At 48.4% G+C, this 71089-nt stretch overlaps 2 protein-coding genes across 7 annotated transcripts in view; both read right to left on the bottom strand.

Annotated features, from left to right (window-relative positions):
• LOC116271024 (multidrug and toxin extrusion protein 2-like) overlaps positions 1-3765 on the bottom strand; it is a 17932-nt gene extending 14167 nt beyond the window's left edge. The window contains exon 1 of the mRNA XM_031657414.1: positions 2851-3765. Coding sequence (XP_031513274.1) covers positions 2851-2968 — 118 coding nt within the window. The 5' untranslated portion in view covers positions 2969-3765. The remainder of the gene's footprint in view (positions 1-2850) is intronic.
• Positions 3766-20060: 16295 nt separating this feature from the next.
• On the bottom strand, positions 20061-66823 carry SLC47A1 (solute carrier family 47 member 1). 6 transcript variants are annotated; one of them, XM_031657408.1, is made up of 17 exons: positions 66591-66823; positions 57994-58095; positions 53064-53132; positions 51095-51243; positions 49526-49568; positions 47734-47778; positions 43279-43376; positions 42898-42995; positions 42679-42792; positions 42526-42593; positions 38311-38419; positions 38114-38189; positions 32343-32412; positions 31968-32100; positions 27714-27808; positions 26417-26495; positions 20061-21763 (listed from the first exon to the last, which is right to left on the bottom strand). In XM_031657408.1, exons 1-17 carry the CDS (start codon positions 66723-66725, stop codon positions 21537-21539), a joined length of 1710 nt encoding a protein of 569 aa, XP_031513268.1. In that variant the 5' UTR covers positions 66726-66823; the 3' UTR covers positions 20061-21536. The 6 variants fall into 6 exon arrangements, with proteins under 6 accessions (XP_031513268.1, XP_009188124.1, XP_031513270.1 ...); XM_009189860.4 differs by lacking the exon at positions 66591-66823 and adding an exon at positions 65968-66548; XM_031657412.1 differs by lacking the exon at positions 27714-27808 and having other exon boundaries at positions 21645-21763.
• Between the last annotated feature and the right edge of the window lie 4266 nt (positions 66824-71089).

The raw sequence follows: 71089 nt of genomic DNA, 5'->3' as shown, positions 1-71089 counted from the left end.
GAGCTGAGATCCGGCCACTGCACTCCAGCCTGGGGCTGACAGAAGAGACTCCGTCTCAAAAAAAAAAAAAAGAAATAATGAAATCCTGTCATTTGCAACAACATGGAAGAACCTAGAAGCCATCATGCTAAGTGAAATAAGGCAGGCTCAGAAACACAAATACTGTATGATCTCACTTATCTTAGGGGGTGGGAGAAATGGGGACATGTCGATCAAAGGGTACAAACTTTCAGCTATAAGATGAATAAGTTCTGGGGAACTAATGTACAACACGGTGAGCACAATTAATGATAATGTATTGGATACTTGAAATTTGCTCAGGGAGTAGATCTCAAGTATTCTTACCATGTGCAAAGAAAGGGGAACTAGGCCGGGTGCAGTAGCTCACACCTGTAATCCCAGCACTTTAGGAGGCCGTGGCGGGTGGATCATGAGGTCAGGAGTTCAAGACCCGCCTGGCCAACATAATGAAACCCTGTCTTTACTAAAACTACAAAAAATTAGCCAGGCGTGGTGGTGGGCACCTGTAATCCCAGCTACTCGGGAGGCTGAGGCAGGAGAATTCCTTGAACCCATGAGGCGGAGGTTGCAGTGAGCCGAGATCACGCCATTTAGCTCCAGCCTGGGAAACAGTGCAAGACTCCATCTCAAAAAAAAAAAAAAAGGAGGGGGGGGAACTATGCAAGGTGATGGATATGTTAATTAGCTTAATAGTGGTAATCATTTCAGAATGTACACACATATCAAAACAACATGTTGTCAGAAGCTAAGTGACTCAAGAAAAAAACAAAGACCCATCATGTTGTACACTTTAAATATATACAAGTTTTAATTGTCAATTATACCTCAATAAAGCTGGAACAAATAGAAAAACAACAACAAACCTAATCTATTAAACATACAGATGCATGTTAAAATATTTAAAGGAATTTAGCTAAGTTGTAAGTGGTACTAATTATTTATTTATTTATTTATTTATTTTTATTTTATTTTATTTTTTTTGAGACAGAGTTTCTCTGTTGTTGCCCAGGAGGGATTGCAATGGCACGATCTTGGCTCACTGCAACCTCCACCTCCCAGGTTCAAGCGATTCTCCTACCTCAGCCTCCCGAGTAGCTGGGATTACGGGCATGCGCTGCCACCATGCCCAGCTAATTTTGTATTTTTAGCAGAGACGGGGTTTCTCCATGTTCGTCAGGCTGGTCTCGAACTCCTGACCTCAGGTGATCCGCCCACTTCAGCCTCCCAAAGTGCTGGGATTACAGGCATGAGCCACCGCACCCAGCCAGTGGTACTGATTATTTAAGAGTTCAGTCTGCTTATTTGAATTGATAAGACACTAATAGAACAGAATGATTTGCAAGGAACAAGTAGGATATTTTGTATTTATCTTTCTTTTTCTTTTTTCTGAGACGGAGTCTCACTGTGTTGCCCAGACTGGAGTGTGATGGTGTGATCTCAGCTCAATCTCCACTTCCCAGGTTCAAGCGATTCTCCTGCCTCAGCCTCCCGAGTAGCTGGGACTACAGGCATGTGCCACCATGTCCAGCTAATTTTTGTATTTTATTTTATTATTTTTTTGTTGAGACAGAGTCTTGCTCTGTAGCCCAGGCTGGAGTGCAGTGGCGCGATCTCGGCTCACTGCAGGTTCTGCCTCCTGGTTCACGCCATTCACCTGCCTCAGCCTCCCAAGTAGCTGGTACTATGGGCGCCTGCCACCATGACTGGCTAACTTTTTGTATTTTTAGTAGAGACGGGGTTTCACCACGTTAACCAAGATGGTATCAATCTCCTGACCTCGTGATCCACCCATCTTGGCCTCCCAAAGTGCTGGGATTACAGGCTAATTTTTGTATTTTTAGTAGAGATGGGGTTTCTCCATGTTGGCCAGGCTGGTCTCGAACTCCTGACCTCAGGTGATCTGCCCACCTCGGCCTCCCAAAGTGCTGGTTTTACAGACATGAGCTACTGCGCCCGGCCTGGATTTTGTATTTATCATTTTAATTCATTAAACATTAATTCCTAACACCCAGTACCTACAAATAGTCTTCTATGAACAAAAACTGCTTTCATGGACGTTTTTAAAAATCTCACATTGACCCTGTAATTTTCATGTTTTCAGTAACTTAAACTTTTTCTATAATTTTTAGATTTCCCAAAAGATAATAATAATAACCTGGGAGAAAAACATCCAAAAACCAGAATTACATCTTTCTGAATAACAAATCACATAATAAGAAATCAATGTCCCCTTGAGAGGTAAAGCCCACTGGACTTCCTGGATCAAGTGGGGACTTTGAGAACTTTTGTGTCTAGCTAAAGGATCATAAACACACCAATCAGCACTCTGTAAAAACGTACCAATCAGTGCTCTGTGTCTAGCTAAAGGATTGTAAACGCACCAGTCAGCACTCTGTGTCTAGCTTAAGGTATGTAAATGTATCAATCAGCACTCTGTAAAATGGACCAAGCAGCAAGACGTGGGTGGGGCCAAATAAGGGAATAAAAGCTGGCCACCCCATCCAGCAGCGGCAACCCGCTCAAGTCCCCTTCTGTGCTGTGGAAGCTTCATTCTTTTGCTCTTCACAATCTTGATGCTGCTCACCCTTTGGGTCCACATCACCTTTAAGAGCTGTAACACTCGCCGCGGGCTTCTTTCTTGAAGTCAGCGAGACCACGAACCCATCAGAAGGAAGAAACTCTGGACACATCTGAACATCTGAAGGAACAAACTCTGGACACACCATCTTTAAGAACTGTAACACTCACCGCGAAGGTCCGTGGCTTCATTCTTGAAGTCAGGGAGACCAAGAACCCACCGGAAGGAATAAATTCCGGACACACCCTTACCTCCCCAGGTGTCGACGTAGACTTTTGTCCACCACATATACAGGAAAAGCAGAGCAGACAGGGAGAACTGGAAGTGGTGTTGGCCCAGGCAGATCCTCTGCAGAAGAAAAGTCATCATTATCCGCAGGTATATTCCTTCTGGATGAAAATAAACAGGCCACCTTCCACAAGCTTTTGCTCCGAGGTAAGAATCACAGTTATTAGATGAGGCTGGAACTCCTGGACTTTTAATATTTTCCCAAATCCACTTATAATAGACTTTTTTTCTTTCCACCAAGATTAAATTTTGTGGAAGAACCCAATGTTATTCCTCGATGGAAAAACAAAAGGACATAAAGATGTATCACCATTCCATGTTGTGAGAGTCTTAACCCATCAGATAAATCCCTGAACATAATTAGTTAAAAGGGATACATCAAACATTACTGTGTTCAAAACACTGGTCTAGGACATAGCAGTTTTGTTTCCTGGGATTATAATACATCTGCTTTGTATTGGAAAATAACCTTGGAGCGTCTTCCATAGGTCACATTTTATCACAACAAATAGAACCATGCCCCACTCTGGCATAGAGAGCCAGGGACTCTGTCCTCCTGTCTATTTTTCCATTCCACTCCCCTACCCAATCCTCCATTTTACCCTTTGTTAATCTATTCCTAAATTTTCTTCTCCTTTTCCCCTATATCCCCAAGCTTCCCTGTGTACATCTGTTGGGGAAACCTCTAAGAGACAGTTTCTGAGGCCCACCTCCCAGGAGAACCTGGGCGGCCCAGACCTCCTGTTTCTGGACATGGGTCAACCAACTGGTGCTCACACCTCCCTGTGGGACTCCAGCTTCCTGGGCCAGCGCCTTGTCCAGCTTTCTAGCAGAAGGTGTGTTTCACTGATGTGTTCTTATGTTCCGTCCTCAGCCAGCCTTTATTTTTTATTTTTATTTTTTTTGAGACGGAGTCTCGCTCTGTAGCCCAGGCTGGAGTGCAGTGGCCGGATCTCAGCTCACTGCAAGCTCCGCCTCCCGGGTTTACTCCATTCTCCTGCCTCAGCCTCCCGAGTAGCTGGGACTACAGGCGCCCGCCACCTCGCCCGGCTAGTTTTTTATGTATTTTTAGTAGAGACGGGGTTTCACTGTGTTCGCCAGGATGGTCTCGATCTCCTGACCTTGTGATCCGCCCGTCTCGGCCTCCCAAAGTGCTGGGATTACAGGCTTGAGCCACCGCGCCCGGCCCTCAGCCAGCCTTTAAAGACTTCCTAGCCACGCTGAGGAGCCTGGCTCTGGCTCCATGCACAGAAGTGTCCCCCAGTGAGGGACAGGCGAATCGGTAGTGCTTTCTTTCTGGGACCCTCATCTCCTCAAGCTTCATAAAGATGCAATTGGGTTCAGTTTCTTACAATTCCAAGATGCTGGGAGAATCCCTAAGGTGTCTGCCCCACCCTGTCTTTGCTAGGGTGGCCCCTTTCAGCCTTCACAGACCACAGCAACTCCCTTCTCTAGGTGAACTCCACCTCGACACACAATCAGCTTACACATCGCTTCTTCCCAGGCACCATCCCTATCTCTCCACCCACTAACCCACTGACCTTCCTTCCAACAGCCTGAGCCGGCTGCTCCTCCTGTGGGGTCCTGTGGCACCCAATTCTCACCTGGCACACAGACCACCTGAACACCCAACTCTATTGCCTGTCCACCTGTCCATATTCCCTCTACCAAATGATTTCACTCTCGCTATCCCCAGCTCCAGGGCCAGGAGACCGCACACAGCAGACACTCAGTATCTGTTGAATGAAGGGGTCATGACTTACACCACTCTGAGGTCCAGGGCATACAGCAAGAGGGCATTCATGCCCACGTCGATGACATTTGCTGCAATCCCGGTAATAACTTGAGGCATGATGATGCCCTAAAACCCCCAAACAAATAGGAAAACATTCACATTTTCGAAAGCTAATTAGCTACCCTGTCAAGGGAACACTCACAGTTAAACAGGGAACAATTTAAATGATGGCAAAGTTACGCAGGACTGGAATGATCAGGAACTGAGATGACCAGATTAGTCTCCTCCGTTGGTGCAGCGTCTAGCCATCCCAACCAGAAGCTTGAAGATGCTTCTGAATGATCTGGTAGGTCATAGTTTCCAGAACAGCAGCAGAGAGAGAAAAGCTCCTGAAGGGCAAATGGGCCCTGGTGTGAAGTGGAGGAGAGGCAGCTTGGAAGATATCTGGGCCAAGTTGCTAAAGTTCTTGCATACAAGACACCCAGCAGCCGGCTTCATAGCAGGTGTGCGGAACAGGCTCACCCTGTTGTTGTAGGCGCCAGTCACTCATTTCTTTTGTTTATGCTGTCTGTTCAAACATTTTCTTTCAGTAAAACCTCTCTTTCGTACCTGCATTGAAACAGAGAGCAGACTGTTAACAAAGCTGGGCAAGGCAAGAGGGCTGCGGCCTCAGATGGACGAGAAGGGACCCAAGGAGGCAGAGCCCTGCTTCTCTCCACCGTCTACCCAAACCTTGCCCGCAGACTCCTTCGCTGCTCCCTCGTGGCTGTAGGGACCCCAGGCCCTCCTCTCAAAGCAGAAGCACAAGAGCCAGGCCCCAGGCCAGATGCAAAGTTGGCACCAGCCCCAAGAGAGGGGAGGGGTTGGGCAGGGGCTGCAGAGAGAAGCGGGTGGCGGTGATTGAAAGGGGAATGGGACGGATTGATACAGCCGTCTCTCTCAGGCTAGACGATATTCACCTACAAGGCCTCAATCTCTCAGGCAAAGAACTCTAGAGTAGAATTAAAGGGGGAAAAATGTGAATTACTTTTATAGAACATTCCCTACGAATATTCACTAGACATTTCCAGGATTATGGAGTAAAAATTATAAAAAGATACCTGACTTTGTAAATATCTTGTCTGCAGCTGGAACAAGAATGCTGCCTGTAAGTTTAAACAGAACAACATACACTTCTCATTAATATAAATTCCAATGGTTTAGTTCAGTTCCGGTTTTTAATCTTAAATAAGACACTTCCCCTTGATGTGTGATCTCAGAGAACCTCACTCACATGAGACAATGCTAGGGCACTAACTATTCGGAATTTTCCAGAGTGGATAAAAGATGTACTCCCTGAAGAACTGACACAGGCAAATTCTAACTAGCTGAAGCAGACGCCACCGTCTTGACATTTTGAAGGGCTCCGAGGGTGCTCGAATGCAGCACTCCCCAAATCCTAGATGATCCCAGAAACATTCTGGTTGATTTGCAATCAGAAGTAACCGTAGAACAAGGAATCAGGAAGGAAATGTCTTCCCCTCATCAATCTTTGTCTTTGTCTTTTTTTTTTTTTTTTTTTTTTTTTTTTTTTTTTGAGACGGAGTCTTGCTCAGTCACCCAGGCTGGAGTGCAGTGGCGCAATCCCGGCTCACTGCAAGCCCTGCCTCCTGGGTTCACGCCATTCTCCTGCCTCAGCCTCCCGAGTAGCTGGGACTACAGGCGCCTGCCACCACCCGGCTAATTTTTTTGTATTTTTAGTAGAGACAGGGTTTCACCATGTTAGCCAGGATGGTCTCCATCTCCTGACCTCGTGATCCACCCGCCCCGGCCTCCCAAAGTGCTGGGACTACAGGCGTGAGCCCCCGCACCCGGCCCAATCTTTGACTTTAATTTAAGCTACTGGACATCAGAGTGGGACATGTCCTGAGAGTCAGCAAGGGAGGGACAATAGGGCCAAGAAATACATGTTGGGCTTTTGGCATGAACTGCACCAAGATGGAGAAACAAACAAGGGTGGGGGGAAGGGGCATGCGCAGGGCGACACCTGTGACCTGCTTCATGTCATGAGACACAGCAGCCTTGAAACTTACAAGAAGGGCAGGAATGAAAATCAGCACATAAATTTGGGCTATCCTGAAACAAACAAAATCGTCTTCGGTTAATATTAAAACAGTTGCTGGTCATACTGTCTTCAAATTGAATCCGCAAGAGTATTTTCTAAAAATTAAAATTAAAAATTATTTTTTAGAGACAAGGTCTCACTCTCATGCCCAGACTGGAGTACAATGGTGCCATCATAGCTCGCTGTAACCTCAAACTTCTGGGCTCAAGCGATCCTCCTGCCTTGGCCTCCCAAAGTGCTGGGATTACAGATGTGAGCCACCGGACCCAGCTTAAAAATGGGAGAAACTTAATAACTTTAAGTGTTTTTCTTCAACCTACACCAACATGACACTAAGTCTACTAAACATCTGCTGTCTAAGGGGAAGCCTGACCACTTTCCATTTTTCAGTTCATTCTTAGCATAAAAGGTAGAATGAACACAGCAAAAGGAACTAAAACTTGGGCAAAATTCAGAAACCATTTGAAAGTGTCAGGGCCACCTAACAGTGAGCAAGACAGTCTTCTAGAAAGGACCACGTGCCCCAAGGACAATACCAGAGAATACGCTGGAATTACAGGTTAAAGAAAAAACCCAACTCTAAAGTCATACATGAAGGCGATTACACTGCTATTCTACTTCAGGGGAAAAGTATTCTATGCATTTGCCACACAGCAAAACGGAGGGACTTGGTGAACGGGAGACAGGCCAGGCACATAACACCCTGGTCCTGTATCTTGTCACCCAGGGTCAGGTGGTCCCTGCAGCCCCAAGACCCTATGGTCCACAGTCACAGCTTCCTTTTTTTTTTGAGATGGAGTTTTGCTCTTGTCGCCCAGGCTGGAGTGCAATGGTGCGATCTTGGCTCACTGCAACCTCCGCCTCCCGGGTTCAAGCAATTCTCCTGCCTCAGCCTCCCGAGTAGCTGGGATTACAGGCGCCTACCACCACGCCCGGCTAATGTTTTTGTATTTTTAGTAGAGACGGGGTTTCACCATGTCGGCCAGGCTGGTCTCGAACTCCTGACCTCAGATGATCCACCCGCCTCAGCCTCCCAAAGTGCTGGGATTACAGGCGTGAGCCACTGCGTCTGGCTAGCTTTCAATTTTTAAAGGGTTCAAGACCATGTAATTGGCCGAAAATGTCCACATAGGTACAGTGACCAGATAGCCACCTACTCTTAATCTAGGATTGAGAAACTGGGGACCTCACCTGGAGACTTCGGGGTCTTGTTTTAAGAGCAGGAGGATGCGCTCGGTGTGGTGTTAACGAAGTCGGCCCAGCAGGGAAAGCAGCACAGCATGAGGATGAGGACTCCTCTCTGCATATGATCCCCACGCGCTTGAGGTTCTTGCCTCCAAAGAACTTGAGGAAACAAATGCGCTGCTAACAGCATATGCCGGGCAGGCCGAGGCTGGGGGCCCGCGCCACAAGCAGCCCCTCCCAGGGGTGCCCGCCCGCCGCCCAGGCAGCCCCGTTTCCCACCATCTGCTTCCACCCTCCCCACCAACAGCCGACAGCATTGGGGGAGCTTCTGAGCCAGGGACAACCAGTGAGCCAGCTGGCCCCTGTGGCATTTGACACCTGTCCTGAGACAATGTGTCCCTGCTCCCAGGAGCTGGGACTGTTAACATGGAGGGTATAGGCAGCAGAAACTGAAGCTTAGAAGAGAGTTTTCAACATTGGGGGAGACAGATGCTGCAGGAGAGCGTGTGCCATGGTAGAAGGTGAAGTTGTGGGGGACTCTGAGGGCCAGGGATACTGGGGGAGGGTGAAGAGGAAGAAAAGCACACACTGTAGGCTGAGAAGGGCAGTTAGGGGGGCGGCAAGAACTTCGGGGGCTGGGAGGTCATGGAGGCCAAGGCAGTGCTCTAGAAAGCAGGGATGGCCAAATGGAGTAAGGACGGCCGAGCGCTCACCTGAGGATTTTGTCACAGGAGGCCGGGAAGAGGCCAGGCCCAGTGGGCTGGGCAGGAACGAACAAGGCATCAATGGGGGCTTAGTCAGGAGTGCAGGCCAGGCCTGAGTGCAAAGAACATCTTCAGGAAGCTTGGCCTGAAGGAGGCCAGCAGGGAAGGAGGGATGGTGGTAAGGGAGGGCGATTTTAGGGTATGGGAGACCAGACTGGGAGGAACAAAGGACAAAATGCCCTTGAGCAGGTGGCCCCAGAGGACAGCACTAGTCAAGCTGACTGTGCTGGTTTTTGTTTTTGTTTTTTGAGATGGAGTCTCGCTCTGTTGCCCAGGCTGGAGTGCAGTGGCGGGATCTTGGCTCACTGCAACCTCCACCTCCCGGATTCAAGTGATTCTCCAACCTCAGCCTCCTGAGTAGCTGGGATTACAGGCGCCCACGACCATTGTATTTTTAGTAGAGATGGGGTTTCATCATGTTGGCCAGGCTGGTCTCGAACTTCTGACCTCAGGTCAGATCTGCCTACCTTGGCATCCCAAAGGGCTGGGGTTACAGGCGTGAGCCACTGCACCCGGCCGACCCTAGTTGTATTTCCGGTCATTTGCAGCCAGGTACAGATGTTTGCTCCAGTAGTCCCAGCTACATGGGAGGTTGAGGCAGGAGGATCTCTTGAGCCCAGGAGTTCAAGTCCAACCTGCCTGGGCAACATAGGGAGACCTTGCCTCCAAAAATAAAAATAAAATGTTTTAAAAAGATGCTCCATGACTTACAATGGGCTACCTAGCTACCTCACAACTGTAAATTAGAAATATCGTGAGTTGAAAATGCATTGAATGCATCTAACCTACCAAACATCACAGTGTAGCCTGGCCCACTTTAAACGTGCTCAGAATGCTTACATTAGCCCACAGCTCAGTAAAATCATCTTAGATAAAGCCTATTTGTGATACAGTGTTGACTCTCTCATGGAATCTACTGGAGGGTACTGAAAGTGGAAAGCAGAATGGTTGTATGGGGCTTGAAGTGCAGCTACTGAACATGTGTCGCTGTTGTACCATCGCGAAGCTGAAAAATCGAAGTCGGGGACCATCTGTATTTGACAAATAAAACGCAACAAAACCCATAGGGTGGATGGTCCTAGAAAGTCTCTATTATGAAAGGTAACTGCCAAAAAACGGTATGTGGGGGAGGGTGGTCCTCACCTGAGACATGAAGGTGTCACGAGCTGAGGCTAGGCCGATGCCAACTGCAATCCCAGTAACCTTCGCCACCTGCAACAACAGAGCCGGTGTGGCAGATGTTCTGGAGGCAACGCCAGTTCAGGGTCACATCAGATAGCTCCCTCTTCATGGAGGAACCTCAACAAGCTTGTCTCTAAAGAACTTTGGGGGGCAGGAGGTCATGGAGGCCAAGGCTGTATTTTAAATGTATGCTGTATTTTAGATCAAATGGGTGTCTACATCTATCCTTGATTATTGAGCAAAAATGTACCTTCTGACTAAAGGACAATAACCACCTTGTGTCAACTGGGGAAATATGAAACCTAGTTTTTCTTAAACAGTATAGCGCATTATAGGCTGGGTGCGGTGGTTCACGCCTGTAATCCCAGCACTTTGGGAGGCCGAGGCGGGTAGATCACTTGCAGTCAGGAGTTTGAGACCAGCCTGACCAACATGGTGAAACCCCATCTCTACTAAAAATACAAAATTGGCCAGGCATGATGGCAGGCACCTGTAATCCCAGTTACTTGGGAAGCTGCAGCAGGAGAATCGCTTGAACCCAGGAGGTGAAGGCTGCAGTGAGCCAAGATCATGCCATTGCACTCTAACCTGGGTGACAGAGTGAGACCCTGTCTCAAAAACATAAAAAATAAATAAAGTTAGGTTGTGGTTAACATCTAAAGGTGATGCCCCGATCTGCCAGTAGGATGTGCAGTTAGTAATAATAACAGCAAACTTCTATTGAGCACATACTATGTGCCAGGCACTGCCCTAAGCCCCTCATGCACATGGTGCTAGGACCACTCATCTCATTTTTTGTATTGGGTAGCATGAGTTACACAAAGTGTATGTCCCTTGCCCAAGTTACTTAGATGGTAACCTGAGTCTGGGACGTCTGGTTTCAGATCCCAAGCTTTTTTTTTTTTTTTAATTATACTTTAAGTTCTAGGGTACATGTGCATAACGTGCAGGTTTTACATATGTATGCTTGTGCCATGTTGGTGTGCTGCACCCATCAGCTAGATCGGCACCCATCAGCTCATCATTTACATCAGGTATAACTCCCAATGCAATCCCTCCCCTCCCGCCTCCCCTCCTGTGATAGGCCCGGTGTGTGATGTTCCCCTTCCCGAGGTCCAAAGTGATCTCATTGTTCCAGTTCCACCTATGAGTGAGAACATGCGATTGTTTGGTTTTTCTGTTCTTGCGATAGTTTGCTGAGAATGATGGTTTCCAGCTGCATCCATGTCCCTACAAAAGGACACAAACTCATCCTTTTTATGGCTGCATGAAGTATTCCATGGTGTATATGTGCCACATTTTCTTTTTTTTTTTGGAGTTGAGTCTGGCTCATCGCCCAGGCTGGAGTGCAGTGGTGTGCAATCTCGGCTCACTGCAAGCTCCGCCTCCCAGTTCAGCGCCATTCTCCTGCCTCCAGCCTCCTGAGTAGCTGGGACTACAGAGCCCACCACCCAGCGCCGGCTAATTTTTGTATTTTAGTAGAGATGGGGTTCACTGTGGTCACCGATCTCCTGACCTTGTGATCAGCCCGCCTCGGCCTCCCAAAGTGCTGGGATTACAGGCGTGAGCCACCGCGCTCGGCCAGTGTGCCACATTTTCTTAATCCAGTCTGTCACTGATGGACATTTGGGTTGATTCCCAGATCCCAAGCTGTAGTCCTCCAGTGAGGAACAGGACTAGTTGTGTCGCCCTCTTGACCAGACTTCACCCAGTCCCTGACAATCAAGGCCACATGGTGTAGCCTGCAAGTAGGGGTGCAAGAGGCACGCAGGGTGAGGGGCTGAAAGACCCTCGCTTGCGTCCTGGGTCTCACGGTTAGTGGTGATGTGAGTTAGCTTCTTCACTGACCACGACTCTGGCCTGGTGAACACAAACTCCAGCCCCACCATGTGGCTTGACCCAGGCCACGCCGCACTTGCCCAGTGGGGCCCCCACGGGGCGGAGTCTCCATCTAACCGTGCCCCAGGAGGGCTGGGGCACAATGAGGATACACTCACACTGCGACACTGAATTCCAGCCAGGGGAGAGGGGCATGACTAAAGCTCCCAAACCCCTTAGACTGCCAGGAAAACAGAAAGGTAAAGCATGCCAATTTATGAAAAGTTTTGTGTTTTAAAAAGTCACACACATTGGCGGGCTTGACAGGCTCAAGCCTGTAATCCCAACTTTGGGAGGCAGTGGTGGATCCGCGAGTCAGGAGATCGAGGCTATCCTGGCTAAAATGGTGAAACCCGTCTCTACTAAAAATACAAAAATTAGCCGAACCGCAGTGAGCCTGTAGTCCAGCTGCTTGGGAGGCTGTGGCCGGGGAGATAGAAGCGTGAACCCAGGAGGCCGAGGGCTTGCAGTGAGCGAGATCAAGCCACTGCACTCCAGCCTGGGAGACACAGTGAGACTCCGTCTCAAAAAACTCATCATCATAAAAATAAATAAAAAGTCACACAGAGCTGGGCACGGTGGCTCACATCTGTAATCCTAGCACTTTGGGAAGCCGAGGTGGGCAGATCACTTGAGGCCAGGCATTCAAGAGCAGCCCAGTCAACATGGCAAAACCCATCTCTACTAAAACTGCAAAAAGTAGCTGGGAGTGGTGGTACGTACCTGTAGTCCCAGCTACTCAGGAAGCTGAGGCACAAGAATTGTTTGAACCTGGGAGGCAGAGGTTGCAGTGAGCCGAGACAGTGCCCCTGCACTCCAGCCTGGGCAACAGAGCAAGACTCTGTCTCAAAAAAAAAAAAAAAAGAAAAGAAAAGTCACATAGGAGGGTAAGGGGGATGGAGGGGATAGGAAGAGATGTGTTAAAGGATACAAAGTTACAGTTAAACAGAAGGAATAGGCCTGTGTTCACCACGCTGCAGGATGACTGCAGTAAACAATCACAGATAGCTTCAAATAGCTGGAAGGATACTGAAGCCTGGGCAACATGACCAGACCCCATCTCTACAAAACTTTTAAAACTTAGCTGGACATTGGCCGGGTGTTGTGGCTCACACCTGTAATCCCAGCACTCTGGGAGGCTGAGGCAGGTGGATCATCTGAGGTCAGGAGTTCGAGACCAGCCTGGCCAATACAGTGAAACCCTGTCTCTACTAAAAATACAAAAATTAGCCGGGTGTGTTGGCACATGCCTGTAGTCCCAGCTACTCAGGAGGCTGAGGCAGGAGAATCGTTTGAATCTGGGAGATGAAGGTTGCAGTGAGTCACTGCACTCCAGCCTCGATAACAGAGCAAGACTCTGTCTTTAAAAAAAAAAAAAAAAAATTAGCTGGACATGGTAGCACACAACTATGGTTCTAGCTACTTAGAAGGCTGAGGTGGGACAATCACTTGAGCCCAGGAGTTTGAGGCTGCAGTGAGCTGTGATTGCGCCACTGCACTCCAGTCTGGGTGACAGAACAAGATCCTGTCTCAAAAAAAAAAAAAAAAAAAAGGAGAAAGAAATAAAAGAAAAGAAGATATTGAATACTCCCAACACAAAGAAATCAGAAATGTGTTACTCTCCCCCAGGACTCAGTCTAACCATGTAAGCAGGACCACGGCCTTGCGCCCTGCGGCTTCCGCTGTCACAAGCTTTTATCAAACTGAGCTCTGACGTTAGATCTCTTGCTTACAACACATAACTTTATAAAAGATGGAACAAAAATTGCTACTCTGTCTCTGGCGGCAAGCTGCCCAGAATACCACGCTCCGTGTCGTGGTGTCTGCCTTCTGAGGGTCAAGGGGAATGTGGCTGAGGCTCAGTACCCAGGCCTGCCCTTCCCCCGAATCAAAGCTTCCATAAAACCTCAGCACGGGCCAGGCGCGGTGGCTCAAGCCTGTAATCCCAGCACTTTGGGAGGCCGAGACGGGCGGATCACGGGTCAGGGGATTGGGAACCATCCTGGCTAACATGGTGAAACCCCGTCTCTACTAAAAAAAAAAAAATACAAAAAACTAGCCAGGCGAGGTGGCGGGCGCCTGTAGTCCCAGCTACTCGGGAGGCTGAGGCAGGAGAATGGTGTAAACCCGGGAGGCGGAGCTTGCAGTGAGCTGAGATCCGGCCACTGCACTCCAGCCTGGGCGATAGAGCGAGACTCTGTCTCAAAAAAAAAAAAAAAAAAAAACCCTCAGCACGATTTCCAGGCTATCCCATGCCAACTCACCCCCAGCTCCAGGCTTCTCCACCCATGTTTCTTTGACCCAATTCTAATAGCTATTTATTTATCCTTCTTTTAGGGAAGTGTTTGTGTAAACTAGTTCAAATTATTTGTGGAACAAGGTGGAATATAAATAACTGTTCTTTTATTTTAAAAAAATACTTTCGTTAATCCTTTTATATTATGAACATTTGTCTAAAGGTAAAAAATTTTGTTTTCACAGTTATCTTAAAAATTAGTCTGTTCTCTTCCTAGAATATCTCACTGCAACCTCTGACTACCGGGTTCAAGAGATTCTCCTGCCTCAGCCTCACAAGTAGCTGGGACTACAGGCACCCACCACCACGCCTGGCTAATTTTTGTATTTTTAGTAGAGACGGGGTTTCGCCATGTTGGTCAGGCTGGTCTCGAACTCCTGACTTCAGGTGATCTGCCCGCCTCAACCTCCCAAAGTGCTGGGATTACAGGCGTGAGCCACTGTGCCCAGCCTAACCACAGGAATTTCTGTAGCCCGTTCCGTATAAGGGGCTCTGCACTCCTCTGCCTTTGACCAAGGGCAGTGGTATTTCAACTAAGTTGTTGAGACAATTTTGACCAACATGGTGAAACCCCGTCTCTACTAAAAATACAAAACTTAGCCAGGCATGGTGGTGGACGCCTGTAATCCCAGCTCCTCAGGAGGCTGCATTGGGAGAATTCGCTTGAATCTGGGAGGCAGAGGTTGCAGTGAGCCAAGATCTCACCACTGCAGCCTGGGCGACAGAGCAAGACTTATCTCAAAAAAACCAAAAAAACAAAAACAAAAACAAAAATCCAGCAGAGTCAGCTTGACTAGTGCTGTCCTCTGGGGCCACCTGCTCAAGGGCATTTTGTCCTTTGTTCCTCCCTCCCAGACTGGTCTCCCATACCCTAAAATCGCCCTCCCTCACCACCACCCCTCCTTCCCTGTTGGCCTCCTTCAAGTCAAGCTTCTTGAAGGTGTTCTTTGCACTCAGGCCTGGCCTGCACTCCTGACTCAGCTCCCATTGATGCCTTATTCGTTCCTGCCCAGCCCACTGGGCCTGGCCTCTTCCCGGCCTCCTGTGACAAAATCCTCAGGTGAGCGCTTGGCCGTCCTTAATCCACTTGGCCATCCCTGCTTTCTAGAGCACTGCCTTGGCCTCCATGACCTACCACCCCCCAAAATTCTTGCCACCTCCCTAGCCGCCCTTCTCAGCCTACAGTGTGTGCTTTTCTTCCTCTGCACCCTCCCCCAGTATCCCTGGCCCTCAGAGTCCCCCACAACTTCACCTTCTACCACGGCACACGCTCTCCTGCAGCATCTGTCTCCCCCAATGTTGAAAACTCTCTTCTAAGCTTCAGTTTCTGCTGCCTATACCCTCCATGCTAACAGTCCCAGCTTCTGGGAGCAGGGACACATTGTCCCAGGACACGTGTCAAATGCCACAGGGGCCAGCTGGCTCACTGGTTGTCCCTGGCTCAGAAGCTCCCCCAATGCTGTCAGCTGTTGGTGGGGAGGGCGGGAGCAGATGATGGGAAACAGGGCTGCCGGGGCGGAGGGCGGGCACCCCTGGGAGGGGCTGTTTGTGGCGCGGGCCCCCAGCCTCGGCCTGCCCGGCGTATGCTGTTAGCAGCGCATTTGTTTCCTCAAGTCCTTTGGAGGCAAGAACCTCAAGCGCGTGGGGATCATATGCAGAGAGGAGTTCTCATCCTCATGCTGTGCTGCTTTCCCTGCTGGGCCGACTTCGTCAACATCGAGCGCATCCTCCTGCTCTTAAAACAAGACCCTGAAGTCTCCAGGTGAAGTCCCCAGTTTCTCAATCCTAGGTTAAGAGTAGGTGGCTATCTGGTCATTGTACCTATGTGGACGTTTTCAGCCAATTACATGGTCTTGAACCCTTTCAAAAATGAAAGCTGTAACTGTGGGCCACAGGGTCGAGCCCACGCCCCAGGGATGACAGCAGAGGCGGGGAGAGGAGAAGAATGGACACCCAGGTGCTGAGTCCTCTTGAATGAGGCAGCTGACTGGCCATTAGACGTCATCCACAGGGAGGAGTGACAGACGTCTCAGAAGTGAACCCAGGGAGCGCCCTGGGCGCAGTGATGGTTGGCAAGCAGTGATCAGAAAAGTTGGACCCCAATCCTGGGCCCTGCGGGAACACAGCAGGAAATGTCCCCACCAGCCATGTATACGAATCTCCTCTGCCTTCGTGCCTCTTCCTAGAGCCCCAGTCTAAAGTTTCAAAGGAAGCAAAAATGTCCCTTAACCCAATTAGCTCACCACATAACAGGCCTGTAAATAAAATGTGACTGATTCTACCTGGCAAGGTCTTCTCTCCCATGAAGCCAAATGAGAAGCTCCGGTGGCCCTCCGTGTTCTTAGGTTGTGTTCCCACCTCATGGGGACACGGGACATTTTCCGAGACTGGGGAAAGCTACCTACCATCACCAGCAGAAGTGTTTCCCACATTCTCTGAAATCCTGGATGAAACGCGCAGGAAGAAGCAACTTTCCACATCACTAACAAAAGCCAGGGAAGAGACGTCCCAGGAAGCGTGATTTCAACCCGAGGGAGAGGCTTTTCCACAAGGGTAAAAGGGTAGGAGCTGAATGCACTGTGTAATCCAATTAATGGCAAACAACCTAAATTACCTAAAAGTCTGCTGATTGAATTTCATAATAGAAAAAAGTGCAGTTTTTTCAGTTTTACCCTTTTCTAAGTATTGACACAAGCTCCTTCCAAATCTAATCAGGTAATGGTAAGCCACAGGTCAGTGCCAGACCTGTAAACGAAGATGCATAAGACATGATACAATTCAAATTGATTTTTTTTCTTTCCCTTTTTTTTTTTTGTTTTTTTGTTTGAGACAGAGTCTCCTTCTGTTACCCAGGCTGGAGTGCAGTGGCAAAATTTCGCCTCACTGCAACCTCAGGCCCCTGGGTTCAAGCGGTTTTCGTGCCTCAGCCTCCCGAATAGCTGGGATTACAGGTGCGTGCCACCACACCGGGCTAATTTTTGTATTTTTAGTAGAGGGGGGTTTTGCCATATTGGCCAGGCTGGTCCCGAACTCCTGACCTCAGGTGATCCGCCCACTTCGGCCTCCCAAAGTGCTGGCTGGGATTACAGGAGTTAGCCACCACGCCCGGCCTTGTGTGTTCGATTTTGAAACAGGGTCTTGCTCTCTTGCCAAGGCTGGAGTGCAGTGGTGCGATCTCAGCTCACTGCAGCCTCCATCTCCTGGGCTCAAGCGATCCTCCTCTCTCAGTCTCCCGAGTAGCTAAGACCACAGGCGGTGCCACTACGCAGGGATAATTGTTGTATTTTTAGTAGATTTTTGTATTTTTAGTAGAGACGGGGGTCTTGCTATGCTGCCCAGGCTGGTCTCGAACTCCTGAGCTCAAGCGATCCTCCCACCTGGGCCTCCCAAAGGGCTGGGATTACCGTCGTGAGCCACAGCGCCCGGGGACACCGCTCAAATCCTAAACCTTGGCCGCCCGTTAGCTCCTACAGGGGCGAAATCAGGCACCCACCGTGACGGCGAGCGTGACAGCGTCCAGCTCGACCTTGCCCAGATGTCCACAGAAGATGGAGCTGACGAGGCTGATGAGCAAGATGATCAACTGAGCCAGAAACTGCGGAGGCGCAGAAAGCAAGGCGCGTTCACAGCCGCCCTCCCTCCTGGAAGCTCGCGCCCACCCCCGCGCGGCAGCTGCTCAGGAGGCGTCGGGCTGGGCGCGGGGCAGCCGCACTCACCACGGGACCTGCCAGCGCCGCCAGCTCGGCTGCCGCCTACTGCAGGTTCGGGGGCAGCGCGCCCCGCAGGCCCGCAGGCGGTCGCGCCATCCGAGGGCCCGGGCCGTTATGGGGGCCGGCCCTTGGTGGCGGCTGGGAGCTCCGCGGCGGCGGGGCCTCCGTGCGGAGGCGGGGAGCGGCTGGCGGCGGCGCGGTCGCGGGACCGCAGCGCGGGGGAAGGGGGACGGAGGACGGCTCGGCCCCACCCAGCCCGGACCCGTACCCGCTCCAGACGCCCGGTGCAATGATGCCGCCCGCAGAACCCTGCGGGAGGGGAGCGGGAGGGCCCTTGGGGGCTGATGAAGGGGGCTCGGGGAAGGGGTTCCTGCGGGGAGGACCCTCGTGTGCTTTTGGATGACACGGGTTTTTATCCAGAGAGTTTGTGGGTCACGTTGGAAGAGCAAAATGCCTAGAGGGTGGGCAGACAGGACGGAGCTGGTGATTCCATCCTCCCCCGCGGAGTACGGGTCTAGCGCTTTTCTTTTTATTTATTTATTTTATTTATTGTATAATTATTATACTTTAAGTTCTAGGAATTTTATATGTGCATAGCACGTGCAGGTTTGTTACATATGTATACTTGTGCCATGTTGGTGTGCTGCACCCATTAGCCGTCAGCACCCGTAGCTCGTCATTTACATCAGGTATAACTCCCAATGCAATCCCTCCCCTCCCCCTCCCCATGATAGGCCCGGTGTGTGATGTTCCCCTTCGAGTCCAAGTGATCTCACTGTTCAGTTCCCACCTATGGTAGAACATGCGATTGTTTGGTTTTCTCTGTGATAGTTTGCTAAGAATGATGGTTTCCAGCTGCATCCATGTCCTACAAAGGACACAAACTCATCCTTTTTATGGCTGCATAATTTATTCCATGGTGTATATATGCCACATTTTTCTTAATCGTCTATGCTGATGGACATTTGCCAGGTTGATTCCAAGTCTTTGCTAGTATGAATAGTGCCGCCAATAAACATCGTGTGCATGTGTCTTTATAGCAGCATAATTTATAATCCTTTGGGTATATACCCAGTAATGGGATGGCTAGATTAAAATTATGAGGTACATCTAGTTCTAGATCCTCTCAACTACATGGAAACTGAACAACCTGCTCCTGAATGACTACTGGGTACATATGAAATGAAGGCAAGAATAAAGATGTTCTGTGAAACCAGTAGGAACAAAGATACAACATACCAGAATCTCTGGGACACATTTAAAGCAGTGTGTAGAAATTTATAGCACTAAATGCCCACAAGAGAAAGCAGGGAAAGATCTAAAATTGACACTCTAACATACTTAATTAAAAGAACTAGAGAAGCAAGAGCAAACACATTGAAGAGAAGCTAGCAGAAGGCAATAAATAACTAAGATCAGAGCAGAACTGGAAGGAGACAGAGACACAAAAACCCTCCAAAAATCAAGCGAATCCAGGAGTTGGTTTTGAAAAAATCAACAAAATTGACAGACCACTAGCAAGACTAATAAAGAAAGAAAAGAGAGAAAGAATCAAATTGGCCGCCAATTAAAAATGATAAAAGGGGGATATCACCACAGACCCACAGAAATACAAACTACCATCAGAGAATACTATAAAACACCTCTGCCAAATAAACTGGAAAATCTAGAAGAAATGGATAATTTCCTGGACACTTACACTCTTCCAAGACTAAACCAGGAAGAATTTGAATCCCTGAATAGGTCTAGCGCTTTTCATGCTTCTCCTGGCCTGGGCTTGCTGCGGGTTCAGGTGTTTCCGGGAGAGGAGGGGTCCGGTCTCGCAGACACCCCAGCCTCCCTGCTCCTGGCGGCCAGACACCCAGACACCCCAGCCTCCCTGCTCCTGGCGGCCCGGGGTGGGACCAGCGGCTATCTGTGGCTGTTGATTGAAGGAAACTCCTCTCATCCCCGGGGGGTCCCTGCCCTACCTGGCAAGGGGAAGGACAGGGAGTCCTGTGTGAGGGGAATGGTGACAGGGTTCGAGAGTTCCTGACGAGGAGCTGGGGAGGGGCCTCTGCAGTGTCTGCCCCCTGCCCCAGGCCCAACCCCGAGGGCCGCAGTGCAAGCCTTTATCTGCCTTCCTGGAGACTGGGCCTCGTGGCCCCAAGAACAAGGCACTGAGGGTAGAGATACCTTAAGGTGGCCCCAACCAAAATCAGCACGTGGGTGTTTTTTACTCAAAGCGGGTAACTTTTCTGATTTTGTTATTTCAGGAAAAGGCCATGCCTAGAGCATTATATCCATCCTAGCACTAAGTCAAACATGTACAGGCAAATCTCCATTTATATGTTTTATTTGGGAAGAAAGAATTGCAGTTCAGGGCATCCATGTAGACCAGGTGGTCCTCGGTATGTCGGAACAACACAGAAGGCTGGAGGTTTTATCAAAAGAAATGTCAGTATAACTCTTTGAGAAAGTTTATTGGCACCGGGAAGGGTCCTGGGAGCTGGCAAGCTACAACTGGTGAGCAACCGGGCAGGCGAAATTATTCCTAGAGCTTCAGCAAGTTATCTCAGCAGTTATGGATAAAGCTGGTCTCAGTTTACAGCAGGCAGTTTCGCCAGCTGGATGTGCAGAGAATTACATTACTAGATTAATGGTATGTGCCTGGGGTGCTTTTATCCCTGGCTTCTTGACTTTTAATTGGGTGTGATAAGAATGACTTAATTTGGTGTAATCCACTTTCACAGCACTGAGCATACTTAGTATGTACTGAGGCTTGCTGAATTATCGGTGCGTACCCCGCCCCAGGAAGGTTAATGAAGTAGGATTACTACTTAAGCTAAGACCTTTATTAAAATTTTGTCCTCTGGCCAGGCGTGGTGGCTCACGCCTATAATCCCAACACTTTGGGAGGGCAAGGTGGAAGGATCGCTTGATCCCAGGAATTCAAGACCAGCCTGGGAAACTAGGGTAGACCCCGTCTCTACAAAAAATAAAAAATTAGCTAGGCGTGGTGGCACACGCCTGTGGTCTCAGCTACTCAGGAGGCTGAGATGCGAGGATCACTTGAGCCCAGGAGGTTGAGGCTGCAGTAGGTCACGCACACACCCCTGCCAGGAATTATCAGTCCTTGTCTGGATTTCCACAGCTCCAAAGATTTCCCGACTGTTTTTCAGTGCCCACAGTGCCTAGATCTAGACCTCAAATGAAGATTAACAAATGCCAGCTGGGCATGGTGGCACACCCCTGAAGTCTCAGCTACTCTGGTGGTTGACACAGGAGGATTGCTTGAAGCCCAGGAGTTTGAGACTGCAGTGAGCTATGATCGCACCACTGTACTCCAGCCTGCGTGACAGAGCAAGACTTCCGTCTATTAAAAAAAAAAAATTAAAACAAAAACATATACCATTTGCCCAGTGAATAGTAATCTAAGGCCCAAGGAAAGATATATTGTAAAATATATTTTACATAATTCAGGCAGTATGAATTCTTAAGCACTGAGTTTCTGGGTTTGTGTCTAAAAAAATAGCAAAGCCATTGGCCAATGCAGTCAGCACAGTGGTCCTTGGTTCAGATAGTGGTGAATTATATTACTCATGTCATCTTTCAGACAGTGTCTTGGGCCACAATATAGCTTTTAACCTTAGTTGCTTTTTCTTTTTTTAGAGAAATGTATCTTTGCATTCCCAACCCTCAGAATCCATGGGTACACCTGAATGACATTAACTCAAAGTAAATTGTCACTGGTGGGCCTGTGAATTGTGTGTAAGCTCAAAAGCATCACTTGACCTGACTTTCTTTCCTGCCACGTCACTGAATTCTGACATAGAATCTCACTAAAATCCCCACCAGCAAGATTAAGAAGGCCCCCAGGAGCAGAAGCCCTCGCCGCAGCACCAGCTGTGTCCTGGACAACTTAGCACTGTCCTGTGGATGTTCCGGTAAAGGTTCTTCTTGGCGCATCTGCTGATCCATCTGAGCCTCGCCCGTCTTTCCAACATCGTTCATTAAAATTCCTTCATGGTTTTCAGGGCACCCTGGGAGGAAAAAGGACCTTAGCAGCTTAAAAGGGATTTTTTTTTTTTCATTTGTATAAAGGGCTATGTATAAAAGGAATACGTGCTAGTAGCTGAGAGAAAGTTAATTCAGGACGCTGTTGCTACAGTGAATAAATAAAAGAAATCCTATCCCAGAGTGCCCCTCCACTCACTCCTTCACAAACACCGATGATCCTACCGGGGCTGGCTTGGGTGCTCCAGGGAGCGCTCTCCCAGGAGCTAGAGAAATAAGGTAGCCCTCTCCATTAAACTTCACAGGGAAGCCCTCTCCATTAAAATTCACAGGGATTACAGGCAAGAGCCATCATGCCTGTAATCCCAGCAGTTTGGGAGGGTGAGGCAGGCAGATCACCTGAGGTCGGGAGTTAGAGACCAGCCTGACCAATATGGAGAAACCCCGTCTCTCTACTAAAAATAGAAAATTAGCCGGGCATGGTGGCGCATGCCTGTAATCCCAGCTACTCGGGAGGCTGAGGCAGTGAGGCAGGAGAATCGCTTGAACCCAGGAGGCGGAGGTTGCAGTGAGCCAAGATGGTGCCATTGCACTCTAGCCTGGGCAACGAGAGCAAAACTCCATCTCCAAAAAAAAAAAAAAAAAATTCACAGGGGAAATTTTCAAGGAGCCAACACCAATTTAATAAGCATTTCAGAACAAAACACAAGGAGAAACAACCTAAGAAATAATTCAAGGCTGGGTGTGATGGCTCACGCCTGTAATTCCAACACTTTGGGAGGCTGAGGTGGGAGGATCCCTTGAGCCCAGAAGTTCAAGACCAGCCTGGGCAACATAGTGATACCTCATCTCTACAAACAAAAACTTTGTTGGGCATGATGGCGCATGCCTATAGTCCCAACCACTTGGGAGGCAGAGGTGGGAGGATCACTTGAGCCCAGGAGTTCGAGGCTGCAGTGAGCTATGATTGTAATACTGCAGTCCAGCCTGAGTGACCGAGAGAGACCTAGTGTCCAAAAAACAAGAAAGGAAGAAAGAATACAAGGCTGTTCACAGAATGGGAGAAAGATGTGACCGTTCACATCAAAGGGCCTACTAAGTATTGAAGGAGTGCAGGGAATTTCACCCCAAGATATGGCTCCCTCCTATAATGAGTATTTTAAATTAAAAACTCTTTAGAGATCAACAGGCCTTGAAAGAGACTTTTCCCCCTCCTACATAAAAGCCAGACAAACCCACCAAGAAGAACGATTGCCAAATCTTTCACAAAATAATGCCAGTCTCTCAGGTTCATTCGACTTCCAAAGAGAACCAGTCTCTCCACCCTGCCCCCAATCCATTCATTCTGCCAAATATCCATTCATTTTCCCTAGTAATCATTTACTATCCCTCAACAGAAGCACCAAATGCCCCATCTCCTCTCTCCCCTCTGAAAGTTGGTTATATGCGTGTTGGGCCTCACTGCGTGGTTGGGAATCACTGTGATTCTTCCCTTGTGCATGGTTAAATACATGTGTATGTCTTTTCTCTTATTGATCGGCCTTATTATAAGTTGATTTTCCAGTGAACCATCGGAGGGCAAGGGGAAAGCTTCTCCTTCACAGTTTCAAGCAGATAATGACTCACATCTAGACTTAGTGTCAAGACACTTCAGAACAGTCAGAGTAATAGGCCAGGCATGGTGGTTCACACCTGTAATCCCAACACTTTGAGAGGCTAAAGCAGGAGGATTGCTCGAATCCAGAAGTTCAAGACCGACCTGGGCTGCAAAGCAAGACCTGGTATCTACAAAAATATTAAAGGGTTAGCTGAGCATAGTGGCACGCACCTGTAAACCCAGCTACTCAGGAGGCTAAAATGGGAGGACTGCTTGAGTCCAGGAGTTTGAGACTGCAGTGAGCTATAATTGCACCATTGCACTCCAGCCTGGGTGACAGAACAAGACCCTATCTCAAAAAAAAAAAAAAAAAAAAAAAGGAATAATAATAATAAGAAAATATCCTAAAATGAAGGCAGATTACATAATGGCACAAAAATAAGCTTGGCCATCCCACTTCCTAATGAGCATAAGTGGATGAATGTTGGGAATGTAGCAATATCCTCAGAGTTCTGAAAGAAAATCATTTTGAACAGAGTCATATCAGCTCACTCTTAACAAAATGCTTTCCCTGGTCAGGCAGTCCTGGGTGCTTCTCAACCCCAGTAGGGGTAGTATGAAGTAAGTGCCATTGTTAGGCCGGGCGCAGTGGCTCACGCCTGGAATCCCTGGAATCCCAGCACTCATGCCTCATGCCTGTAATCCCAGCACTCATACCTCTAATCCCAGCACTTTGGGAGGCTGAGCCAGGTGGATCACTTGAGTTGTTCAAGAAAAGTCTGGCCAACATGGTGAAACCTGGTTTCTGCTAAAAATACAAACATTAGCCGGGCGTGGTGGCACACGCCTGTAATCCCAGCTACTCGGGAGGCTGAGGCAGGAGAATCACTTAAACCTGGGAGGTAGAGGTTGCAGTGAGAAGCCACTGAACTCCAGCCTGGCAACGCAGTGAGACTCCGTCTCAAAAACAACAACAGAGGTAAGTGCTATTGTCAGGCAGGTTTCACAAATCAGGGAAACTGGTAAGATGGTGGAAAACATCTACCAACCCTTCCCTGAAGATCTTTGTAGAATCTGAATAAAACAAATTAAATATCATCTTGAAGGCATCAGAATGCAAACAATGTAATGAAGAGTCACCAGGGCAAGGTCCAGGGGATAAAGGAAACCCAGAGGGGCCGCCCAGCCTCTAGGGCTGCCTCGGATCAGAGTTCATTCAGATCAGAGAGATCAGAGGATGCAGGTCAGAGACAGCTACATCCAGATCACGTGACGGAGACGCTGATCAGGGCTTTGAGGACTTGGGTACCTGCCAAGAATCAGGCTCTGGCAAGCCTTCTGTATTTGAGATTAGAACCCCAAAGGGCTGCATCCAAGACTTAAGGATGAACCACTCTGGGTGCGGTGGCTCACACCTGTAATCCTAGCACTTTGGGGGGCCGAGGAGGGCAGATCACTTGTGGTCAGGAGTTTGAGACCAGCCTGACCAACATGGTGGCACCCCACATCCACTAAAAATACAAAAGTTAGCCAGGTGTGGTGGCACGTGCCTATAATCGCAGCTACTCAGGAAGCTGAGGCAGGAGAATCGCTTGAACCCGGGAGACGGAGCTTGCAGTGAGCAGAGATCACGCCACCACACTCCAGCCTGGGCGACAGAGCAAGACTCCGTCTCAAAAAAAAAAAAGCATGAACCAGAAGAAGTAAACCAAGCCTTGCACACCTTCAGGTCGGCTGGATGCTCCAGAAAGCTCCATTTCCAAGATTGCCCTAGACTGCTGGTCACCCTCAGTGTCCAAAAGAAGCAAAAGAAAATCCTCTCTGAAGACAAATAGACAACATCCCTTCAGGCTGAAGTTACTTCTATGAACAATTTTCAAATATAAAGTCTGGAACATAATCAAAGATAACCAGGTCAGGTGTGGTGGTTCATGCCTGTAATCCCACTGCTTTGGGAGGCCAAGGCAGGAGGATCGCTTGAGCCCAAGATGTAGAGGCTGCAGTGAGCTACCATCGTACAATTGCACACCAGCTTGGGCAACAGGGTGAGACCCTCTCTCTATTTAAAAAGTTTTTTTTAATTTTTAAATTTTATTAATTTTTTTGAGATGGGTCTCGCTCTGTTGCCCAGGCTGGAGTACAGTGGTACAGTCTCTGCTCACTGCAAGCTCTGCTTCCTGGGTTCACGCCATTCTCCTGCCTCAGCCTCCCGAGTAGCTGGGACTACAGGCGCCCGCCACCTCGCCCAGCTAATTTTTTGTAGTTTTAGTAGAGACGGGGTTTCACCGTGTTAGCCAGGATGGTCTCAATCTCCTGACCTTGTGATCCGCCTGCCTCGGCCTCCCAAAGTGCTGGGATTACAGGTGTGAGCCACTGTGCCTGGCCTAATTTTTTTTTATTTTAAAAAATTATTTTAAAAATAAATTAAAATCAAAGATAACCAGACACACAGCACAGGAACCTAGACAACGTGAATGAAAATGGGCAGAAACAACACAATTGACCATTGACTGCATATCAGACAGTCTATGAAATCAAAGGGTTTAAATGATAAAGGAGCAAGGATTACTGGGAGTGGGTGGCTAACTGCCTAACGGGCCAGGAATGGCGGGGGCTGGGGGGCAGGATCACTCAACTGACCGAAGAAAACCATAACCACATTTGCATGATGTGCATCACAAGCAAAGGTCCAAGCAAACAACCTGTTTAAAGTCCACAAGTGTCTGCCCGATGAACAGCAGGGACCCCATTAAAAAAAACAAATGTCAGTTTCCAAGCTATGGTAGAAGCACAGTATCTCCAAGTGTTGGAAACGCCTGGAAAGTGCTTGCAGAAATTAGGGGAGGCACTGGGGAGCTTTCAGTCATCTGTAGCGGTCTACTAATGTGTGGAATTAAAGTAAATAAACTTGAAGTCAGTTTACCTTGAATAGGTTGTTACTTGACTTTATCATGTGTTTCTGAAACACTATTGGCCTATTTAAATGAGAGCTCATAGCAGCAAATCTAGCTGTGTCTCACGAACAGCCCCTCCAGTCCCACCTAGACAGCCCTGTCCAAGGGCTGAGGGAGTCATATCATACCTGGGTGAAACGGGTCCTGAGGGAGAGCGGAATTCCCACTCTGAGCCACGTCTGCTTTCAAATTGGCGTGTACCTGAGCCTGGAAAATGAAACTCAGTCAGTCCTTCAGGCTTCATGATGGTGTTAATAAGGTATTTTACTTGACCACCTAGTTTAGGAAAAGCCAAGCCATTTTCCTTAATTGGCATGTACAGCTGAAGCTCCTCTTATTCACAGGTCATCTTTCATAAAGATTGAAATGGGACCAGGCTCAGTGCTCACACCAGTTATCCCAGCACTTTGGGGGGCTGAGGAGGGAGGATTGCTTGAGCCCAGGAATTCAAGGCCAGCCTGCGCAACACAGCAAGACCCCATCTCAACTAAAAAATTAAAAACAAAAAACAAAACACAAAAAAAACCCAGCCAGGCATGGTGGCGTATGTCTATATTCCCAACTACTCAGAAGGCTGAGACAGGAGGATCACTTGAGCCCAGGAGGTTAAGACTACAGCGAGTTGTGATCCTGCCACTATAGTCCAGCCTGGGTGACAGCGTGAGAGCCTGTCTTTTAAGAAAAAGAAAACAGAAAAGGTTGAAATGGGGTCCATGAGAGGGAAGGTGGCATGGGAACAGTACAGGGTGAGGGAGACAGGGACAAGAGAGGGATCAAGATCATTTGGAACTCTCCCTTCTTTTTACTTTATGTCTTTTTTCTTTTTTAAAAATTTTTATTTGTAGAGACAGGGTCTCGCTCCATCACCCAGGCTGGGGTGCAGTGGTGCAATCACAGCTCACTGCAGCCTCGAACTCTTGGGCTCAAGCGATCCTCCTGCCTCAGCCTCCTGAATAGCTGGGACTACAGGCATAAGCCACGGTACCTCGACTCATTTCATTTTTCTACCACCTATTTCTAGACCTCACACTGACTCTAGAAAGTTGAAGGGAAGGATGCACACAAACATCTTAACAAAACATTTGGTAATCATAAAAACGACATCAGGATGACTTTGATGCATCCCGCCTTTCTCTCCAGTTCTAATTCTTGTCCTGAAATTGGATTTTCCTGCACAAGGGTGGCAGCCTGGCATGGGAGACAAGGAAGAAAGGAGCCCCCTGTTTTTCTGGGAATGGATAAAGCCGGGGTCATCTGGCCCTTCACATCTGAACTGTCCAGTTAAAACAACAAGAAAAATAGTATTTGTGAGATAAGAATAAAGAAAATGAGAGAAGAACTTTCCAAAAGAAAATAGGGAGAGCCAGATCAGATCCTGTTTTTCTAGGAGAGGAACCTTTACCGGGACAGAATGAACATAGTTACCTGCTGACACGCTTTTTTCCAATTTAGCTGAATAATAAAGCCTAGAAAACACACAGCTTGAAAGACTGTACAGATGATGATCCCTGACCACAGACCTAGAAATAGAAATATTTAATAGAAGTTAATTCCATAGAAAACCAGCTGCCCCTGGGGAGTATGTTTTGTCTATCTCCCTTCTATCAGCCATACTTAATATCTGCTTTCATGGCTGAGGTGGAGCCCACAGTGGGCCACAGACCTCTACCCTGCTCCTCCTCGGGCTTCCAGAAGGTTCCAGAAGGTGCTGGAAAGCCCAGTACTCCCTGAGGCCACCCCCAAAAGGGCCATCTCTTTTGGTTCAGGATTTCGGAACAAATATTCAGAGGATATTTTTGGCCTTACTGATTATGATGCTTGAATATTAAGAAAAATGCCAGTTACAAGGAAATTAAAATTTCCCAGGACCAACTACTTCTGCCCTAGTTTCCTCAAAAAAGGGGACTAACATATATAAAAAAAAAAGCAGAAATCACTAGCCATATAAATTACTAATGTTCTCTCCCTCAGAGTTCCTGCCAGACCTTGGACCTTAACTTGCTTCTGACACAGACTTTGCTGGAAGCTTCCAGAGCAGGGCTGGGCACCCAGAGATGACTGGAGAACACCAAAGGCAGGCCAGGTGGGAACGGATGGTGGGAAAAGCCCTGTGGATCTCAAGGTACCACACAGGGCACAGAGGGAGACCCCAGGTGAGGAACGTTTTTTGGTCAATAGTAAACTAATGGAAGAACAAAAAGCTTCAACAATAACCAAAAGACAAGGGCCTGACCGTAATAAAAACAGACCTATGCCTCACAACGTGCAGTATCCTGCCCAAGAACCCACCCGCTATCTACAATAAACCCAGGAAGCCAGCCTTCCCTAAATCAGGCTCACAGGTAGCAAGATTGCCGCCTCTGGTGACAATCCAGGAAGCTAACCAGTAACTTCTGTAACGATTGGCCCCAGATGGCCAGGACTTGATTAGCAACTGACAGCTTCCCTAATTTTGGTCTGCACTTCCAACTTAGAACCAACCAGAGAAAGTAAAATACATCCCCCCTAACCAATCACATGAGGCCCATTTCTAGTCAGCTACCTTCAGCATCCCCCAGATCAACAACCTCCACTCAGGGCACACCTGCAGCCTCCCCTTTTATCCACGGTGACGCTTTCCCACTCCTTTGCCTGCCTTTGAGTCTCTGCCCAAATGCAAGTGGTGGCGGCCAACACCCTTGCTGAGAATACACAGCCTTTGCTGGTCTTGCTTGGTTGGTCCTGGTTGATTTCCACAGCTGTCCAGATCTATGTAAGGGTTAAGGGGGCTAGTCTGGGTTCCTGGTTTATGGATTTGGTACAGGGTTTATAGCTCTGTTTTCTTAGTACCAATCACATTTTCAGGTATGACCAGCCTGCCCTTTTGTTTGTTTGTTTGTTTGCTTTTTAGAGGCAGGGTCTTGCTCTGCTGCCCAGGCTGGAGAGCAGTGGCATGACCACAGCTCACTGCAGCCTCCAACTCCTGGAATCAAGTGATCCTCCCACCTTGGCCTCCCAAAGCACTAGGATTATAGGCATGAGTCACTGTGCCCAGCCTAGCCTGCTCTTAGAATAGTATAGTTGGTGCCACCTGCTAGTCCTATAAAAAAATAGTAAAAGCAAGCTACTGGCTTCCACTTTCAAATCCAGTGTTCTCAGTACATAGAAACTACAAGCTCACCCGAACCATCTTAAACAGGAAATAACCAGCTACCTCCAGCTATAATCTGAAAGTTATGAATTAGATTTCCAATAATTTTAGCATACATCATTTGAAAGATTTCTATTTGACCCAACCTAGGAGCCCAACGTAGGATGGTTATTAGAATCTCATGGGCAAGGTCCAGGAATTTACATATTTACAACGTCTCCCAGGGATTCTGAGGGTCATTATGATTTCCTGGGGTTGCTTCTGAGAACCTGCAGAATTCTGATGCTCTCCTAGACACCTTGTGTAGGTATACTGCATACCATACCATAGGAGATACAATACTCAAAACCAATTCATACCACACTTTCTTCTAATAGGTGGGTGGAGGGATTGACTACAGTCGTCTCATAGAGCCCCCACATCTACCATTTCTTTTCAATGATTCTCAACTTCCTCTTCTACTTTGCACAATTAGTTATGCTTTTTTTTTTTTTTTTAGATAAAATCTCACTCTGTTGCCCAGGCTGGAGTGCAGTGGTGCCATCTTGGCTCACTGCAGCCTCCGCTTCCCAGGTTCAAGCAATTCTTGTGCCTCAGCCTCCCAAATAGCTGGGACTACAGGTGCACACCACCACACCTGGCTAATTTTTGTACTTTTAGTAGAGACGGGGTTTCGCCATGTTGCCCAAGTTGGTCTCGAACTCCTAACCTCAAGTGAACCGCCCACCTCAGCCTCCCAAAGTGCTGGAATTACAGGCATGAGCCACTGTGCCTGGCCTAGATATATTTTGTTAAAGGAGTAGGTGAGCCAAGGACAGCACTTGGGATATAGATGGATTTATATTTCAAAGCAGGCTCCTCATGCCTGTAATCCCAGATACTTGGGAGGCAAAAGTGGGAGGATCACTTGAGTCAAGGAGTTTGAGACCAGCCTGGGCAACATAGCAAGACCCCCATCTGTAAAAAATGAAACAAGGAAATAAAGTAGATTCCTCTTCTGAAAAAGTTGAACTCATAGAAGTAGAGAGTAGAATGATGGTTACCAGGCACTGGTGGCAAGGAGGGGAGGGTGTGGGAATGGGGAGTTGTTAAGGTACAAAGTTTCTGATAGGCAGGAAGAATAAGTTTTGAGATCAATTGCACACCAGGGTGACTAGTCAGTGTACTGTACATTTCAAATTAACTAGGTAAATTTCAAATGTCTCACCATAAAAAAAAGTGGTGATAAGTATGTGAATTAGCTTGATCTAATTGTTCCACATTCTATACATATATCAAAATACCACTCTGTACCCCATAAATGCAAACAATTATAATTTGTCAATTTAAAACTTAAAAGATATAACATAAAAAAGAGAATTTAAAGTATTTCCTTAATATTTTATACTGATTACCTGTTGCAATAATATTTTAGATATATTGTGTTACATAAAATACATTACTTTAAAAATAAAAATAAATTAAGATTCCTATAATATTTGTATTAGCTAGGCAATGGCAAACCCAAAACATGAACCATACCAGAAACTCAGCTAAATAATTTTCTGCACTATCATGCAAGCCCAATGAACTTTGCATTGGCAATTCTATTCTTTGAACAACTCCTGTATTTTTAATTAAAATATTATTGAACTTGAGAAAAATGTGCCACATAAAGGAACATACTGAACTGGAAGTTCCCTGTAGCTATCAGTTGACTTCTCACCACCTCTGAGCCTGCCAAGTACAGATGGATCAAAACAAGCCTCGCTTTAAGTCGGTCACTACTCACCCCAAAGATAAATGTCCAGGTTTTCATATCATCATTTATTAACTGCCAATGTATTCCAAATTATTATTTTAGAAATCAAAGCTGGGCAGTCATTTATTTCTGTACTTTTTAAAACGATTAGCTCTGGTAATTTCAGATGCTGTTCATTACGTTTTTTCTTCCAAATGTGGGAAAGTGCTCAAGTCCACCCTCTTCCTTCTGTGCTGTTCACACCGACCACGTGCATGGCCTTGTGAGGAGACCCACAGGCACAGAGCTAAGGCTGTGCAAGGAGGGAGGTGGAGGCTGCGGAGTGCAATGAGGGTGATGAGAAGGGCACTGGCCACCCGTTGCCCTCCAAGGATCCAGCCACGCTGCTTGGTGAACACACGGGGCGCTGCTCTAGGGTGCACAGGGCCACCGTGAGTGCTGACCCTGAGGCACCCCACGCACGCAGGACAGACCGCCTACGATGGCCTCAGCCCTGCAGAGCCACCCACAGGGGATCACACGCTGTCTCCAAAGAACAGCATGGAACATGCAAAAGGGAAGCTTCCGAATGCTTCTTCAGCGTTTCCTACTGACGCCTCCTTTAGAGAAGTGAGGGCTGGATGATTCAGGATAGGAGGTGAGTAGAAAGGGCATCCGTGCTCAAGTGTGTCAGCATGGAAGATCGCCCGCAGGGGTGCGAGGGGCAGGACAATGTAGCCTTGGGGCCCTGGCAAAGGCCTGTGTGCTCCGACAGTCATTTCCTGGACTGGTGAGCAGCTAAGCCCTGCCTGCACAGGTTAGAGCTTACCCATCACTCCAAGTTTGGTTGCAAACATCAGCGTGATCCCGATGGGGAGGCCAACCACGTAGTACCCAACGGTATTCACAATGGCTCCAACCTTCTGATTTCCACTCCCCCTCAGAACGCCACCGCTCGTGCACTGCAGGCAGAGAGCATTCCATCAGTCGGCGCTCCTGAAACACTCCCATCTCGTGAGCACTTCATTTCTGTGGGACTCGGACGCTTAAACCCATAAGGTGACGGTATCCTTCTAAACAAAATGTGATAACAATATTCAATCTTCCTACCTACCCTGACCTGTCCTCTCAGCTGAAATTTACCACCATCAGAAGAAATCCATAGATCACAACAGGGCTTAGGGAACTACTACATAATACTTACAGCAAGAGCTTCGAAGAGGTGGGAAACAGCATAAATTGGAACCACCTGAGCCACCAGATTAATGATGTCCCTGTTAGGAAAAAGAAACCACATGGTGATTAGGAGACAAAGTGGAGAAAGAAGTATATAGCTTTCTGGCTGGGCGCAGTGGCTCATGCCTGTAATCTCAGCACTTTGGGAGACTGAGACGGGAGGATCACCTGAGGTCAGGAGTTTGAGACCAGCCCGGCCAACATGGCGAAACCCCGTATCTACTAAAAATATAAAATTAGCCAGGCCTGGTGGCAGGTACCTGTAATCCCAGCTACTCGGGAGGCTGAGGCAGGAGAATCACTTGAACCCAGGAGGCGGAGGTTGCAGTGAGCTGAGATCGCACCACTGCACTTCAGCCTGGATGACAGAGCGAGACTGTCTCAAAAAAAAAAAAAAAAAAAAAGGATATAGCTTTCTGCATATTACAAACATGCCCATGCAGTGAGGCCAGCAGCCTAGTCAGGGACAGTTCTCCTGTTGCTGGGCCCATGGAGGAAACTAACTGCACGTTTTATCTCACGACTTTTAGAAAAAAATATGCAGCACCACATCCTTGTCTTCAGGAGATATGTTCCAAGACCCCCAGTGGATGCCTGAAATCGCAGAGAGGACTGAACCCTAAATACATTGTTTTCCTTATACACACACACCTATGGTAATGTTAATTTATAAATTGGGCACAGTAAGAGAGTGACAACAGTAGTAATAAAGTAGGCCACAACCACATGCCGGCATCACTACTTTTGTGCTTTGGGGCTGTTACTAGCACTGTGATACCAAAACAGTCCATCTGAAATGACTTGCAGGTGGAAAGCACGCACAGCGTGGAGACGTTGGACAAAGGGATGATTTCATGTCCCAGGTGGGATGTGAGATTTCCTCCTAATACTCCTAACAGCATGCAATTGAAAACTTATGAATTGTTTATTTCTGGAATTTTCCACTTAAGAGTTTCAGGGGCCGGTCACGGTGGCTCACGCCTGTAATCCCAGCACTTTGGGAGGCCGAGGCGGGTGGATCACGAGGTCAGGAGATTTATTTATTTATTTATTTATTTTGAGACTGAGTCTGGCTCTGTCGCCCAGGCTGGAGTGCAGTGGCCGGATCTCAGCTCACTGCAAGCTCCACCTCCCGGGTTTACGCCATTCTCCTGCCTCAGCCTCCCGAGTAGCTGGGACCACAGGCGCCCGCCACCTCGCCCGGCTAGTTTTTTGTATTTTTTAGTAGAGACGGGGTTTCACCATGTTAGCCAGGATGGTCTCGATTTCCTGACCTTGTGATCCGCCCGTCTCAGCCTCCCAAAGTGCTGGGAATACAGGCTTGAGCCACCGTGCCCGGCTAGAGGTCAGGAGATTGAGACCACCCTGACTAACACAGTGAAACCCCGTCTCTACGAAAAATATAAAAATTAGCCGGCTGCGGTGGCGGGCGCCTGTAGTCCCAGCTACTCGGGAGGCTGAGGCAGGAGAATGGCGTGAACCTGGGAGGCGGAGCTTGCAGTGAGCCAAGATCACGCCACTGCACTCCAGCCTGGGCGACAGAGCGAGACTCCGTCTCAAAAAAAAAAAAAAGATTTTCAGACCAAAATTGACTGCAGGTGACTAAACCTTGGAAAGCAAACCCAAGGATAAAGAGGGGCTACTGTGTAGTCCATGTGGTCAGTATAGACAAATCAAGTGATTTGACGACACCCCTCCCCCATTCCCCACCAGCTGAAAAAAAGTTAGGCTGGGCACAGTGGCACGCATCTATCATCCCAGCAAGTTTGGATGCTATGATCATCCCTCTTTTAAGCTGACGCCACAGGCCAAGTCTGACTGTGTCTCTTAGTAAACCAGAGTGAAGCGCTACAGAGTAAAAATTAAGTTCCCTCTATGGAACGAAGGTTGGTAAAGGCCATAGATATATTCTGTAGAATTATCCTTGGTTCCTAGAAATGGCACCCCTAAAGCTAGAGACTTGGATTCTAACCCCTACACATGAAGGGAGATGAGAAAAATGCTGCCCTGACCTGTGGAAGCAAGAAATCCACAACACCCTTGGAGTGAGTTTGGTCACTCCAATCTAGAACCTGGAAGACTGTCTGCCAATAAATACTTGTTTAATTACTAAATAAGAAATCCAGCACTGGGCTGGGCACGGTGGCTCACGCCTGTAATCCCAGCACTTCAGGAGGTCAAGGCGGGTGGATCACCTGAGGTCACGAGTTCGAGACCAGCCTGACCAACATGGAGAAATCCCATCTCTACTAAAAATACAAAATTAGCGGGTGTGGTGGTGCACGCCTGTAATCCCAGCTACTCGGGAGGCTGAGGCAGGAGAATCGCTTGAAACCAGGAGGCAGAGACTGCGGTGAGCCAAGATTGCACCATTGCACTCCAGCCTGGGCAACAAGAGCGAAACTCCGTCTCAAAAATAAAAAAAGAAATCCAGCACTGAACAAGATGATCACTTCTTCCTCACCAAAAAGGACAGAAATATAATTATTTTATTCCAATTTTATTTTCGGAATAGGTAACATGCACGTGATCAAAAAATGGTACAATATGAACAAGATAGTAAGCAAAGTCTTACGACTGCAATGCCCTTCCAGTTTGCCCCAGTACCAGCCCTGCCTCCTCCAGGTAACAATTCTTAGCACGTTCCATGTTTGTGTAGTGTCTATGAAAATATAAGCAAATACAAATGTATGTTCTTAATTTTCCTTTCTATATTCTATCATTTCACATGCAGCACTCTCTATATGATGTTCTGCACCTTGCTTTTTCCTGAGATATTATATTCACTTTTTTTTTTGAGACAGGGTCTCACTGTCACCCAGGCTGGAGTGGAGTAGTACAGTCATGGCTCACTGCAACCTCAACCTCTCAGGCTCAAGTGATCCTCCCACCTCAGCCTCTTGAGTAGCTAGGACTACAGGTGCACACCACCATGCCCAGCTAAATTTTATTTTTTGTAGAGATGGGGTTTCACCATGTTGTCCAGGCTGGTCTCGAACTCCTGGGCTCAAGTGATCCTTTTGCCTCAGTCTCCCAAAGTGTTGGGATTACAGGCATGAGCCACTGCGCCTGGCCTATATTCACTTTTATATTTCACCAAAATATATTCTTTTCAATGTGCTGCTAAATTCTGTCTAATTCTATTTTTATTTTGGATTTTTAGATTGGTATTAATACATAAGAATGATCTGTGATTTTCTTTTTTATGTGCAAACTTTCGCAGATTTTGGCACCAATGTTATATTTGCTTCATAAACAGAATGCGAAGTTTTCCTTTTCCTGTGCTCTGGGAAATTTTCTGTTTGATCTGTGTTTGCAATTCCCTATGTTTTGAAGATTTGATAAAATCATCCTTTGGAACCTTCTGGCATTGTGCTTTTTGACATTTTAAAATAGCTTTCTCTTATTTCTTACCAGGAAATCAGTTTATTTAGACCTTCTATCTTTTCTAGGGTACATCCTGATCAATTATTTCCCTAGAAAATTATCTGTTTATTCCAGGTTTTTAGATTTCCTTGGAAAAAGTCATGCAAAGTAGTCTCTTAGGATTTTAAAAAACGATCGTGGTCAGTAGTAACGTCCCCCTTTCTTTGTTAGAGGTGTCGTTTCCCGCCCCCTGTGATTAAGTTAGGTAGAGGTTGAGCTCTTTCACCGATTGTACCAGATTGGGTCAGATCCTGGTCACCTTCCAAGTAATTTGATTGTTGAGTTTCTGATGTTTCCTTGTCTCGTCAGTTCTATAGCTTGTGGGCCTCTTGTTTTTCATTCTTTTCCTGCGCTCTATGGTTTCCCAAGTGGACAGATTCAGAGTCCAGTGTCTACCATATTCCTTCTGAAACCATCTGTCTATCCTGGTCCTCATAAAGGTCATCCTGATTCCCTTTGTGAAAAAAGCCAACTACTTACCGTCACCTTCCCCATTCATTCTGAGTGAGGGAGCTATAAACATCTTTTTATTTGTTTGTTTGTTTGAGACAGAGTCTCACTCTGTTGCCCAGGCTGGAGTGCAGTGGTGCAATCTCAGCTCACTGCACCCTCCGTCTCCCAGGTTCAAGTGATTCTCCTGCCTCCGCCTCCTGAGTAGCTGGGATTGCAGGTGTGCCTCACCACACCTGGCTAATTTTTTTTTTTTTTTTTTTTTGTATTTTTAGTAGAGACAGGGTTTCCCCATGTTGACCAGCTGGTCTTGAACTCCTGAACTCAGGCAATCCATCCGCCTCTGCCTCCTAAAGTGTTGGGATTACAGGAGTGAGCCACCGTGCCTGGCCTACACATCTTATTTCCCCGTAACAAAACAGCTGAAGCTGAAAAATGAAAACCAACGATCTGAAGTCAAAAGTCAAATGTGTGAAGAATAAACCATGAAATTAGTTCCGTCCACTCCACCAGCTTTCTGAATCCAGAAAGGCAAAGTCCATTTGCATCTTGTAACTGCTGACAAAGGTGTCCCAAATAAGAAGTATCCCCATAAAGTTTCTACAAAATCCGAATGTACACACTAGCATCACTGATGAAGGAAACAAATTCTGCAGAGCAGAAGGGACTTATCTGAGAATTCTTCAGTAATCAATCTGAGTATGTGACTTTTGCGACAGCTCACTGGTGAGATTTTAACTTCAATTCAGTTTGACAAACATATTATGCAACTACTACAAACCGGGCAGTTTGGATGATACTAAGAAACCAAGAGGATTCTTATCATTGGAAACAAAATAATTAACTGAAAATGTAATTCATCGTACTAAAAAGGGCTTTCCACTTTTAAAATACATGACCAGCAGAAGCATCAAATCATCACCAATGCCCATTAAGTTGGCATTGTAGATTATAAATCAGTTCCTACATCTAATATGTTCTTCCCAAGTAACATCAGTGGAGCCTCTGATCTTGCAAATGATTCAGACATCCCTGCTGGAACAACCACAGGCGGCCCCTCTGTGATAGCATCTATCCAACTTAACCATTTCTTTTCTAAATGTTTGAGATGGAGTCTTACTCTTGTCACCTAGGCTGGAGTGCAGTGGCACGATCTCAGCTCACTGCAACCTCCGCCTCCCAGGTTCCACTGATTCTCCTGCCTCAGCCTCCCAAGTAGCTGGGATTACAGGCGCGTGCCACCATGCACAGCTAATTTTTGTATTTTTAGTGGAGATGGGGGTTTCACCATGTTGCCCAGGCTAGTCTCGAACTCCTGACCTCCGGTGATCTGCCCACCTTGACCTTCCAAAGTGCAAGGATTACAGCCGTGAACCACTGTGCCTGGCCTCTTTTTAAAAAACATTCCCAGTTTTAAAAAACTTTTTCTGCTGGCACCTTGCTCTTGGAGGAAACATTTCTTTTTTTTTTTTTTGAGACAGAGTCTTGCTCTGTTGCCCAGGCTGGAGTGCAGTGGCACAATCTCGGCTCACTGCAACCTCTGCCTCCTGGTGGGCTTAAGCGATTCTCCAGCCTCAGCCTCCCAAGTAGCTGGGATTACAGGTGTCTGCCACCACACCCGGCTAATTTTTGTATTTTTAGTAGAGATGGGGTTTCGCCATGTTGGCCAGGCTGGCCTCGAACTCCTGACCTCAGGTGATCCCAAAGTGCTGGGATTACAGGCGTGAGTGGGATGTTTTCTTTTTACTGATAATGATTTCAAACAGCAATGTTTCTGAACAGCCTGATTTTACAGAACAAAATTTCTCAATGAACCATTTCTTTGTCACAGATTTCACGTTTCAAGAAAATCCTAGCACTCACCGGTCGGTAGTGAAAATGTAGCCCACAAGATCCTTACAGCTTAACAGCAGGACACTGAAGGCTACAGCAAAGAGCACTGAGGGTAAAAACGGCAGAAGAAACAACACAGTGAGCAAGAAGATCCACAGGAAGTGGGGGAGCCTGGGCTTTGCATGGAGAGACTGCACCAAGAGCCTCGGGTAAAGGGGTCTCAGCACCTGTGATTAGTAGGGAAACGGTGGAGGACTTCCGTGCCTGCTCCATGTCTCCAGCACCCAGAGCGTTTCCTACCCGGACACTGGCAGCCACGCTGAAGCCTGCAGGGACCTAAAATGAAAAGGAAACCTGCAACAACGAATCTGCAGAGTGAGAACACGTGCACAGCAGCAGCCTCAAGTCTCACACCTGGTGGGAAAACTTGGTCCTAAAAGTTTTGAAAAGACTGATTTGCAACATCCCCTTTGTCTAGCTGGGAGCTCCCATGCTACTGTGGAAACCGAACCCCAGGTTAGGATGCTTAGCACAAACTGGGCTTTGCTGCAGAGCTTCCAACCTCTACAACACGAGGGTGCTGCACAACCATGTTCCTCCTCTGGGTGTGGGAGATGGACTGACTCACCGGGAGCCCAGTTTGTGTTTTTTAATTGTTGTTGGTGGTGGTGGTTTGTTTTTTAATAGGACAGAGGCCAGGCGCGGTGGCTCATGCCTGTAATCCCAGCATTTTGGGTGGCCGAGGCGGACGGATCACTTGTGGTCAGGAGTTTGAGACCAGCCTGGCCAACATGGTGAAACCCTGTCTCTATTAAAAAATACAAAACTTAGCTGGGCGTGGTGGCGCACGCCTGTAATCCCAGCTACTCAGCAGGCTGAGGCAGGAGAATCGCTTGAACCCGGGAGGCGGAGGTTGCAGTGAGCCACGATAGTGCCACTACACTCCAGCCTGGGTGACAGAGTGAAACTCCATCTCTAAATAAATAAAATAAAATAGGGACAGGGTCTCATTGTGTCCCTCAGGCTGGAGTGCAGCGGCACAGTCATAGCTCACTACAGCCTCGACCTCCTGGGCTCAAACGATCCTGCAACCTTAACCTCTCAAGTATCTGGGATGGCAGGCGTGTGCCACCACACACGGCACAGTGTCTATTCTGAAAGACTATCAAGGGATCCAGTTTACAAGACAGGACTGGCACTAAAGGAACTGCAGGGAAGAAACCCTGCATTGTGGTTAGGGATCACAATTCTGAAGCCAGATGGCTATGGCTTGGGTTCAAATCCCAGCGCAGCCACTTTATCAGCTGCATCACCCTGAGCAAGTTACTTACCCTCTCTAAACCTCCAGAGTTTTGTTTTATCTGTAAAAGGAGTTGAATCGGCTGGGCGCAGTGGCTCACGCCTGTAATCCCAGTACTTTGGGAGGCCGAGGCAGTAGATCACGAGGTCAGGAGATCGAGACCAGCCTGGCCAATATGGTGAAACCCCGTCTCTACTAAAAAATACAAAAAAATTAGCCGGTCGTGGTCGCGGGCGCCTGTAGTCCCAGCTACTCGGGAGGCTGAGGCAGGAGAATGGCGTGAACCCAGGAGGTGGAGCTTGCAGGGAGCCGAGATCGCGCCACTGCACTCCAGCCTGGGTGACAGAGCGAGACTCTATCTCAAAAAATAAAATAAAATAAAAAAAGAGTTTAATCATAGAACCTATCTCCTTGGGCTATTGTGGGAACTTAATGAGTCCATACACGCCTAACTGCTTAGAAGAAGCATGTAGGAATTGCTCAATAAAGATTTACCATTACTATTATTTATATATAAAGTTACCAGTTGGAAAATTAATATTAATAAGGAAAAAGGAGTCATCACTTGTTGAAACATGAACATTGCCTTAGGATCAGGATGACTAAGGACCAGCTTAAAGAAAATCTGATACACAGATTGAGGAATAAAAAAGTAATGGAAGACTGAGTCTCTGCCTATAAATTCATAAGCAGGGACAAACACAGAGATCACCTGACAAATTATTTATTCATTACAAAGGGAAAGGCAGTAACTTGACAGGAGAAACCTGGCAGGCACCACCTTAACCAAGCAATCAAAGTTAATACTGGCAGGGAGCAATGGCTGTGCCTGTAATCCCAGCACTTTGGAAGGCCAAGGTGGAAGGATTGCTTGAGCCCAGGAGTTTGAGACCAGCCTATGCAACATAACAAGACCAAATTGTTTTAAAAAATTAGCTGGGAGTGGTGGTGCATGCCTGTAGTCTCAGCTACTCAGGAGGCTGAAGTGGGAGGATTGCTTGAGCCCAGGAGGTCGGACTGTAGTAAGCCAAGATCAGGCCACTGTCACCAGCCTGGGTGACAGAGCAAGATGCTGTCTCAAAAAAAACAAAAAACAAAAAAAAACCACCGCCACCAAGTAAAAAGGTAGTATCACCAACACTGAGACAGATCAATATTATGTGTCTCCTGATACGGTGCACTAAGGAGGACACAGCATCACTTCTCTAGCTTTCCTGCCCAAGACGGACAATCTAAATTTATTTATAAGGAAACATCAGCTGCACCACACTGAGTGAACTTCTACAGATAATGGCCTATGTTCTTCAAAAATGCCAAGGTCAAGAAAGACAATGGAACAATGAAGATCTGTTCCAGATTAAAGGACACTAAAGATGCTAGGGGAAAATTAGTGATAAGGGACATTACCAGAACAATTGGTATTGTTTTGAATTGACTGTATTGATATTTTATTTGAACATGGACTATGTAGATAGACCAGACAGAATAAATGTGGCAAAACTGGTGAACCTGAGGAAAGGGCATACATCTTTCTTTTGATTGAGAAGAAATGTAAGTGTAAATTCTTACAAGCCTATTGGAAAGCATATGAAAACATATTCAAAAGACATAAAATCGTGCCTTTGTTTCTCTTTTACAAATCTTAAAGAAATAATCAGACAAGTGTATGAAGATATTTGTCCTAGGATGTTCCTTGAAGAGTTGTTAATATTGAAACATTGGAAATAAACTGTTCAACCATAGGAAATTGATTTTAAAAGTATATCACATATAGTGGAATCCTATGTACCATTAAGCATTTTGACTTAGAATTAGTTAATGAATTGACTCAAACATAAAATGTAAATAAAATACTAAAAGTGAAGTAAAAAGTCTGTGTTAAAAAACTGCCAAGGCTAGAAGAACAAAACAAAAAACAGGTCTGCAAGAGAATAATTCTTAAAGAAAACGGGAAATATGTACTCTATGCACTTTTAAAACATAACCAATATCAGAGGGAAAAAAATCTAAGTGTTAATACTGCAAAAAATGCCAAGCACATCTGCTGGCTTGAGTTTCTCCCCACATTACAAACTCCCTTTCTGTTTTCTAATTTTACATTTCTAAAATGGTACTTGCTTCCTTCAGAATCTCCAGCTGATGTTTTCAGGAAAATAAAGTCAAAGAAAAGCCTCCTAACGACTGGTGTTCTCTATGATCAAAATTTCCTCCCCTTTAAGGCTGAATAATACTCCACAGTATGCGAAGAACCCATTTTGTTTACCCGCAGACACATAGGTTGCTTCCACCTTTTGTCTACTGTCAATAATGCTCCTGTGAACACAGTTAACAAACACCCCTCTAAGTCGGGTGCGATGGCTCACGCCTGTAAATCCCAACACTTTGGGAGGCCGAGGCGGGTGGATCGCCTGAGGTCACAAGTTCAAGACCAGCCTGACCAACATGGTGAAACCCTGTCTCTACTAAAAATACAAAAGTAGCTGGGCGTGGTGGCAGGCACCTGTAATCTCAGCTACTTGGGAGGCTGAGGCAGAAGAAATGCTTGAACCCAGGAGGCGGAGGTTGCAGTGAGCTGAAATCACGCCATTGCACTCCAGCCAGGGTAACAAGAGTGGGACTCCGTCTCAAAAAAAAAAAAAAAAAAATCTCTTTAAGACCCTGCTTTCAGTTGTTTTGGGGATCTACCTAGGAGTAGCCACACTGTGTTTTCAGAGGCTTCAGAACCAGGCAGGAGCGGGAATAGTGACATAGGCAGCTTGATGTTTATGGCCATACACCCAGCCTCATCCTTCTGCTATGCCACCCACCTGGCCCCTCAAGGTATTTGTGCTGTGACAACTGAAAAAGATTCTAAAAGTATGGAAACAAAATCAAATCTTTCAAGGGAAGATTCAGCTGGGAGCTGCGTTAGGAGATGAAGAACCAGCAGATCACGTGCAGTTTCTCTCCAGCCCCGCTTCAGTTCCCAGGGAAGATCCAGCTGTAGCAGAGGTACCCTCCCAGGCTCAAGGATGGGATTTGACTTTTGTTCATCATTTCACAAATGATTCATGTACGAATGCCTATGCTCATCCATGGACGCTTTCAGATACCCAGCAAGGAAAACGCCTGGCACCTCCCCACGACCGGCTCCCCTGCTTACCATGTACACAACGATGGCCAGTTCATACACGATGGACTGAGCGCCCAGCTCCACCATGCCGAGGATGCCTGGTGAAAAGAGACAGCTGTCGCCTTGCACCCAGACAGGGCCCCCAGGTTCCCACCAGTCCCCGTCATCCGTCCTCATACAGACCGCTGAGGAAGCTCCCGACCTCATAGGCCCACCACTCCATGCATAGCATGAGCATGCTGGGGATGGCCAGGCGGAGGAAGGAGGCCCAGTCCTGCAGGCACTCGAGGGACCAACCTGTGGGCGGGACACACACATTTCCAGGAGATCTGGCCATCGGGCTGGAATTCAACCCGAGACAAAACCCACGTCCCAGTTGGAAGACAAAAGGGCAGTCGTTACCTCCCCATGTAGCTTGATGCAGTTTTTTCCCAAGGATGTAGAAAAAGAGGAGTAGAGCCAGGGTGTACTGGGAAATCAAATTTGCCACTGCAGAGCCTCTGGAAAGAACAGTCCCAGTGAGAGGGAGGTACCTTCCTGCGCCTCTCCCTGCCCCACTGGGTGAGGAGGGGAGACTCATCCCTTCCCGTGCCGTCCTCAGCAGACCAAGGTCTTCTTCCCAGAGCAGCCTCACCCTCCATCCCTGACAGTGCTTTCCACGGTGTGCAAGAAAGAGACCACGTGTGAACACGAGAACCAGCTGAAGAGCCCACTCTTCTCCCTCCTGGAAAAGCCACATGCAAGTCATCCCTTGTCCCTGTCCCAAGAGTACATTGGACTCACATCACCCCAAGATGCAGCTGATGGAGAAACAGATAGTTGGCGAGGGCATTGACAAGGTTGGCTGCAACTCCAGTTACGATCTGGGGCAGGAGAATTCCCTGGAACAAGGACACCGCATATGCCATCCTTGAGATCCACAGAATAGGACTGCCTTTCTGCTCCCCAAGCACACAGGCTCCAGCTGGCCTGCTCAGTGGGTGTCACGGGCAGAGCAGGGGGGCTTAACTTAGGGGAGGCCACGTCCTGGTTGCTCCTGCCCTTCCACTCTCCCATCCCTTTCTCTTCCTTCTCTCTTTGAGGTATGAAGTGCGGCGTTCTGGCCACAGAGAGACACAGGCAAGGTACGTTCAGCAGCAGAGAAGGAAGAAGAGAAATGGCTTATTTCCAACATTGCAAGGACTGGCAGGGGCTAAATGGGTCAACAAGCCATCTTTGACACCGGACGATAGGAGAAAATGAGAATACTTTCTTTTTTTTTTTTTTTTTTTTTTTTTTTTGGGAAGGGAGTCTCGCTCTGTCGCCCAAGCTGGAGTGCAGTGGCGGGATCTCAGCTCACTGCAAGCTCCGCCTCCCGGGTTCACGCCATTCTCCTGCCTCAGCCTCCAGAGTAGCTGGGACTACAGGCGCCCGCCACCTCGCCCGGCTAGTTTTTTGTATTTTTTAGTAGAGACGGGGTTTCACCGGGTTAGCCAGGATGGTCTCGATCTCCTGACCTTGTGATCCGCCCGTCTCGGCCTCCCAAAGTGCTGGGATTACAGGCTTGAGCCACCGCGCCCGGCCGAGAATACTTTCTTGACCAACTTAGAAATTCAAAAAAAATGACCTAAGGTCTTGAAGAAACTAGAGTTCCTTTCTAGAATACGGAAGGGATTCCAACATATCTAACTCTCAAAAGTACAGGACCGGAGAAACATCCAGACTATTTGGTGTGTCAAAGTAAGACAGGGCGTGAAAGTAACATTACATCAGACCGAGGAAGTAAAACTCTGTTCTGCTCCGCATCCGGCTAGAATAGCAGACGCAAATCAAGTCAGTGCAAACGTAAGAGGAAACCTTTCTCCCAAGGTCACGCTGTCCCCATAAAGTGTCATTACTCCCCTAGTAGAATGACGAGTGCTTTCTGACTCATTGAGAAACTTTGTTCTCTAAAATCACACTGTTCGGAAACACTGCTGTTTGAAATTGTATCAGTAAAAAGAAAACACCCCACTCTTGCCTACTTTAACACAAAAAAGTAGTCTCAATTTGAACCCAGGCACAGAGCTTCGTGGGAGCTCCTGGATGTGGCATTCTACATCTGTCCACCCTCAACATCCTGCTTAGCCTTGAGTTTCCAAAGGAGGAGCACCGGGTCCACGTCACAGCCCAGACCTGGTGTTGGGCCCCTCACTCACAGATCTGCTCGGTGCCTATCAAACCGTGGTTTCGATATGTTTAATAATGTAACCTGAGCCCCATCCTTCTTCAAACCTTTATAATAACTTTTCTTCCTTTAGTGAGGCATTCCCCCGGCCCCTCTAGTCTCTCTCATTGCCACAGGTTGATAAATCCAACTGCAAACCCACTGGCCTGCAGGCCTGTCTCTGGTGGTCTCAGGCTGGTGGGGCCAAGACAATGGTCTTGGCCGATGACTTGTGTAGGCCACATATTTATGGGGAGGCCCTGGTTAGTTTTTAGCAAGGGAATTAGTGATCAGATTTACTTTTCAGGCAGACAGCAGTGGATGGAGCCAGGTTAAGGTCCTCTGAAATGACACAGAGGACAAATGACAAGAAATGAATTCAGGGCTGGGCACGGTGGGTCACGCCTGTAATCCCAGCACTTTGGGAGGCCAAGGTGGGCGGATCACCTGAGGTCAGGAGTTTGAGACCAGCCTGGCCAACATGGTGAAACCCCGTCTCTACTAAAAATACAAAAACTAGCTGGGCATGGTGGCACACGCCTGTAGTCCCAGCTACTTGGGAGGCTGAGGCAGGAGAATCACTTGAACCTGGAAGGTGGAGGTTGCAGTGAGCCGAGATCACGTCACTGCACTCCAGCCTGGGCAACAGGGTGAGACTCTGTCTCAAAAAAAAAAGAAAAGAAAAGAAAAAGAAAGAAATGAATTCAGATGGTGGCACTGAGAATTGGGAGGAGCAGGCAGAAGCTAAAGCACCAGGTGACTGACCAGATGTGGGAGGGAAGGAAAGATGGAGTCGAGGATGTGACAGGGACCAAAAGGACAGGTTACTGGGAGTGAAAATGGGGAGGCCACGCAATTCCACCCATTGCAATGGAATGGAAGAAGGCAGAAGAGCAGGCTCGTGGGAGGACGAGAGGAGGCGGCCAAGCCTGCAATACGCATGCGTCTCCACGCCCAGTGGAGTGACCTTCTCCTCCAAGGCCCTCTTGACTCTCCTACTTCAAAGTCTGTCTTCCCCCTAGTACCATCTGGCTCTCTTCCCACCCTCCGCCCTCTCCGAGAGCATTCACTTTCTCCAAACTCCCAGCTGCTTCTCTTCGGTGCTACGCTCAGCGAATGGTCACCCTGTCTTCCTAGGGAAGGGCCCAGGGCAGAAACTCCTTCCACCCTGGGGGCCCGACAGCCCCTGCCATTTTTATAGAACCCACTCATCATCCTATCTCCCACTGCTCCCACAACACAAACTCTTCATCACAGACCTTCACCATCATTTGTTTGGACCATGTCCGTAACTCTCACCTCTTCCTCTCCCAATTAGTTAATTTCCCAAAACGAAATGCCCCAGCAGAAAACACAAAGCCTGAGCCTGGGCCAGCCCACCTCTCGATGCCATCATCTCACTGCGTCCCCTCCCACTGCAGTGGCCTAACGAGACTCGGCGGGCCCCAGCCCCTAGAAACAGGCATCCCCTCCGTCTGGGATGCCCTGCCTTCCTTCCTGACCTTGGAAACCCCACGTGTCCTCTGTCACCAAATTCAAAGCTCCCAACCCCTCTCAGCTCGTGGTTCCTACTTCCAGGCCTTTCCCTGTGCCCCAGAGAACAGGAGAGAACACTTTCACACTCACTGTCCCTAGTAGGTCACATGAGACCCTGAGGTTAGGGCCACCGCAGTTGTTGGGGGACTGAGTCCAGGAGAAGACCTTGCAGCGTGCTAAGGTATCCATGCTGCCTTAGCAAGGGTCTAGATCAAAAGGAGACAGTCCAGAGCCGGATGAGATGTGTGGGTTTCCTTCTCTCTAGTCTACACCTATTTCGGAGATGTCATTCTAGATACTAATAGGGATTCTAAATATTCTTGTTTTGTTGATAGAGTAATATCCTGGCCGGAGGCAGTGGCTCACACCTGTAATCCCAGCACTTTGGGAGACTGAGGCAGGAGGATTTCTTGAGGCCAGGAATTTGAAACCAGCCTGGGCAACATAGCAAGACCCCATATCTACTTTAAAAATATTTTTTTTGTCCGGGCGCGGTGGCTCAAGCCTGTAATCCCAGCACTTTGGGAGGCCGAGACGGGCGGATCACGAGGTCAGGAGATCAAGACCAGCCTGGCTAACACGGTGAAACCCCGTCTCTACCAAAAAAATACAAAAAACTAGCCAGGCGAGGTGGCGGGCGCCTGTAGTCCCAGCTACTCGGGAGGCTGAGGCAGGAGAATGGCGTAAAACCCGGGAGGCGGAGCTTGCAGTGAGCTGAGATCCGGCCACTGCACTCCAGCCTGGGCAACAGAGCAAGACTCCCTCTCAAAAAAAAAATATATATGTATTTTTTAAATAGGGTAATATCTTAACTTTAAGATAGGTGGGAAACTTCCTTTCTTCCTCCTCCCGTCCTGGCCCCCCCGTTGCACATCCCTGGAGAGCCCACCAGTGCGGCCGGGATCCATTGCCGGGTACCCGTTTACCTGGACTTGTCTGGAAGAATGTGGCGAGTCCCACATATGCTGATTTCATAAATCTACCCCTTCCAAGCCAGGGCCTTTGGCCGTGACTGTTTAATCACATAGGAGGAGTTCTGGCTGACGTTAGGTGTCATGAGAGTTTGAGCTCTTATATCCTCGCTGAGAAAAGTGGGGACATTCAGACAGCACAGAGCAGACAGGCGGGTTCCCTCTCTGCCAGACGAGCCGCCCCCAGCCTGCGCTCTGTCTCGGGAGCAAACAGGCATGCACCCTTCTTTCCAGGACACTGGTTAAAATGCAGAGCCAAGGAACACTGCGGCTCTGAGCCCACCCTGCCAATGACAATATTTCCAAGTGGAAATTGGATACGTTTTCCAGAGCCAAATATAATATGTTCTTTCCTGGATATCACTTAACAAACCTCTGACATCCGAGTCGTGTGTGCACAACAATGAAAAAATACCTTTCAGTGGCTCCCAGCGGTGAGCTCCCTCCACCCTGGTGTCCCTGGTCCTGGAGTATCTTCAGGACCCCACTCCCAGAAAGGTACAAACTCCCATTAGCCTCCCAAAGGAAGAGAACAGTCAGTATTACCTGGTTGAGCAAATATTTAACTTGTAGCGTATAAAGAAAGGTTGCCTACAAAAGAACAAGAGAGATGAATGTTAATGTTTCAGCCTTGCCACACAGCAGTGAGGGTCACACGGCAGGGAGCTGGGAGCCACAGCCAAGGCTCGGCTGCACGGAGCCACAGAGGCTGCCGTCTCAGGACAGGGCTGGGGCCAGGGGTTACGGCCCGGGGGCTTCCCACATCTCCTTTATGGGTGAATATGCCCCAAGCATATTCCCTCAGGCAAAAGGAGGTGCAGTTTCCCTAGGTGAATGGCCAGGACTCTTCTGGGGACACTGGCATGGAGAGGAGGCCCTGGGCACATTCCAGATGGGCACCTCCATATAGACTGGTCCTATGTGGTGGAATCATGAAAGATTGTTACATTTACAAGGTTTCAGGATAAATAAGTGAGCACACTGTCAATTCTGAGGGCAAATGGTGTCCCTAGATCCGTATATTGAAGCCCTAGTCCCCAGTGTGACTAACTGGAGGTCCTCAAAGGGAGATAAAATTAATATGAGGTCATTAGGGTGGGGCCCTAATCCAATAGGACTGGTGTCCTCATAAGAAGACAGGAGACACCAGGGTATGAATGCATAGGGGACAACCTGCAGAGGGTGGCCATCTGCAGGCCAAGGAGAGAGGCCGCAGAGGACACCAACCCTGCTACGCCTTGACCTTGGACTTCCAGCTTCCTGAACTGTAAGAAAATAAACTTCTGTTGTTTAGGCCCCCTAGTGTGTGGTATTATATTATGGAAGCCCCCGCAGACTAATTCAGCTACAGTCTCCAGCTAAATAACAAACACTTAGCTCTCAGGCCAGGCGTGGTGGCTCACACATGCAACCCAACACTGTGGGAGGCCAAGGCAGACGGATCGCTTGAACCCAGGAGTTCGAGACCAGCCTGGGAAACATGGTAAAATGCTGTCTCTACAAAAAAATATAAAAACTAGCTGGGCGTGGTGGTGTGCACCTGCAGTACCAGCTAATCGGGAGGCTGAGGTGGGAGGATCACTTGAGCCCAGGAGGCAGAGGTTGCAATGAGTGAAGATTGTGCCACTGCACTTCGGCCTGGGCAACAGAGTGACACCCTAGCTTTAAAAAAAAAAAAAAAAAAAAGCAAGACCTTGTCTCTAGAAAAACTAAAAAATTAGCCAAGTGTGGTGACTTGTGCTTGTAGTTCCAGCTACTCAGGAGGCTGAGACAGGATGATGGCTTGAGCCCAGGAGGTCAAGGGTGCAGTGAGCTATGACAATGTCACAATGTCCCTGCACTTCAGCCTGGGTGACAGCAATGAGACCCTGTCTCCAAAACAGCAAACAAACAAACAAAAAAACCACTTAGCTCTCATTGTTCATTGACCACACACAACTGTGTCAAACATTAACCCATGCTTACCGGTTCTGTGTGGTCAAACTCAGCAGACCAAAAAAAGTCTAAAGGTTCTAAGTGACACCCTCAGGGGTTCTCAGATGGGTGAGACTTTGCCCTTGTTTACAATGAAAGTTTGCACTCTTCTCTATGGATGATTCTGGAGGTCTCTCCAGCGCTACTCCAGACCTCCTGGAGCAGCCTCAATCTTGGTGTTCCTTGAGACAAACATCTGTTGTGTCCTTAACAGGCATAAATAAAAACAGGCTTCCTTGATGGGCACCAACAGCACAGATAAGAATCATCTAAGACTGAGCCAATGCACTGAGCTCACAGATATGGCGGCTACCTTTCACCCACGGACCCCAAGAAGGGAACCTCTTAGCCCTTAAGCACTTACAGGAAGAGCTGGAATGAAGATCGTGACATAGGTCTGGGTAAGCCTAAATAACGAAAAGAAAAACAACAACAAAAACTGTGATGGAGGCCTCTGTTTCCAGGGAAAGGTGGGCAGAAGAAAATAACTAAAACTGCCTTTTGCATCCTTGGCTCTTTCGAAATTAATAGGCTTAAGTTGCTGGAGCAGGCCGGGCGCGGTGGCTCACGCCTGTAATCCCAGCACTTTGGGAGGCCGAGGTAGGCAGATCATGAGGTCAGGAGTTCGAGACCACCTGGCTAACACAGTAAAACCCCGCCTTTACTGAAAATACAAAAAACAGCCAGGCGTGGTGGCGGCTGTCTGTAATCCCAGCTACTCGGGAGGCTGAGGCAGGAGAATCGTTTGAACCCGGGAGGAGGAGGTTGCAGTGAGCTGAGATCACGCCATTGCACTCCAGCCTGGATGACAGGGCGAGACTCCATCTCAAAAAAAAAAAAAAAAAAAAGAAAGAAAGAAAAAATTGCTAGAGCAAATGTGAAAATTTACATATAGAGCTTGTCATCTTATAACCCAGATAACCTTTCTTGGTTATTTGATGTCTTTATGTCTAGGACAGGGTTTTTCAACCTCAGCACTATGGCCAGGTAATTCTCCGCCTGTTGTAGGGTGCTGTCCCGAGCACTGCAGGATCTTTCACAGCCTCCTTGGCTTCTACCAGGAGCACCTGCCTACTGCCAGCTGTGATAACCGGAAATGTCTTCAGACGTTGCCAAATGTCTCCTAGTTCAGAGCCGCTGGTCTAGATTAGAGTTTTAAAAGCTCTTACCCAATTAAATCACTGGTTCTCAAACTTGGCAGCATATTAGAATTACCTAGGGTGCTTTGAAAGATACCGATACCCAGGCCTCACCCCAGACCAATTAAAACAGAATCCTGGCCGGGCATGGTGGCTCATGCACTTTGAGAGGCCGAGATGACAGATCCCATGAGGTCAGGAGTTTGAGGCCAGCCTCGCCAACATGATGAAACCCCGTCTCTACTAAAAGTTCAAAACTTAGCCAGGCGTGGTGGCGGGCGCCTGTAATCCCAGCTACTCGGGGGCCTGAGGCAGGAGAATTGGTTGAACCCGGGAGGCAGAGGTTGCAGCGAGCCAAGATCGCACCACTGCACTCCAGCCTGGGGGACAGAGCGAGACTTGGTCTCAAAAAAAAAAAACAAAACAAAACAGAATATTGAGTGGTAGGGAGCAGGGGCACAGGTGGATTTGAAAGCACCCAGGTGATTTTAATATCAACCAAGGTCAAGAATAACTAAGCTTTGAGCAAACGTCAGAAACTACCATCCCACATGCAGAGTGCTTGCAAATCTGTTTTCATTGAAAACTCTTAACCATGCAAGTCACCCAGGAGGGGAGGGGGAGTACATCTTAGGTGCCAGGTGAGGAAAGTATTAAGACCTAGGAGACGTCAGCCAAGGAGAGATTAGCACCACCTTGGTGTGTGGCCTTGTCCCTGGCCTTGGCTGCACCCAGACAGCATAATCTTTCTGTGGGACGGACACACAGTCCCGCCGTGACAGGTTCCATCTTACCTGGACACTTCCGGGTCCTGCCTGAAGAGCAGCAGGATGTGCTGGGTGTTGAGAAACAGCGCCCAGCAGGGGAAGCAGCAGAGGAGCAGAATGAGCGTACTCCGCTGTAGGATCACGCCCACGTGCCTCAGGTTCTGGCTGCCGTACGTCTGGGGTGCACACAGCCAAAATGAACCCATTAGCACAGACCCAGCACCCCAGCTGTCCCCTAAAAGCCTTCAATTGTGCCTCATAAAGAAGCAGGTTGGCTGGTGAGGTGGCTGACGCCTGTAATCCCAGCTACTCAGGAGGCTGAGGCACGAGAATCGCTTGAACCCGGGAGGCAGAGGTTGCAGTGAGCTGAGATCACGCCACTGCACTCCAGTCTGGCAGGCAGAGCAAGACTCCTCAAAAAAAAAAAAAAAAAAAAAAGAAGTCCATGGCCCTAGAGACTTTGCCCCAGTGTTTAGGTAGGATGAGGATGGTGTGAAGGATGCTTCTCAAACTCAGCTTCCATTAGCATCACCGGGGGATCACTTTCAAAACTCTGAGGCCAAGGTCTCACTAATGACATTCTGGACTTAATTCACCCAGGGCAGGATTCAGAGATCCATACCTTTTTAAAAAAAAAAATTCTAGGCCGGGCGCGGTGGCTCAAGCCTGTAATCCCAGCACTTTGGGAGGCCGAGGCGGGTGGATCACGAGGTCAGGAGATCGAGACCATCCTGGCTAACATGGTGAAACCCCGTCTCTACTAAAAATACAAAAAACTAGCCAGGCGTGGTGGCGGGCGCCTGTAGTCCCAGCTACTTGGAGGCTGAGGCAGGAGAATGGCGTGAACCTGGGAGGCGGAGCTTGCAGTGAGCCGAGATCACGCCACTGCACTCCAGCCTGGGTGACACAGCGCGAGACTCCGTCTCAAAAAAAAAGAAAAAAAAAAAAATTCTATTTAAAACAATTTTTCTTTTTACAGAAGTAAACAATCTGAAATTCACACTTCATTTATTTTTAGAGACTGGAAAAAAATTTTTTTTAGGGAGGCAAAGGTTACAGGGAGCCGAGATCCCGCCACTGCCCTCCAAGCTGAGCAACAGAGCCAGAATCCATCTCAAAAAAAAAAAAAAAAAAGCCAGGCTGGGCATTGTGGCTCATGCCTATAATCCCAACATGTTGGGAGGCTGAGGTAGGAGGATTGCTTGAGCCCAGGAGTTTGAGATCAGCCTGTGCACCATGGCAAAACCCCATCTCTACAAAAAATACAAAAAATTAGCTGGGTGTAGTGGTGCATGCCTGTAATACCAGGTACTTGAGAGGCTGAGGCAAGAGGATCGCTGGAGCTCAGGAGTTCGAGGCTGCAGTAAGCAATGGGTGTGCCACTGCAGCCTAGCCTGAGCGACAGAGCAAGCCCCTGTCTCAAAACAAAACAAGCCAAATTTTGCACATCTTTTCAAGTTGTGTGCATCTCCTCCAGCTCCAGGTTCAGTGACATCTCTGGTAGTCTGAAACTAACCAGAGGAACTACTTACACCCCTGGAATTGGCAAACACCACCAGTCATGTGTTTCCCTCCTTCCGCTTTCACCCTCCTTCCCCTTTCACCCAAGACCTGGTGAACATTTACCAGCCTGCCACTGGGTGGGGCCAGGCAAGCTGGGTTTTAACAAGCCCTCCAAGTTCAATGCACGCTCAATTTTGAGAGCCACAGAACTATAGCAAATTCAAACGTAGGGAGCAATAGAAGGGAATTTTACAAAATGTCCCCTATGTGATCAAAATATAGTGTAAGGCAGTTGTGCAGACAAAAAGTAGTTGACACAGCTGAAAGAAACCCAGTGACATTTCAAAGAAAGCAGGCCAGGAGAAGAGGAGCTGCCGGCCGATAGGCGCTGCAGGTGCTGGCTGCTGGGCTCTTCCTGCCAGTGGGGCTCTTCCTGCCACACTTGAGAAAAGATGTCTGAGGTCCCTGTGAGCGTGTGACCACTGCCATTTACCTGGGAGATGAGGGTGTCACAAGCAGAAGATAAACCGAATCCCACTGAGACACCAGTGACATTGATAACCTGCAAATAAACCCAAAGATAAGGCCCTGTAGAGTGAAAGGAGGAAAGGAAGACAAAATCCCTGTGTCTGTTGATGAGAACCTGCAAAGCTCCTCCTTCATCATTCACAAGTCAATTTTACCAACTTTGTTAGCTGCCTGGACCCCGCTCAGACCGAAGCCATTCTCACAGGTTTATCAAGAATTCTGGACAGAACTATTTTATATATATATGTGTGTGTATGTGTGTATATACATATACTTTTTTTTTTTTTTGAGACAGAGTCTCACTCTGTCGCCCAGGCTGGAGCGCAGTGGTGCAATCTCGGCTCACTGCAACCTCCACCTCCCGGGTTCAAGGGATTCTCCTGCCTCAGCCTCCCGAGTAGCTGGCACTACAGGCACGTGCTACCACAATAAGCTAATTTTTAGCCATTTTTAGTAGTGGCCAGGTTTCACCATGTTAGCCAGAATAGTCTCAATCTCTTGCCTCATGGTCTGCCCACGTATCCCCAAGGTGCTGGATCTGAGCGTGAATACCCAGCCCACGACCCCAGAACTACAGTATTGAAAATCAGGCTGCTTTGACCACTTCGCGCAGAAGTCATGTGGCGCAGACGCTGATATTTATGCGCTGTTCCTACCAGACGCACGCGCGGCGTGCATCCTGTTCCTGCCGGACTGCTGACCGTATGCATCCCACTATTCCTGGACACACTGTACGTGCATCACTGTTCACCAGACTGTTCGCATTACATCCCCGTATTTCTACCAGACACTGTGCGATGCATCACTGTTCCTACCAGACACTGACCATGTACATCCCCTTGTTTCCTGCCGGACACGCTGGCCGTTGCATCCCCGCACTGTTTCCTGGACACTTTATTACGTGCATCCCACTGTTCCTACCGGACACTTTATTACGTGCATCCCCCATTCCATTCCCCTGTTTCCCTTCCATCCATTCCTTGTCCCACTATTCCCTTCCATCCACTATTCCACTAGCCATTACATCCCATTCCCTACTGAACACTGGCATTCATCCCCACTGAACACTAGCCATTCACATCCATTCCACAAACTGGCCCATTCATCCCACTGTTCCTACCAGACACCTGGCCACGTGCATCCCCACTGTTCCTACCAGACACTGGCCACTTGCATCCCCACTGTTCCTACAGATGGGATTTCTGGAGTTACAATCATAAGGCTATTGTTTAAGAATTGTTGGCCAGGTTTAAGAATTGTTGGTTTATGCCTGTAATCCCAGCACTTTGGGAGGCCAAGGTGGGAGGACCGCTTGAGCCCAGGAGTTTGAGACCAGCCTAGGCAGCATGATGAAACGTCATCTCTACAAAAGTACAAAAACTAGCAGGCATGGTGGCACACTCCTGCAGTCCCAGCTATTTCTGGAGGCTGAGGTGAAAGGATCACTTGAGCCCAAGAAGCAGAGATTACAGTGAGCTTCTAGAGTGCAGTAGAGAGCACCACTGCACTCTAGCCTGGGTAATGGAGACCCTGACTCAAAAAAGAAAAAAAAAAAATCTGGCTGGGTGTGGTGGCTCATGCCTGTAATCCCAGCACTTTGGGAGGCCTAGGTGGGCAGATCATGAGGTCAGGAGTTTGGGACCAGCCTGACCAATACAGTGAAACCCCATCTCTACTAAAAATACAAAAATTAGCCAGGCATGGTGGCGGGCGCCTGTATTCCCAGCTACTCAGGAGGCTGAGCCAAGAGAATCACTTGAACCCGGGAGGCAGAAGTGGCAGTGAGTTGAGATCGTGCCACTGCTCTCCAGCCTGGGCGACACAGCGAGACTCTGTCTCAAAAAAAAAAAAAAAAAAAAAAAAAAAATTATTAAGCAGAGCCTAAATTCCAGTGAAACATCTGACACCAACCAGTTTGAAGACCCACATAGAGGAACTGAATCAGCACGAGAACACAGTTTCTTCATCTCCCTGTCCCATGACTTCACGCTGCACTCTTCAACCAAACAACAATCACACTTCAGCCCATTCGAAAACCCTTAAAAACTCTAGCCCCAAACTCCTTGGAGAGACTGATTTGAGGTTTCCTCATTCAGTGGCCTTACAATTAAACCTCTTTCACTGTTGCAACCTGGCGACTTGGATTATTGACTTGCCATGAGCAAGTCGACGAACCTATTATGGTTACAAGATCTTGGCTGGGTTAAGGACACGTACAAGTTTAGAAGCGGAAAAGTCTAGGCTAGAGGCGATTACCCAGCCTTTCTCTTTTAAAAAGTCACTTTGCGCCAGGCGCGGTGACTCACGCCTGTAATCCCAGCACTTTGGGAGGCCGAGGCGGGCGGATCATGAGGTCAGGAGATGGAGACCATCCTGGCTAACACGGTGAAACCCCATCTCTACTAAAAAATACAAAAAATTAGCCTGGCATGGTGGCGGGCGCCTGTATTCCCAGCTACTCGGGAGGCTGAGGCACGAGAATGGCGTGAACCCGGGAGGCTGAGGCACGAGAATGGCGTGAACCCGGGAGGCGGAGCTTGCAGTCAGCCAAGATCGTGCCACTGCACTCCAACCTGGGTGACAGAGCAAGACTCTGTCTCAAAAAAAAAAAAAGTCACTTTGCTCTCCAATTTCAGCAATCAGGGACACTTCTTCTGGGAATGCAATGGCACAGTAGCACAGAAAAGTCCACCTGCTGGAGACCTAGCATGGCCTGCGTCCGTACCCGGGGGGGCACTGGGAGTGCAGAGGCAGTCTGAAGTCCAGGCTAGTGCCAGAGGCTTTCCAGGTATGCTCACCTTCACCAGGGTTAGCAGCAAACCCTGAAGCTTTGGGGAACCCAGGGCAGTGCCCCCCAAACCAGGGAGTGGTATCGCAGGATGTCTGATGCACTCCCTGTCTGGAATCTGGTACCTCCACTTGATTCTACAGCAGGGAACCTGTGGACAACAGCCCAAACTGCACCTGGCCTGGAAGCACTGACTTTGATAAGTCCTTGGCCACATCCTGCAATTCCTTGGCCAAAGAGAATCTGCTGAGTCTTGCTAAGTGCATTTCTGTCTTCTCCTCTATTGCAAATACAATACTTAAAAACAAAATGGATAATTAAGCCTGGGATTTGTCCATGTTGCCCACTATAGCCAAAATAAAATAAGTCATGCTGGGACAGTGGCTCACGCCTGTAATCCCAGCACTTTGGGAGGTCGAGGAGGGCGGATCACAAAATCAGGAGTTCAAGACCCACCTGACCAACATGGTGAAACCCCATCTCTCCTAAAAATACAAAAAATTAGCTGGGTGTAGTGGCGCATGCCTGTAATCCCAGGCTGAGGCAGGAGAATCGTTTGAACCCCGGAGGTGGCGGCTGCAGTGAGCCAAGATCGCACCACTGCACTCCAGATTGGGCGACAAAGCGAGACTCCATTTATAAATAAATAAATAAATAAGCCATATGTACTCATAGCTAGTTCCACATATACTTGGTGACTAGTTCCCAGGCATCTTGCATAGTTCATGGGTAGCAAACTCAAATGCCTGGCGAGACCAGGCAGATCAAGTGAAACTGTGTCTCCGTCAGGGCAGGAGGAAAGGAAAGGAACATACACCTGCCCGAGAGCCACTGAATCCACTTTTCTAGAAATACTCTAACTAGACAAACCAAACCCTTTGGTCTTGCGTGCCCAGTTGACAACTCCTGGCTGAGACTGATGACATGTCTCTGGTTTGGGGGAGTTCACATCTACTATACGGAGAGGATTTGCAGATCTTTCCAATTTTAAATTTGGACACAAAGATCTAGACTGTCACCTTCCAGACTCCTTTCTAGATTAGGACTCTCAGTAAGACAGACAACTGAGGGGTGGGCATGGGGGAAGTCAGTTCCACCGAGGAAGTCAGACTTCAACGCCCCTTTTACTGTTCCCCTCCCCAAGCTGTGGGACCAAGAGTGGGAACGAGTTCCATGGATTAGAAATAAAATGATGTAGGCCGGGTGCTGTGGCTCATGCCTGTAATCCCAGCACTTTGGGAGGCCGAGGCGGGTGGATCACCTGAGGTCAGGAGTTCAAGACCAGCCTGAGCAACAAGGTGAAACCCCGTCTCTACTAAAAATACAAAAATTAGCCAGACGTGGTGGCAGACACCTGTAGTACCAGCTACTCAGGAGGCTGAAACGGGAGAAGTGCTTGAACCCAGGAGGCAGAGGTTGCAGTAAGCCGAGACTACACCACTGCACTCCAGCCTGGGTTGGAGGGAGACTCCGTCTGAAAAAAAAAAAAAAAAAGAAAGACATAAGATGATGTGAGGCTGGGCGCAGTGGCTCACGCCTGTAATCTCAGCACTTTCGGAGGCCAAGGCAGGTGGATTGCTTGAACTCAGGAGTTGAAGACCAGCCTGGGCAACATGGTGAAACCCCATCTCTACTAAAAATACAAAAATTAACCAAGTGTGGTGGCGCCTGCCTGTAACCCCAGCTACTCAGGAGGCTGAGACAGGAGAATCGCTTGAACCCGGGAGGCGGAGGTTGCAGTGAGCCGAGATTGCACCATTGCACTCCAGCCTGGGTGACAGAGTAAGACTTCGTCTCAAAACAAAAAAACAAAATAAAATAAAATAAATAGAAATGAGAAGATGTGGTAGACAGGATAATGCCCCCCAAGATGTCCCCATCCCAATCCCCAGAACCTAGGAATCTGCAAGGTACACGGCATAGGGGAATTAAAGTTGCAGCACCTCGATTTTAGGCCATGAAACCCACTTCAGACTTCTGCACTCCAGCACTGTAAGAGAATAAGTCTGTGCAGGTTTCGACCACTACATTTTGGTGATTTGTTATAGTAGCAGCAGGAGACAAACACAGACAGTGTTGGTAGACCTGCCGGAAAGCCCATACGTACCGCGATCGCCAGCGTGACTGCGTCCAGCTCCAGCTTGCCCAGGTGGCCACAGAACACGGAGCTTATGAAGCTGATCAGGAACACCATCAGCTGAACCAAGAACTGGGAAGAGAGGGGAACGGGAAGGGAGGTGAGTGCCCACCATCGCAGGGAAGCCTGGGGCCCCAAGGATGACCCCGACCCAACAAGTCCAGTCAGAAATAAAGAAATCCGACTTCAGTGAGCCTCTGCCACCTTTCACAGGCAAATGTGTAATTTCTGGGGCTGGGGATGGGAGGCTTTTTGAAATATTAAAACATGTATTTGCAACCACTGGGTCAGAATCACTTTTTTCTGAGGCAGCTTTCAGTTTTCTTTTCTTTTTGAGGCGGAGTCGCTCTGTCGCCCAGGCTGGAGTGCAGTGGCTGGATCTCAGCTCACTGCAAGCTCTGCCTCCCAGTTCGCCATTCTCCTCTCAGCCTCCCGGTAGCTGGGACCCTGGCGCTACCTCACCCGGCTAGTTTTTGTAATTTTAGTAGAAGCGAGGAGTTTCACTACATGTTAACTTCAGGATGGTCACCGATCTCCTCATATTATCTCGGCCTCCCAAAGTGCTGAGACCAAACAGCTTCCAGCCAACACCTTTTTGAGACAGAGTCTCACACTGTCACCTGGACTGGGTGCGGTGGCTCGTCTTGGCTCACTGCAGCCTCCGCCGGGTTCAAGTGATTCTCCTCAGACCTCTGAGCAGCTGGGATTATAGGCGCCCTGCATGCCTAATTTTGGATTTCTAGTGAGGCGGGGTTTCACCATGTTAGTCAGGCTGGTCTCGAACTACTGACCTCATGATCCGCCCGCCTCGGCCTCCCAAAGTGCTGGGATTACAGGCATGAGCCACCACGCCCAACCTGCCTTTTTGGTTTTTCGCTTCAGTTTCTCAAGCCATACATCACATTAAATTTCCTCTGAAATCTGCAGAGGCGGCCTTCTGGGATAACCCCCTTGTTATCCAAGATTCCTAGTGCAGACTGGAGGGAATGCGGCCTTCAACAACAAGAACTCATTCCAGCAAGGAAGTCCGTAGACCAGAGGAGCCGGAGGTAGCGATGAGATTATCCATTTGGAGTCCCAGTGGGATCTGGACTCTCAGGGTGAAACATTACGGGCCTGCTGAACACCTTGCAATCTAGGAAGCCTCAGATGTGAGGGTAAATTCTGGAATATTGAACCATTCTTCCTCGAAATTCCAGGCGGCAATTCTATGAATTGCTCCACAGTGCTTTCACTACAGGAATGGATAATGCGCTTATTTCTGGAGGTTAACTTAAAATCACCTCCTGCCCCCCACCCACTAGACCCAGGCCGTCCAGTATCTTTCTTGAGGAAGCCCCTCTCCCCTGACAGGCTACATGGCCCAAAATGGGGGGTTCGCCTGATCCCTGTTCCCTAGGAGAGAATGGGTGCCTAAGGATTTGCTGCTGCCGCCGCTGCCTGCATCTGCCCCATGGGGCCCTCACTGAAGCTGGTACCCCAGAGTTGGTGATGCTGCTGCTGGTCCAGCCGCAAGGCTGCCTCTCGCCGCCCTCAAGAAGAACAGAATCCTGTGCTGAGCCCATAGAAAGGCCCCTCTTTTAGGGTTCCAATGACTTAGCTTCATTGGACCTCCACCAGGCTCACACACAGCCCATCTGCCAGCTCTGCAGCCAACCCAAAATGGCTACATCAGGACCTCATCAGGCCCCCAAGCCATGATGGTTCCGATGATCTCCCTCTTTTCTTCCCTAGAATCCACATCTGGGGAGAGACCATTTGCAACTCCTGTGATGGGCCCAGAACTTCAGAGCATGCAAAGCCTGTTCCTAACCCTAGGGGTGTGTGTGTGTGTGTGTGTGTGTGTGTGTGTGTGTGTGTGTGGTTGTAGGAGAATTATCTTTCTTGTATCAACTCCTACATGATCCAGGCACCTCTCTCACTACCACAGAAGCCTAATGTGAATTTAATCGCCAACAGTCCCCCACTACTGAACGTGAGGGGCACTTTTGCAATGTTCTGCATGAGTAAGCCAAAATGAGACAGAAGACGGGAATAAAAAGGGGGCGGCGTGGAGGTGTCAATAAAAAAGGCTGGGATGAAGAACCAGATGCTGTAGAATCTAAACTTAGAGCCAATGGACGCCCCGTAGGCCTGTACTGGGAACGGTGCCACATGATTTAGGCATTGTCACCACCCTTACAGATGTCCCCATTAGGTGGAGCTTGGTGTCTCTTTAAATTGTGAATTCATGTACTTGTAAAGGCCACAGGGTCCTTTTTGCTTGTAAACTCGGCATCACTTCCAAATCTTTTCAGCTCACTGTGCTTTAAGCTTTTGCATATCATCTGTCACAAGCGGTTGTGTTCACAGAATCTGTCTTCTCCTTTCCCACGGAACATCGCGTTTCCACTCCACAGTTCCCTGCCTCCCTGCGGGCCACCTGTGAGCTGATTTCCATGGCTTCGCGTGGAAACGTGCTGCTCGGTCTCCCCTGCTACCCCATCTTTGGAGTGCCGCCCAGATTTTACCATCACAAATTGCACTGCCCTGAACATCTTTCTCACTTGGGTGGGAGCCCGTCCAAGGGTGGGAATCATTAGATGTCTTGGATACAAAAGTCCAGGAAGTTGAGCTGAGTTAGACTAATCCATGTGAGATGCACCTTCAATGTCAATGCCAGCAAAAATAGTTTTCTGAGAGCCGCTGCGGCTCTGCCAGGGTTACAGCAACAATCCTGAGTCGGGCGGCCTCATGCAGCCGGCCCATCCTGAAAGTCCGTGCCAGGGATCTCGGCTTCAGTCCAGATTTACTAACCTCTTCTCAGATCTTGGTTTCAAGCCCTTTGGGTGAACACTTGGCCACAGACTGTGGATCATGTACATAAGGGTCACCTGGGAGGCTTTGCCCTGGACCATCGCAAGCCCCAGGAGGTTAGGCCGGGCTCAGTGGCTCATACCTGTAATCTCAACACTTTGGGAGGCCGAGGCGGGTGGATCACCTGAGGTCAGAAGTTCGAGACCAACATGGTGAAGCCCCGTCTCTACTAAAATAATAAAAAATTAGCTGGGCGCAGTGGTGCACACCTGTAATCCCAGCTACTAGGGAGGCTGAGGCAGGAGAATTGTTTGAACCCAGGAGGCAGAGGTTGCAGTGAGTGGAGATCGAACCGCTACACTCCAGCCTGGGCGACAGAGACTCCATCTCAAAAAAAAAAAAAAAAAGAAAGAAAGAAAAGGCCCAGGAGGTCCATGGGGCTGAGGAATCTTCATTTCAGTATATCCCCACGCTCCCTCATACACACCCAGGCAAGATGCATGTGGTCCAGGGTCACACTTTGAGTGCTCCAGACCCTCTGGGACTGTGCTATCACAGAGCGTATTTCTGTGCCCAGGGAATGAACCAATTCTGGACAAAGGCCTGTTCCGCTAGATGTCTCAGCAGCTGCTGTCTGAAGAACAGCCTGAACTGGCAGTGGCTTGGACAGAGCTGAATGGATGACAGAAATTGCCAGACTGGGCCAGGCACGGTGGCTCATACCTGCAATCGCAGCACTTGGGGAGGCTGAGGCGGGAAGACTGCTTGAGCCCAGGAGTTCAAGACCAGCCCAGGCAACATTTTGTAGAGACCACATCTCTACAAAAAAATACCAAAAATAGCATGCATGGTGGCACGCACCTGTGATCCCAGCCACTCAGGAGCCTGAGGCATGAAGGATCACTTGAGCTCAGGAGTTTGAGGCTGCAGTGAGTCACCCACACCACTGCATTCCAGCCTGGATGACAGAGCAAGACCCTGTCTCAAACAAAGAAACTTCCAGACTGACCGTTGCGCCGTCCCTTCTTGTCACAGCGACCCTGCTCAGATTTTGGCTGGACAACAATAAGCAAACTTGGCAGCCAGATAAAGACTTTCAATGCCTGGTGGCTTTAGAAGTTGCTCTCCAGGGAGAGCACCTGTCAGGCACCTCCAGACAGCCTCTCCTACCCCCTCCCATGACTGCTGAAAGTTCACTCACTGGAAAGAAGCTGAGAGGTCACCTGGGACAGCCCCCCTTCCTTTACATGCGAGGACACACAGCCCAGGAGGTTTTGTAATCAGCCCAGCCACCTGACTCTCAACTCAGATGGTTACATACAGCCACTGTCTTTGGAGCACGAAGTACATCCAAGCACTGGGGGAACAGGTGTGAGTTAGACACCATTACTCCATTTCTGCCCCGTGGGACCCACAGTACAGATGGTTCTGACTTCCAATTTTTCAACTTTGCAGTGGTGCGAAAGCAACGGACATTCAGTAGAAACTCTACTTGGAATTTGGGATATTGATCTTTTCCCAGGCTAGTAATGTGTAGTGTCAGACTTGCAGTGCCTGTCAGGGCAGTGGGCCACAGCTGCCCATCAGCCCTGCCATCACAGTAGACTGTGTTGCCAGCATTTTTTGGGTATTGTTTTGTGTTTTCGCATCCCATCATGAGTACAAAACGGCCATATGTGTCTCCTGCTTCTGGGGAAAAGAACTGAAGATAATTGGCCAGCATAGGGGTGGCAAGCCAGTCACGGCCGTCCCACGCAAGTCAGGACTCTTGCAATCCATGATCTCATCCTTTAGAGGCATTTCGACTTAATGATACTTTCAGTGCACGTAACCCCATCGTAAGCCAGGGAGCATCTGCAGAGTAGGGAAAGATGTTCAAAACGCAATAAATTACACAGCTCAAGACATTTGTGTGATGCGCTACGGGGTGCAACAGAGAATTCAGAGGTTTCTGGGGGAAACGAAGTGGAGCTGAAACCTGCATGATGAGCAAGTCAATGTCAAATAGTCGGGTACCAGAGACTTGTCTGTAGGGGAGGACTTTCCAGGCTGAGGCACTGAAAGGAGGCTGGGTGGAGGGTATAACCAGGAGATAGGGACGAGAGATGAGGCTGGAGGGCTGGCCAGGCCCTGGCCATAGAGGGCTTTGCAGGACCAAGGAAAAGGTTCTGAGCAGGAGGCATAAGCTCAGATGGGCATTTAAAAAGTGGATCCCTCTGAGAGGTATTTAAGCAGTTAAAGCCAAAGGCCTTGGTGAGGACAGATTGGAGGAGGAAACGGGGAGTAGAGGCGGCGGGGGCCGGACCTCACCCGGCTTTCCTCTGTCCAGCTCCTGCCATCTTTGACTCCTTCCTCTCACCCTTTGAATGGGAGGAAGCGCCATCCCTGTAGGTCTTCTCTTCCTCAGGCCTAGGCCCGGTCTGTCTCTGACCAGGCTTCTCCTGCAGAATCTGGTGTCAGTAACCACTTCCTGATCAATATCTTCTCCATTGCCTTCAGGATACAATTCAAAAGGTCAGCCTGCATTTTTCCCTTTGTGTGTCCTGGGTAAAGTGGGTCTCTCCAGATCCCCCACCTCACCCTCCTCAACCTGCCTGTCTTATCTGATATTTCTGCCCTGCAGCCCTAGAAGGTCCGCCAGCTCCTTCCCATACAAGTGGAAACAATTCCTTGAGTTGGGGCCTAGGCTATCCCACCTCTGTTACATCCTGGGCAATGCCCGGGGGTCCACCTTTGGTGTTACTTTTCAGAACTTTTGCTGTTTGAAGTTTCTCGATTCAGCCAGGTGATGAGAGGCTGATGACAAAGAGGAGGCACAGCTGGAGTACCTGAGGCCAGGTATCTGCACATTCCTTCCCTTGCAAATCCAGTCTTCCTCAAGCTCTCTCCAAGATAAAATGGACACATCTTTTGAGAAGTAAGCACCATTCGGCTCACACTTTCCATTGTGTTATGGGTTATTCTCTTTACAAAGGCCTCATTTAAAGCCCAGTGAGACCTCAAGGGTCAGGGTTAACTTGAGAGGTCTGGAAGGGAGATGGCGAATAAGAGAGAAAATTACAGAGAGGAGAGCCAGATAGGGCATCTTCCTCATGTTATGTTGGACACTTGGAGTAGAAAGTATTGGACAATGAGCATGGGAAAAGAAGGGGATGGTCTCTCCTTATCCCATGCCCTTTAGCAAACAGAAAACTTTGCAGCAGATGGGATTAGAGATGGGAGACAGACCCAGGCGGGTCCACATACACTTCATGAAAGACTAAAACAGGTAGCAAAACTCTACAATCACATTTTCACAAAGCAGAGACACACACGCACAAAGGACTGGAAGGAAATTCCAGTCCCAAATTACCTCTCAGTGGTGAGATTTCAGAGGGTTTTTTCCTTTTATTGGTCTTGGTTTTCTATTTTTTTCTACAGTAAATATGCATGACATTTGTAATAAACACAGTGGCATACATGCATGTACATACAAAGGTGAGGTCCCCAGTGTGTCAATCCAGCGCTCATCCCTGGAGACCTGGAGAGGCACCCCACAACAAGGGGATCAGGCTACTAGGAGGGCTGGATTTCAGAAACCTGCCCTGTTATTATTATTATTGTTATTATTATTATTGCTATACTATTAAAGCAATAACAGGCTGGGCAAGGTGGCTCATGCTTATAATCCCAGCCCTTGGGAGGCCGAAGGCAGGAGGATTTCTTGAGCCCAGGAATTCAAGCAATGGGCAACACAGGGAGACCCTATCTCTAACCCAAAATACAAAAATTAGCCAGGCATGGTGGTGTGTGCCTGTAGTCTCCACTGCTTCAGAAGTTGAGGCTGCAGCGAGCTGTGATCGCACTACTGCACGCCAGCCTGGCCGACAGATCAAGACCCTGTCTCAAAAAATAATAATAATAAAACAATAATAGCCTTAGAAAGCCGCTTCTTACAGCAGCTCTGTGAGGGAGTGTTAGGACAAGACACGATTATTATCTCCATTTTACAGATGAATACGCAGAGACCAGAAGAGGTTAAGAGGCTGTTTCAATCCGCACAGCTGCTTCCTGACTTACTTTTGGAGGTCAAAGCAGGGCATGCAGCCCCAGGTCTTGAGATTCCAAATCATGAGGTGTTTCTTTATTTTTGTTTTTTTGAGACAGAGTTTTGCTCTTTTTGCCCAGGCTGGAGTGCAATGGCGCTATCTCGGCTCACTGCAACCTCCACCTCCCAAGCAGCTGGGATTACAGGCGTCTGTCACCACGCCTGGCTAATTTTTTTTTTTTTTTTTTTTTTTTTTGCATTTTTAGTAGAGACGGGGTTTCACCTGGTTAGCCAGGATGGTCTCGATCTCTTGACCTCGTGATCCGCCTGCATCCGCCTCCCAAAGTGCTGGGATTACAGGCGTGAGCCACCGGGCCCCGCGGTCGTCCAGGCTGGAGTGCAGTGGCATGATCTGGCTCACTGCAACCTCCACCTCCCAGGTTCAAGCGATTCTCCTGCCTCAGCCTCCCAAGTAGCTGGGATTACAGGTGTCTGCCACCACACCTGGATTATTATTATTATTATTATTATTATTATTTTTGCATTTTTGGTAGAGACGGGGTTTCACCAGGTTAGCCAGGATGGTCTCGATCTCTTGACCTCATGATCCGCCTGCATTGGCCTCCCAAAGTGCTGGGATTACAGGCGTGAGCCACCGTGCCCGGCCCCAAATCATGAGTTCTTTCTGGTCTGTAAGAACGCATCGCTGATGGATCTTCATTCCATGGCTTTGACCTCGGCATTACTCTTGCTGTCCTGCACACCACAGCGTGTGCCACAATATCCCACAAACCACCGAGTCCCCACTCCAGGGGCACAGCGGCCCCCCTCAGCCTGCGCAGGTGCAGAATGTGGGCCTCAAAGTCAAAAGCTTATTCACGCCTTTAGTGCATACCAGTCGCTTCTGGTGCAGCGTCCTACCCTCTCGGTTTGAAAACCACCCAAGCTGGCAGGAGAACGTGGATAGGATTATATTTTTGTGGTTTTAAAAACCACATTACTTTTAGGAGACAAGGCAGAAACAGCCCTAACCTAATGATTAAAAAGAAAAGAATCCCACAGATAAGAACACCTCAATCCCACAAAGAACCACATTAAAACCCCTTTTTTCTGTTACATACATACTACTGGCAGGGAGAGGGTGGTACAGGATGCCTCTGGTTTCCTCGGTGGAGGTTGACTTAATTCTGAAGAAATCATTTCGCAGCTCTAAGTCCACGACAGACCACGCACCTCCTCCTCCATGCCTCGGGATTATTTAGATCGCTGAGCTTCCAAACTTTTTACAGCTAATTTTCAAAGAAACAAGTTCCCTCGTGTTTTGAAGTTCAGGCAACTTGTGCTTTGTTGGTTGAAATCAGCTCCCAGAGAAGGCAGCCCCGGATGCAAATGCAGCCTGGACCTGCTTGAGCCCCGTTAGGCGCAAAGGTCCCAGCTCCCCGGTGTCTCCTGGCGCAGGAGGCGGGAGCCGCCGGCCTCTCCGGGCCAACGTGCGCCTAGGCGCATGCCAGCCGTGCCCGCAGTGCCCCGCGGGGCTCCCAGTCGGGTGGTGTGGAGCGGAGGGCGGCCGGGACGCAGGCGGAGGAGCTGGGGTGCCTGCCCGGCTCCTGGCACTATGCTCCCCGGCGCCCGCCCGCGGCCAGCTCGCTCTATCCCCAAACTCCGCCAAATCACCCGCGGAGGCAGGACTCACCAGGCCCCCAGCTCGCCGGGACCGGCCTCCCACGGAGGCCACCTTACTCACCGCCGGGCCCGCCAGGACCAAGAGCGCCCGCAGCTCCTCTCGGAAGGCGGACAGCCGCAGGCAGCGCGACCCACGGAGCTCAAGGGTGGCCTCCGGGCCTCCGCGCACGGGCGCGGGCTCCTCAGGATCCTCCATGTGACTGGCGCGCTGCGGCCGGGTAGCGCGGAGGCAGGCAGTGGGGACCGCGCAACGCAGCCCGCTCTGCAGTCCCCGCCCCGGCCGCCCGCCCAGAGCCCGCCCCGCGCCTGGCGCCCGGGGGCCCGACTGAGCTCGCAGCCAGGCAGCCTGCGACCTTGGGCGCACCCTTTGCACCTTTTTCTGCACCACTGCGGACGCCTGCGGGTCTTGCAAAGACCAAGGAACTCCTGCACTTGGAAGGCAAAGTTTGAAAAAGCTCTGCAAACTAACGGAATGCGCTCCGGGGGCTGGGTCCTCCAAGTCTCGCGGACGCCAGGACTCACCCCGGCTCTGCACCTCCGCTGGGAGTTTCAGGTTCTGAATGACCTGGCGTGGAAGGACTCAGAGGCCTCGAGCGGTGACTAGGTTAGCACCCCGCGGGGTGTATGGGTGGGGCGCATTTACTGTGCAGATTGAACAGATTGAGTTGGGTACACGCTTTGATGCTGGTTTGGATGCTGGTTTTGATGCTGGTTGCATACTCCTCTCCTTTCATCAGTTGTTCCATTAGAGAACTTAGAATCTACCAGGATAGAGCAACATGCTCCCATTTGCCAAGTTGCACAGTTGGTGCCCGCTGGTCGTGTTGGAAGTTTATCCGTCAGCCTGCTGTGGGAGTACAAGAGGCTGTTGCCCAGAAGGGCGTGGGCAGCGCGCTTTCCTCCCAGAACCTCAGCTTCCTCATCTGCAAACGTGAAAGAACATCTCGTCGCCAGCTATGAAGACTGGGGTTGCCTGGGCGGAGGACCTGAGTCAGTGCCACCTGCCCTCAGCCTGGCACCAGCCATTACCTAATAAGTGTCAGTTACCAGGACAAGAATGATTTCTGTAATAGTCAAAATTCCTTCCATTGTAAGTGATCCAACGTAAGTAAAGAAAACGGAAAACAAATTTTTTGGCTCACATAATCAGGAAGTGTGGATTCAGGAATTTTTTTTTTCTTTTTTTTTTTTTTTTTTTTTGATACGGAGTCTCACTCTGTCCCCCAGGCTAGAGTGCAGTGGCACCATCTCGGCTCACTGCAAGCTCCGCCTCTCGGGTTCACGCCATTCTCCTGCCTCCCGAGTAGCTGGGACTACAGGCGCCCACCACTACGCCCGGCTAATTTATTTTGTATGTTTAGTAGAGAAGGGGTTTCACCGTGTTGGCCAAGATGGTCTCGATCTCCTGACTTCGTGATCTTCCCGTCTCGGCCTCCCAAAGTGCTGGGATTACAGGCGTGAGCCACTGCGCCCGGCTGGATTCAGGGATTTAAAAACAAGATCATTCGGCGTGGTGAAACACCAGGCAAACATGGTGAAACACCGTCTCTACCGAAAATTGGCTGTGCGCCCTGGCGCGCGCCTGTAATCCCAGCTACTAGGAAGGCTGAGGCGGGAGAATTGCTTGAACCCGGGAGGCGGAGGTTGCAGTGAGCCGAGATCTCGCCACTGCGCTCCAGCCTGGTGGCAGAGGGAGAATTCATCTAAAAAACACACACACACAAACAAGATCGTCCCTCTCCCCATCTCGGTCCCTCTCCTCCCTTCTCCTTGCCCGTTGGGATTCTTTCCGTGGTTTCTCTTCCTCCTCTGCAGGCAACCTTTCTCTTCCTGTGCAGGTTACAGCGGTGGGTGGCCTCTGATGCCCTCGTTTCTATCTTTCCCATCTGTTAAACCAGAAAGTAAGGCCCTCCCCTCCTCTCTTCTGGCTCCAAACTAACAAACAAAAAACTGGGAGAAAATCTGGTTGGCCCTGCTTAGGTTTCTTGCCCACCTCTGGAACAATCGCCCTGGGTGGGAAAATAGGGTCTGATGTTTGGCTTGCCCTGGACCATGCACCCAGCTTTGTACCTACAGGGTAGAATTAGGTGCCCTGTGACTGGTCTCGTCCCACGAGGACTGTACGTATGGAGTAGAGAAGTTTTCCAAAAGAACTGAGAGTCTCAACAGACAAATATCCAAGGATGTTCACTAGATCTGTGATCACTGCTGTTCTTTGATCATCTTCTGGAAGTCCTGACTGATGTAATAAGACAGGAAATGGAAATGTAATGTATAATATTAGGAAAGAAAAGGCAAAGGGATTACTCACAGTAGAAATTGCCAGACTGGACCAGGCACAGTGACTCATGCCTATAATCGTAACACTTTGGAAGGCCAAGGTGGGAGGATCACTTGAACCCAGGAGTTTCGAGACCAGCCTGGGCAACACAGTGAGACCCCATCTCCTAAAAAAAAAAAAAATCCACACAACCCAACCCAAAGAAATAAAATATGAAGAAAAACTAATAGAATTGGTAAAGGGGTTTAATAAAGTTGCTACATAGAAGTTCTTCAACAAGTCATATCAGTCCTTTATATTGGTAATAACATATATGAAAATACTAAAAGAAATCCTTCACAATAGCAACAAAAAGTAAAAAGTCCATGTGATGCAGAGCATAACTCCTCAGTCCTTAAAGATGGATTGTACATAGTGACTTCCTTCCAAAAAGTAGAACAGGAAAATTAATTTTCAATTAACATATTAGGTTTTAGTCCACTTCTGTGTATTCCATTGTTTTAAAATTTAATCGAATGACTCTAAAAGCAATTGATAGTGTAAACAGGAAAAGATATAACAAAAACTCTGAAAAAGAAAAGTAAGGAGGAAAGAAGTAGCTCTGTTGGCTGATAAATAGCTTTTAAAACAATGTGTGGTTGGCTGAGCTTGGTAGCCCACACCTGTAGCCCCAGCACTTTGGGAGGCTGAGGTGACAGGATTGACTGAGCCCAACAGTTTGAGGCTGCGGTGAGCTACGATTGCACTACTGCACTCCAGCCTGGACAGCAGAGTGAGACCCTATCTCAATAAAAGACAAAACAATAAAATAATTTAAAAAACAAAGAACCCTGTTGTTAGGATTTTGACATTGCATTATATCTGCAGATTTATTCAGAAAGAATGCACCTCATGAAAATACTGTCTTCTAGTTAAATCATATCCCTAGTCTAATCAGTACTTATCTAGGGAATGGGACACTCACTGGACTAGGGATATGATGAATTTGTTATTGATGCTTGATAAATAGTCATAATTATGTTCATATATGGTTCTTAACTTTCTGAAATATATTATTAAAAGCATGTATTAAAGTTGAATTTTATCAGTTTGTTTTGTTTTGTTTTGGGACAGGATCTCTCTCTGTCACCTAGGCTAGAGTGTAATGGTTTGATCTCGGCTCAAAGCAGCTTCAACCACCCTGACTCAAGCAATCCTCCCACCTTAGCCTCCTGAAGAACTGGGACTACAGCCATGTGCCACCAAACCTGGCTAATTTTGTTTTCTTTTTCCTTTTTTTTTTTTTTTTGAGACGGAGTTTCACTCTTGTTGCCCAGGCTGGAGTGCAATTGTGCGATCTTGGCTCACCGCAACCTCCGCCTCCTGGGTTCAAGCAACTCCCCTACCTCAGACTCCTGAGTAGCTGGGATTACAGGCATGTGCCACCATGCCCGACTAATTTTGTATTTTTTTTTTTTTTTTTTTTTTAGAGATGGGTTTTCTCCATGTTGGTCAGGCTGGTCTCAACCTCAGGTGATCCACCTGCCTAGGCCTCCCAAAGTGCCGGGATTACAGGCATGATCCACCATACCCGGCCTGTTTTCATATTTTTTATAGAGACAAAGAGGTCTCACTATATTGCCCAGGCTGGTCTCAAACTCCTGGGCTCTAAGCGATCCTCATGCCTTGGCCTCCCAGAGTGCTGGGATTACAGGCATGAGCCACCGTGCTCACAGATTTTTTTTTTTTTTAGTATTAATTGAAATAATCATATTTTTCTTCTCTTTTTGCTTGTTAATATAAGTTCATTGTAGATTTCCTAATGTGTAGCTGTCACTGATTCCTGGAATAAACTTCCCTTATTCCTAATAGTATACTATAACAGGTATATAGCGGTAGATTTATTGCTAATATTATATTCAGGATTTTGATATTTATTTATTTTTATAGAGACAGGGGTCTCACTATGCTGCCCAGGCTGGTCTTGAAATCCTGAACTCAAGCAGTCCTCCTGCCTTGGCCTCCCAAAGTGCTGGGATTACAGGCGTGAGTCGCTGCGCTCGACTTCCGTCTATCTTTAGGCTCTGTAATTTTTCAAATACCATAAGAATGATCTGTTTCTTGAAGGTTTGAAGGCCACTCACCTAGAGGACCATCTGATGCCTTTATAGAAGGGGCTTTTTATTTAAAAATAAGAAAAAAAGTAAAAAGTTTTCTATTTACTTAGAAGTTGCTGATCTATTCAGGGTTTTTTTTTAACCTCTTCTTGAATTAATTTTGGTCACTCGTGATAAGTGTTT

The sequence above is a fragment of the Papio anubis genome, chromosome 17 (genome assembly GCF_008728515.1).
Source record: "Papio anubis isolate 15944 chromosome 17, Panubis1.0, whole genome shotgun sequence".
Classification (NCBI taxonomy): domain Eukaryota; kingdom Metazoa; phylum Chordata; class Mammalia; order Primates; family Cercopithecidae; genus Papio; species Papio anubis.
This window is presented reverse-complemented; position numbering and strand designations above follow the sequence as displayed.

Bases quoted from the DNA above. Each gene is read 5' to 3' on its own strand.
- SLC47A1 (XM_031657408.1), bottom strand. From the start codon at position 66,725: ATGGAGGATCCTGAGGAGCCCGCGCCCGTGCGCGGAGGCCCGGAGGCC. The intron at 42,594-42,678 runs GTCTGTATGAGG...TCTTTTCACCAG, and splicing joins GGTCGGGAGCTTCCTCAGCG to GCATCCTCGGCATGGTGGAG. The intron at 27,809-31,967 runs GTAAGCTCTAAC...TTCTATTTCTAG, and splicing joins AACCAAACTTGGAGTGATGG to GTCTGTGGTCAGGGATCATC.